The 72,089-nt window shown below is 42.3% G+C and overlaps 1 protein-coding gene across 2 annotated transcripts; it reads left to right on the top strand.

Moving 5' to 3' along the window:
- The first annotated feature begins 27,013 nt into the window (after positions 1 to 27,013).
- Positions 27,014 to 70,980, top strand: LOC148032982 (uncharacterized). Of its 2 annotated transcripts, XM_087683685.1 has the most exons (9): positions 27,142 to 27,272; positions 64,665 to 64,833; positions 65,300 to 65,477; positions 65,858 to 66,150; positions 66,263 to 66,335; positions 66,444 to 66,538; positions 66,632 to 66,777; positions 70,314 to 70,394; positions 70,594 to 70,980. In XM_087683685.1, the coding sequence occupies exons 2-9, from the start codon at positions 64,738 to 64,740 to the stop codon at positions 70,640 to 70,642; spliced, it is 1,011 nt and encodes a 336-aa protein (XP_087539811.1). In that variant the 5' UTR covers positions 27,142 to 27,272; positions 64,665 to 64,737; the 3' UTR covers positions 70,643 to 70,980. The 2 variants fall into 2 exon arrangements, with proteins under 2 accessions (XP_087539809.1, XP_087539811.1); XM_087683683.1 differs by lacking the exon at positions 64,665 to 64,833 and having other exon boundaries at positions 27,014 to 27,272.
- Positions 70,981 to 72,089: the final 1,109 nt, after the last annotated feature.

Genomic DNA, 72,089 nt, shown 5'->3' with positions numbered 1-72,089 from the left:
GATTGCTAAACCTAGCCTCTCCATTAATTCTGAACTCATGATGTTAACAGAGGATCATGTATCCACGATAGCATGATCCACTAGTATTCCATCAACATAGGCTGTTGCAACCCTTGGGAAATGCTTTTTAGCATGCTTCCACCGATCATCTCCTACTCACGCTATGCCCAAAGGTTTCACGATATACCCAGTATGTAGGACCTTTTTAAATTCCTTCCGCACTCCTGGAGACAACTTAATCAGCTGCAAGAGATTCACGTCTGGTTTAACTTCACAAAGAGAGCTTGCCAAATCAAATTCGTGATAAATCGCTAGAGCTCTCTTCTCTCAACAAACCATTCTCTCTTTTGGTCTTTGAACTGGCTTTAGTATTTCCTTCTTAGCTTTTGTTTTTTTCCTTGGCAACTCCTTATCCTTCTTGATGTCAGCTTTACTCTCAAGGTTTTAGAGGTCCCCCTCCATGTCAAGGTTAAGGACTTGTGTCCCTTTGTCGTCTTGTTTAGGGTTTCCATCACCGACAGGTTTCACATTATCTTTGTCACCTTCTCTACCCTTTTGACCTCTCGTAATGGCCCGTAGATTAGAAGCTTCAGTGCCATTGACCCATACGGTCTCAATGAGGCTAACTCCACTGCCACTAGGCAGCTCCTCTACAGTAGCCTTACCTCTCAAAATCGAAAAGCCTTGAGTAGCCTTACCTCTCAAAACCAATATATAGAGGGTTGTGAATCGAAAAGCCATCAAAATCAAATTTTGAGAGGGCACAAATTAAGCTCTTTTAAATAAACTTAAGGCTAAAACATTAAAATATCTGGTTCATGTCCTTTGTGTTCACACTTTTCGGCAAGTGGATATTTTGATTTTGAGAGGGCAAACAAACTCAGATTTGAGATCTTTCTGGACAGGCAGCTTCGTAGCATCAAAATCCATAATCTTGGCCTCCGTCGTGCACTTTTCGACTCCCAAATCCAATAGCTACTTTATAATGCCAAACCTTGCGAGGATTAAATGGGGGGTCAAACGACCTCCAATCGACAAACTGAGACTTGCATTGGATTCCTGATGTTTAAATGCATCTAGGAAAACTCCAACTTGTCCATCCGCCACCATTTGATTTTTCATGAAAAATTGGTCTTTGGCGCTGCTTCAAGCACGGCTCAAAATTGGCTCCTAAAATCCAACTCTCAGACATTCCACAAATGAAATGGGAGTCAATAAGTATGGACTTTGTTATTGGATTACCTACTGCTACTGGTGGAGATGATTCCATCATTGTATTGGTTGATAGATTGACAAAAGTTGCACACTTGATCCCAGTCAAAACAATCTATAAGTCATTTGACATTGCTCGAGTCTTTATCAAAAAAATATTTAGGTTACATGGATTGCCAAAGAGTATAATCAGTGACTAAGACTCCAGGTTCACCTCTAAGTTTTGGAATTGCCTATTCCAAGCAATTGGAATGCAGCTATGCTTCAATACTGCTTATCATCCTCAAATTGATGGCCAAACTGAGAGGGTGAACCATACCATTGTGGCAATGAACCGAGATGATGGATTGAACATCTACCTTTGGTGGAGTTTGCTTATAACACTGCCTTTTAATAAACAATCAAGATGTCGCCATTTCAAGCCTTGTATGGGCAAGAATGTCATACACCTCTAAACTTCTCAAATCTCACTCTCAAGGTAGAGGCTTCTAAGGCTATGCTTGGAGAGATGGACCAACAAATCCAATTGATCTGACATGACATTCAAGCTGCTCAAGATTGGCAAATGTCCTATGCAAATCTTGAAAGATCCATGAGAATATTCAAGGAAGGTGACATGGTGTTTCTAAGGGTAAGGCCTGAAAAGAGCTCATTATCCTTGGGGAAGTATAGAAAGCTTAGTCCAAGGTATTGTGGACCATATGAAGTAATCAAAGTAATGGGAAGGCAAGCCTACAAGCTTAAATTGCCACCCCATCTCAAGATTCATAATGTATTTCATGTAAGCCTACTGAAACCTTAGGTACCAAACCCTGATCATGTGCTTAATGACGAAAAAATAGTCATGCATGCCCAAGGATTTCTGGAAATGCAACCCGAGAAGATTCTAGATACAAGGGAGAAACTTCTAAGAAGTCGAATCCTAAGAGAACACCTAGTACAATTATCCTGAAGACCATGCCACTTGGATCGATGAGGCAACCCTTATGAAAGAATATCCCCAGTTTTTCTTGAGATGAGGACATCTCGATTTCTCTAAGAAGGAAGAATGTAATGTTTCCATTACTTAGTTTATTTTAATAAACAATTGCGTATACATTCCAAAAATTGATTTATCATATTGAAAACAAAATGGTAAAGATTGCACATTTGCAAATAATTGATGAGGTATTATATGCAAGTTCATGGAAGAAAGGCTTGATAAACCCTCCCAAGATAAGCTTATTAAAACTATATTTGTAGTATAGAACAACAAAAAGAACTAGCCTAGTGGATAGTCACTTGGCAGTTAAGTGCACTTGGGTGACAACACTGCTGGGATGGGTGACCTCCCGGGAAGCTTTTCCTATAACTAGTGGGAGCTTCTTGCATGCAACCAACAGCGCCAAACTAAGCCTTAGAGTGCTACAAAAACGGGGGGCCCTCTCTCACATCTTCAATGATGTCATTGAAAATGCTACAAGCAAGCATTCTCTCTTTATCATCCATGATGTCATCAAAAAACGCTAAAAGTCAATGTTCTCTCTTTACCCCCCCTCAATTACTATATAAATAGGGGTAGAGTATCACGTCAAAAGAACAACTCGTGCAGAAGTCTCTGTGCTATTGACGTGACCATGAAGCTCTCTCTCTCTCTCTCTCTCTCTCTCTCTCTCTCTCTCTCTCTCTCTCTCTCTCTCTCTCTCTCTCTCTCTCTCCACATCTATTTGGAAGTGCTACTCAAATCCATCAAGCTTCTTCCATGGCTCCCAAGAGATGTCAAGATGCTGAGCGAGGTCATACTCGAAGAGCTCCCCAATACGAGGAAGTAGCCACTAGTGGCTGATGTAACTCAACATGAAGCTAAAGTGCAAGTGGAATTTACCCCCAAATACATTCAACCCAAAGGACCAGTTATTCCACAACAAACTGAGGTTGCAATCATACCCCATAATCACTCATGATGGATAGCTAAACGGAGATAATCAAGTTTAGTACATAAGAAATAGATTGCTTTTAAGCTATTAACTCTACAATTTCCTAATGAGGGATAAGTTAGCAATGTTAGAACATCCCATAAGATAAGTCTGCTACATAGATTACGATTAGTTTGAACATACTTAAACTTACAAAAAACATGTTAGTATTGTTAATTGCTTTTTAGGAAAGAACACGGAATTGATGAGGGGGATAGATTCTATGCATCGCATACATTGACAAGTGTGTTAAAAATGTTTTATAGTTGTGACTACTTTTGGATTTGAGAATGATGAATTATGTCTCTTATGATTCCGTGCCTGGAACGGCCATACAAGTTGTGGTTTGTAGTGGTTCAGGACGTTGGGGTCCCCAACCCAATACTCCCTAACACTCTACAGAGTGTGGAAAAACTCACCTGCAGGTGGGGGTCCTATGCTCCCGAGGGAGGTAGGTGTTTTTGGTCTTTGATCACTCAAGCACCTGAGAGGGCAAAGGGCCAAGTGATAAGTGCCCCTACTATGTAGAATAGCTCCTGAGGCTCAGGAAAGCTTAGAGGGGCTCTAAGCCAATAAATTCCCTCTTGACCGCAGACAGAGTGCGATCACATACAGTCCAATCCTGAGGGATTGGAAGGCCCTATCCTAGGTTGGACAATGTCTTTCTACGAAAAGATGGATTTTGTACCACTCCATGGAGTAATGGTTTTGCTTGTTATTATCAAATAAAGTATTTGATTTTAAAATTATTTGTTATATACTAAAGATTGAGTTTAATGAACCCAATTTAACGGAGTAATAAAAGGAAGCTGTTTTTTATATTTCCAAAGAGCATGGTAGTATTCTTTGCTAATTAGAAAACTGAAGTAAACCCAATTGAGGAAAGTGGGAGGCTTTGATCCTGATGATCGAATGCCTGTGGCTAGGTGGACCCGATAAGTCGGGTAACTTTCCAACACTAGATAGAGCTAATTAAATCGTGACCCTCCAAATATTGTAGGATTAGTTACTAGGTTTAACACCATTTTAGGGGGCCAAAGCTGAGATTTTACCTTATGGGTAGGGGGATCTAGTTACACTCTCCCCCGTCTCTCACTCTCTTTGAACCAAGTACCTGTTAACCTCACTCCTGTCTTTGATTGATTACAAAGTAGTCTTTCTTAGGTGGGCATTAGATTGATGTTAGGGGTGACTTATCCATGCTTCCCCTGTGAAGTAGAATTGAGATTCCCATGTTCAATTAAGTCCTAGGTTTCCCATGGGGAGACTGGATGGTGATGTGCATGGATATGTCGATTACTAAGAGGACTCCTTCGAGTATGTTGAAGGAGGCACCTCACAGAAATACTCACTTCATCCCCCATTCTCGTATGCCCTGATTTCTCCAAGGAGTTTACCATTTAGTGTGATGCCACTGGATGAAAGGTGAGAAGAATCGAAGCTTGCATACGAGAGCTATGACGGGAGAGCAAGAGCAAGAAAGAGAGAGACAAGAAATGGGAACTCCAATAGTCACAATGTGTGACCGGGACTTCCTTTATTCAAACTATCACTAAAAGAATAAAGAATAAAGTGACGGTGACAGGTGCCCGCCACCTGTAGTGTGCAGTGGTGGTGACTGTCAGTGTAGTAATACACGAGCGGCTAGGCGGAGGTGCCTTTACCCCCAACAACCTCCCACTTAAAGGCAAATTTGCCCTAGTGAGAAGTGAAAAGAAAAAAAAAAAGAAAAAAAAGACAGTACAACATGTACACATGTACAATAGGATGAGGAAAGACGCCATATCATCCCATGCCCATCAACCTCCTGAGGAAGGCAATGCGCTCTGTAGAGAGGCTTTTCGTGAGCAGATCTACATGATTCTGGTCAGTCGAGATCTTGACAAGGTCAACAGATTTGTCCTCAACGACCCCACGTATGAAGTGATACCTCACCTCAATGTGTTTCGTCTTTGCATGGAAGACCGGATTCTTGGCTAATTGAATAGCACTCATAGAATCTGAATGCAGTGTAGGGATAACATCAATACCAAGGTCATGAACCAAACGGCCCGACCAAATGGCCTCCTTGCAAGCCTCAGTGGCTGCAACATACTCGGCCTCTATAGTAGAAAGGGTCGTGCATTTCTGCACCGTAGACATCCAAGAAACAGCACCTCCAGCATAGGTGAATACATAGCTGGAAGTGGACTTCCTACTATCTGCATGTCCTGCATAATCAGAGTCAGTGTACCCCATGACTCCTATATCTTGGATGCCATAGCATATGCACATATCTGCAGTGCCCTTTAGGTAACTCATGGTACCCTTCATGGCATCCCAATGCTTCTTGTCAGGTGTAGCCATATAGCGTGCCACAACACCAACTGCAAAGGCAATATCTGGACGAGTGGCTATCAATGCATACATAAGACTACCCACTACGGATGCATAGGGAATCTTGGCCATCTCGGCCCTCTGCTCATCTATCTACGGACAATCAGCATGTGATACTTTCACATAAGAAGGCAATGGATAGCCAATAGGCTTTACATCCTGCATGTGGAAGCGCTCAAGGACTTTATGAATGTACTCCCTCTGTGACAAGTAGAGGAGTCCCTGATGCCTGTCGCGTCTAATGCACATACCAAGTATGTGAGAGGCATGTCCCAGATCTTTCATCTCAAAGCTCTTCTTGAGCTGAGCCTTAAGAGCATCTAGCTCATCATGAGCTTTCCCTGCTATCAGCATGTCATCCACATAGAGTACCAAAATCAATAAAGAACCATCACAAGCTTTCTTCATGTAAAGACACGGATCCATAGTACTCCTGCTGCAGCCCTGTGACTACATAAAGGCATCAAACTTATGAAACCACTCCCTAGGTGCCTGCTTCAAGCCATAAAAACTTTTCTTCAATTTGCACACTAGGTGCTCCCTACCAAGTTCTGCAAAGCCCTTAGGCTGCTCCATATAAATCTCATCATGCAAGTCCCCATGTAAGAAAGCTGTCTTGACATCCATCTGGTATAAATCCAAGTCAAGCTGAGCAACCAAAGCCAAGACTAAGCGCAGAGTGGTCATCTTAACCATAGGAAAAAAGATCTCATCAAAGTCCACACCATGCTCCTACTTAAAATCCTTTGCTACCAATCTAGCCTTGTATGCCGGCTTGGGGTGTCCAGGGGTACTTTTTAGCTTGTACACCCACTTGCATGGCAAAGCCTTCTTGCCCTTAGGCAAGGAAACTAAATCCCAAGTCTCATTCTTATGCAAGGAGTCTATCTCAGACTGCATAGCCCTCTCCCAGGAGTGACAGTCACCCCTGCGCATAGCCTCATCATAAGTGAAAGGCTCTCCTGCATCTGTAACCAAGACATAATGCATCGAGGGCTGAAATCTATCAGGTGGACGTCTGTCTCTAGTAGACCATCTCATGATAGGCTCTATTGCCTGCCCAACTGCATGTCCAATACATTGATCATGAGCATCTACTACAGCTGTAGGCTGTCCAACTGGCTGTGCAGGAGCTCTCAGCTCCTCCTGAAATATGACCCTGTGGATCTACACAACTCTCTCAGGCTGCCTATGCATCTTGTCTTCATGGAAGACTACATCATGACTGCAGATGACTTTCTGCACCCTGTGGATCCCAGAGATGGTAACCCATCTCTCCTACATCCCCATAACCAAGGAAAATCCATTTAATACTCTTAGGATCCAGCTTACTTCTCTTGTCCCTGGGCACATAGCAAAATGCATCGCATCCAAAGACACGGAGATGTGCATATAAGAGGGAGGTTTTCCAGTCCATACCTCCTCTGCAACCTGAAAATCCAAACCACTAGAAGGTGATCTGTTTATGATATGCACAGCTGTACTAACTGCCTCAGTCCAAAAGCTCTGTGGTAGGCCTGCATGGCTAAGCATACTGCGTACACGCTCTTGGATGGTTCTATTCATCCGCTCAGCCAAACCATTTTGGGGGGAGGGGGTGTAGGGGGCAGTCAACTGACGCTTAATATCCCTCTCATCACATAACTGCTCAAAAGCACGTGAGACATACTCACCCCCATTATCTGTCCTTAGGCATTTTAGCCTATACCCAGACTGGTTCTCAACCAATGCAACCCATCTCTGAAACACAGCCAAGACATTGGATTTCAATGTAATGGGATAAGCCCAAACTTTCCATGAAAAATCATCTATGAAAGTAACAAAATACTTTGCACCGCCCATAGACTGACAAGGCATGGGCCCACAGACATCCGAATGTACCAATGCCAAGGGCTCACTCATGCGTGGCCTACCAGACTTCTTATACATAGACCTAGTCTGCCTGCCATAAAGACAATGCTCACATGAATCAAAACATGCATAATCAAGGGGCGGTAAGCACTGCAAACTAGAAAGCATTTTTATTCCCTTCAAAGACATATGGTCCAGACGGGCATGCCAAAGAGATATATGTGGGATAGAACTCACAAACAAAACATGATCAAGGGAAGAAGCAGATAAAATCAAGGGATAGAGGCTGCCAGCCTTGGCACCTCTCGCAATCACAAGTCTACCACAAGTGATCTTCCATGCAGAGTCGCCAAAAGATACATGATAACCTATGTCATCAAGCTGTCCAGCTGACATGAGACTACATGTCAAAGCAAGTACATGACATACATCTTGCATAACAAAACTGCTGCCAGAAGGAAACTGTAGCCTAACATCACCAATGCCCACAATATCAAGAGACCTATCATCACCCAAGCGCACAGAACCCGAAACAATACGATATGAATGAAACCACTCTCGACAAGGTGTCACATGAAAGGATGCACTTGAGTCCAAGAGCCAACACTGTGCATACATAGAGTGTATCTCTGTCATCTGCAAAGCACTAGAAGAAGCTGCAAGGATATAATCATCATCAACATTCTCAAGCCGCATAACATTGATCTCTTCAATTTTAACACTGGACTTTGCAGGCACTATGCTGCGATCAGAAGACTTATCATGCACTTTGTCTTTCCCCTTATCTTTGTGCCTTTCATTACGCAGTTCATGGCATTGTGGCCTAATATGGCCCTTTTTCCCACAATGGTGACAAGTAACATCTACACTCCTGCCACGGGATTTGCCTCGTGATTTCCCACGAGACTTGGACTGAGATTTCTGAGAATCCCGTCCACGGCCACTGCCACTGCCATGCTTCCCATATCCATCATTCCTACCTCTAACTGTCATAGCATCCGACACATGAGAGGCATCCAAATTCTTACAATTAACCTCTTCCTGCAGAAGAGTGCTCTCAACATCAGATAATTTCAAGGTAGTGGCATAGGCACATAATGCAGTGCGGAATACATCCCATGACTCATTAAGAGTACCAAGCAAGAAAAGAGGAATGACATCCTCTGCAAAAGTGATGTCCTGCGAAGTCAAGTTCTTGAGTATATCATGGAACTGGCTCAAGTGAGTAGACATAGTCACATTCTCCTTCATGCGCAGATCCATAAGCTGCTTCAGCCAATACATCTGACTCACTGGACTTTTCTTGTCATAGAGATTCTTGATTTTCTCCCACAACCGCCATGCACTCTATTCTTCCTAAAATACATTGTAATGAACCTGTTGTGTGAGAGATAATACAATAGTGGACTTGCATAACTCATCAAGCTCAAGCCATTCCTCATCTAGCATAGTTGCAGGTGGCTACCCACTCAACCTCAATGGTTTGATCTGCAATTTCTGCACCAACACCTGCCAAATCTGGCTCTTTCAATAAGATTAATTCGTACCATCAAGCTTAGTGATGTTGAAAATAGCATGATCAGTGGACAAACTCGCCATAATGCAAGCTGGAAGACTGCAGATCTACCCACTCAACCTCAATGGTTTGATCTGCAATTTCTGCACCAACACCTGCCAAATCTGGCTCTTCCAATAAGATTAATTCGTACCATCAAGCTTAGTGATGTTGAAAATAGCATGATCAGTGGACGAACTCGCCATAATGCAAGCTGGAAGACTGCAGATAGTCAAAAACTGCTTGCTATTTACTACAGAAAATGACCAAAAAATCACCAAAATCGAGAGAAAATGGCGAGAAAAGTGTAACCAAGCTGTTGCCCACCAAGTACTAGTGAAAGTACATCATTTCAGAATATTTCAGCATGAAAAATCCATGTCTATCCGGAGTTATATGCTTGCTGTAATAAATGACAGCAGGGTATTGTGAGAGTCAATTGCTGACCAAATCACTGCACCAAGTCAATAAATGACAACCAAGACATGACCAGCCATAAACGGGCATAAATCAGCACCAAACAGTCATCAAGACCCTGAGCAAATACCCAAACATGTCACCAAAGCATCCGTTAGTGAGTAGGCATAACCCCCTGGACAGTAGGGCAAAGTATACATAACAATGGCAAGACCTGACACCAGTAGGTGTATGCTCACAAGAGTGCAAAGCCCAAGCTCAAGTCAAAAGCAACTCCAAGATATCAGTGCGTGAATCATGCAACATTTAAGTGTAAGAGATCCCAAAGTCTCAAGTATCTGCAAAATGCTCAAATAGCATAAACCTCCTGCTCAATGTCGGTCAAGCATACAAGATGCTCCCACTGGCACAAAAGACAAATAAACAAGCTCAACAGCTCAATTAAACCAAGTCAAAGTACCAAAGACAAGTAACCAAGACAATGCCTCAATAGCATCCCAAGAGCATGACGACTACAAAGCAACTGTAGGTAGCATCCATGAGCAAGACATACATCCCAATAAAGATCTCTAACAACCAAAATGACATCCAATACAAAATTCCAGAATAGCAAATGAGAATCCAAGCCAACTGTAGGTAGCATCCATGAGCAAGACATACATCCCAATAAAGATCTCTAACAACCAAAATGGCATCCAATACAAAATCCCAGAATAGCAAATGAGAATCCAAGCCAAGTCTTTAGAGAGCACTAAAGCTCAACAAGTACATTGTACACTGTGCCAAGACAAATGCATCAAGCTGTAGGCGTCGGGTAAGCATGTACCCAAAGAGCATATAACTGTCAAAGCACTGACCATTGTCAAGCATAGACCAATTCAATAAGTGCGAACTAAAATAAGCTCAAGCTTCCAAAAGCATCCGGATCCAATGACAAGCTCAAAGTCATCCCTCGATGATCAATACATCATAGCATAACCCCAAGACATACACCCGGAACCAATAGGCATATATCAAAGCATGAAAGATGGCTTCAGCCCAATAGTATTCAGCATGCATTTACTATTATAAATTGTGTATTTCTAGCCCCACAATCAGGCCAAAATCATAGCATGACATGTAGCTTCAATCCCCCCAATCAATCAGGATGCAATAGGCATCAAACCGGTTATGTAGTCATGCCCAAACAAGCATAGGCATAAACTGTGAATGTAGCACTAGCATCAAATGTCTGTAGATTGTTTATAATAGTCCTGAAACATTGTTTTCAGCCACCAAACCAATGCCTAATCTCAAAGGATCAATGCCAAGTATCAATACATGTGCAAAAATCCTGAAATGGAGCCCAAACAAGTGCTCAATGCCAAGCTAGAGCTGGAGCTGAAGTAATTAGTGTGTGGCTGAATGAAATCTGTCCAAAATCAAGTGTAGATCAGCATGATGATGTTGCTACTCTTGGTGGTCCACGTGGTAGGTCTGGAGAGATTGGAGGGCTCAAACATGAGCCAAAGAGGCCTTGGAACAAGCCTCTAGCAGCCCACAACCAGTGGCAAAGAGATATGAAGATTGGAAGCTTCAATGGTGGTTGCCCTATTTACCTAGACATATGGACTGAAATAAATCTTTGAAATAATGAAGCAATACCTCAATGTCAATGCCCTGATGGTGCCTCAATAGGCCGGGAAGAAGCTCGGGAAGCCGGGGAGTGATAGGAGCTCAAGAGAATGAGCTATGGCTGCCGTGAAGGAGACCCAATGCGAGTGGGGAGTTGATGGGAAGCTGAGAATGCCACAAGCCAAGCTCAAGAGTCGAGAAGTCGAGCTCTGATACCAGTTGAAAGGTGAGAAGGATCGAAGCTTGCACGCGAGAGCTATGGTGGGAGAGCAAGAGCAAGAAAGAGAGAGACAAGAGATGGGAACTCCAACAGTCACAATGTGTGTCCGGGCCTTCCTTTATTCAAACTGTCACTAAAAGAATAAAGAATAAAGTGACGGTGACGGCCGCCCGCCACCTGTAGTAGTGTGCAATGGCGGTGACTGTCAGTGTAGTAATACACAGGCGACTAGGCGGAGGCACCTTTACCCCCAACACTGGAAGGGGTATTGGTGTGGTCTTGCTGCAAGAGCATGGTGTGATTGCTTTTGAGAGCCATAAGCTTGATGACAAGGAGATACAAATGAATGTGTATGACCAAGAGATGTTTTCCATCCTCCATTGTATTAAGAAATGGCACCACTATTTGTATGCATGTCGCTTTTAAGTAAAGAGCGACCATAGAGTCCTCTAGTACTTCCTAACTTAATCTGCTTTGACTCCTAAGCAAAGGAGATGGGTGGCAACATTGCAAAACTATGATTTTGACATTTCTCACTCTTGAGGCAAAGATAACATCGTGTGGTTGATTCAATCTCTCAGATGTGGGCATGCAGAGTATCCTCCATTTCAGAGTTGCATAGAGATTGGATTGAGAACCTTCAATAAGCTTATTTGTTAAATGAGGGCTTCAGTCATGTATTCCAGAAATTACAACATGGGGTAATGGCTAAAAACTCCCAATATCAGCTTAAGCATGCCCTTATTTGGTCCCATGGCAATATTGTCATCCCCCACACTTCTCTCTTCACATAGAAGATCATGGAAGTGATGCATTCTTGCCTCACTACTGTTCACTTGGGTGTTTTCAAAACATATGATAGGATTTCCAAGAGCTTTCACTGGAAAGGCTTATGGAGGGATGTCAAGGATTTTGTGACCAAATTTTTTCCATGCCAACAAAACAAGGACAATACATTTAGGCTCGCTAGCCTCTTTTGTGGCCCCTTCTATTCCTGAAGGAAAATGGACATATCACCATGGACTTCATCACGGGCCTCCCTATTACAAAGGAAGCATGGAACAATATATACGTGGTAGTTGATCACCTCACCAAAGCTACCCATTTTATTCCTACTAAGACACAATACACTGCCTCTCAGGTGGCCACTTAGTTTATGGAGTATGTCTTCAAGTTGCATAGCTTACTACAAGTCATAGTGTATGATTGAAATGTCAAGTTTATGAATAACTTTTGGCAGACAATTTTCACATCTATGGGCACCAAGCTTGCTCCATCCCACTACATACCACCCCCAAACAAATGGCCAGACTGAAAGAGTAAATAAATGGCTTGAGACGTACTTACAACACTTTTGCCATGATGTACAACACATTCAGATATGTGGCTCCACTTGGCTGAATTTGCATAGAACAACTCCACCCACTCTAGCATCATCGAGGTTTTCCCTTTTGAGGCATTGTACAAGTATAAGGCTCCCCTTCCTACATCTTATTCAATGATAATATCAACCCTCAATGCAAAGCCAAGTTGGATCACATCTAAACCCTACTTCAACAATGCTAGATGAATCTTCCAAGGCACAAACTCACATGAAGCTCTATGTTGATGAGAAAAGAAGGCATTTGTAATCCTAAGAGGGGGAGTTGGTCCTCTTGAAAGTGCCTATCCTGTTACTCAACTCTCAAAGAAGGAAGTAACAAGCTAGTCTACCATTTCTATGGCCCCTACCGAATCCTCAAGAGAGTTGGTGATTTGGCCTATTGATTAGAGCTTCCCCCTACTACCAAGATTCACAATGTGTTTCATGTCAGCCAGCTGAAGCCCTTCATTGGTACCTCAATGGACTATGTGGAAGAACTTCCCCCCATAGACGAAGAAGGTATCATTCAGTATATCCTTGAGACAATCATTGGGCAACGAGATAAACACTTAAGGTCTCAATCCATCAAGTAGTACCTCATCAAATGGTAAGACCCTACCCCTGAAAGAAGCCTCTTAGATCCCAGTCACTATTGCCAATGAATTTCCTCACCTCCAAGATGCCCAACAAGCTGAAGACTAGCAAGTTGTGTCCCCTTTTGACCACATCTTGCTTACAGACTGCACACTATTTTAGAACAATTTTTTACTCACCCAACTCTCAACAATGTGCTTCCTGCATGGGCTAAAAGTGCACATCATAAGCTCTATTTTGACGTGTGGCATGTCTCATTTGGACAAGTCTACTGTGCCCCCCCACTCCTTAGCCTACCTCTCAATCCCCTCTAGTTGCCTTTTTTTAAAAGGCAAAAAACTTTCAGGGTGAGGATGGATTATAATGAGCGAGAGATACATGAAAACTAGGGGTTACACATCCAATCACACTGATCGGGATATATAAGGTGTAAGAGTCCTAGTTTAGGGCATCTAGTTATTATCAAGAACATACTCTTCACCTTCATCTTGAGCTTACATAGCTTTCCTCTCCATTCTCCCCTCCCTTTTGTCTTTCTCTCTCCTCTTCTAGTCTTTCTCTCTTCTTCCTTCTCTCTTTCTCTCTCCTCAGCTCATTCTCCTCTCTCCTCTTAACTTTATTAATTACAGAGGTCAATGTGAAGTAATCCACTGAGGATACATTAGCACTAGTAGACATTGGGAGGTACAAGAGGTTGGTTGGTAGCCTCATCTACTTGTGTAACACTAGACCTGATATCAATTTTATTGTTGGTGTTTTGACCAGGTTCTCAAACAAACCACAAGAAAGTCATTCGAAAGCTAGGATGTTGGTGCTCACATACTTGAAGGGAACTCTTGATTATGGTATCACATACAGTTTTGGAATTGCTATAATGGGAAATTGTGACTCAGATTGAGTAGGTGAAAGTCATTTCAAGAAATTAGTTTTTGGAAATTGTTTCTCTTTAAGTTCTAGAATCTTCCCTTGGATCAATAAGAAGCAACCAACAGTGGCATTTTCTTCTAAACCAAAGCAGAGTACAAGGTAGCTTGCTTTGTTGCATGTGAAGCAGTATGATTAAGGAGGATTCTATGGCGTACAGGAATACAAGATGAAGAAGATCCAATGGTGCTAAGATGTGACGATCAGAGTTGCATCGCCGTTGCTAAAAATCCAATTTTTATGGCACCCACCAAACACATTGAGATCCAGTATCACTATGTGTGTGACTTGATAAGAATGGGATATTAGAGTTGTAGTCTACTGTCCAATGGAGGAGAATCAAGAAAATATATTTACCAAAGCTCTAATGAAGGATCTCCTTTGAATTCATCTTCAGAGACTCGGCATTGGGCCAAGAATTTAGTTCTAGACATTGAGGGAGGATGTTAAATATGCTCAATGCCCCACCCTCATAAGGTACCACCAAAGGCCTCCATTATGAGGAGAAGCCATATGTGAGCACGAACATTGGGTGGGTCTTGACTTGTATGTCAGATGAGGTCTTTGTGACTGCATTGCAAAAAGGTGACTTTTGTGGATCTAGCCTTTGGGTTAGATAGAGTAGTTATGCTGGTAGCAACTCGGGGCACAATACATCGAGTTACGAGGTGTGGGAGTTATCAGGGGCCCTCATTTTAGGGTCTAGGCCACAAAAATGGCCCTTGGCCAAGGGGTCTTGGGGGGAGCAATGGCTCCCCTGACGAGGGTTTAGGGACAATGCCACGCTGGCGCCCAATGGTGCAAAAATCAGATGTTTTGGCTATATTTTAGTGTTGCCTTACATTGGTTGAGAACCAATCTAGGTATAGGCTAAAATGCCTAGGGTCAAATAATGGGGGTGAGTATGTCTCTAAAGCCTTTGAGTAGTTTTGTGATGAGAGGGGTATTAAGCATCAGTTGATTGCCCTATACACCTTACCCCAAAATGGTATGGTGGCTGAGCACATGAATAGGACAATTTAGGAGAGAGTCCACAATATGCTCAGCTAGGCAGGCTTACCACAACATTTACACCTGGTGCCAGCATTAGGATGCCATCAAGGGTATCATGAGGTACCTGAAGGGTACATTAGCTATGTGCATGTTTTATGGTGGCTAGAATACATGAGTCATGGGATACATTGATTCTGAGTATGTAGGACATGTACACAGTAGGAAGTCCACCTCTAGCTATGTTTTTACCTTTGCTGGAGGTGATGTTTCTTGGATCTCCAGGGTGCAAAAATGCACGGTCCTCTCTACTATAGAGGCAAAGTATGTTGCAACCACTGAGGCTTGCAAGGAGGTTCTTTGGCTTGGCCATTTGGTGGTGGCCTTGGCATCAGTGATGTGGTTTCTACACTGCATTCAGATTCTATGAGTGCTACTCAATTGGCCAAGAATCCAATTCTCCATGCAAAGATGAAGCACATTGAGATGTGTTACCACTTTATTTGAGAGGTCATTGTGATGACAAGTCAATTGAGCTTATTAAGATCTCAGCTGAACAAAATCCTACAAATCTGCTCTTAGTAAAAGTCTCTTAGTGGAGCATCTCGCCTTCCTTAGGAAGTTGATGTGGGCGTTGGTGGATGAGATGATGCCTTTCCTCATCCTATTATACTTATGTACATTTGTACTTTGTCACTTTTTTCTTGTTCTCTCCTCACTAGGGCACATTCACCTTTAAGTGGGAAGTTGTTGGGGGTAAAGGCACCTATACCTAGCCACTCGTGTATTAGCTACACTGATAGTACCCACATACATGCACACCTATACATTGCAAATGGTGAGTACCCATCACTGTCACTTCATTCTTTATTCTTTCAATGACATTTGAATAAAGGGAAGGTCGATCACACATTGCGATTGTTGGAGTTCCCACATCTTATGTGTGTGTCTCTCTCTCTCTTGCTCTTGCTCCTTTCAACATCACTCTTGCTTCCGCTCTATGCTTCCAATTTAGGACTCACTCCCTTCAAGGCATCCATACATCCAAGATCCAAGTAGCATACTTTCAAGAGCATCCACCCAAGTAACTTGCAAAGCTCTTAATGTAGCATCCAATGACAATACATAACAATGAATGACAACCAATGTCAAGAGTCAAAACTCCAATCTTAGCTCAAGAGCATGTGAAGAGCATAACCAAACATGTAAGATCAATGGTATATCCCAGTGTAGCATCCAAACTGCTCAAGAAGTATCCAATAGCAATACACATACAAGATCCCTAATTAAAAAAACATTTAGCACTACTTATTGTAGTAGTTAAAAACCTCCATAAAACTGAGCCAATCAGTGGTCAAATCAGTCCCATAGCATTCCAATACATTGGTATAGCATCCCCAGATGATATGATATCAAATAGACATGAATAGGCATCATATGACCATCTCACTAATGAGCATAAAGCATGAAGACAGGGAGCTGCCCTATTTCTCACAACCTATGGACTATTATTCATAGTCAATGGAGTTGAGTTATGAGCTCAATCTTAATGCCAAGTGAAGTAATGCCAAGGCTCAATGTTGAGCATCCAAGAGGAGTTTCAAGTGCTCAATGAGTAGCCAACAACGATGAGGAGATGTTGGAGAAGTGTTGCTACCCCAATTAGCTTGAAAACATGCACAAACCACAAACTAGCTCAATGTTCTTGCTACCTTTGCTACCTAGTAGGGCTCAAAACAATGATGAATGACCCTCTAACAAGGTCCTAGATTAGGCCTTAAGAGGTCTTGATGAGTGCTAGAGCAATGGATAATTAATACAAATCTCAAATGGGGATATGGCTGCCAATGAAACCTATGAACTATTTGTATTCTCCACAAGCTGAATCAAGGCTCCTCAATGCTAGTGCAATGGCTCTAATACCAGTTGAAGGGAGTGAGCCCTAAAGTGGAAGCATGGAGCGGAAGCAAGAACTATGGTGGAAGGAGCAAGAGCAAGAGAGAGACACACACGCAAGGCGTAGAAACTCCAACAGTCACAATGTGTGACCATCCTTCCCTTTATTCAAATGTCACTGATGAAATAATAAATAATAAAGTGAAAGTGATGGGTGTCCACCACCTCTAGTGTACAAGTATGTAGGTAACTAATACACAGTGTGGATACTATCAGTGTAACTAATGTACAGGTGGCTAGGCACATGTACATTTACCCCCAATATTTCAACAGCCTAACCTAGTTCTTTTGAATCAATACCTGCCATATTTGTATCTCTATACTTTTCAATATTGAAAATAGCAGTATCATTCAAAGAATCGACCATAATGACAATATACCAATGCAAAATCCAAGAGAACGGGTTGCTATAAATGATTGTAAATCAACCCCAAAACTCAGCCAAAACAAGGGCAAAATAGGAGGGAATGACAAAATATAGAGTTGTCCACTAGTTGCAAGTAATAAACTGCCAAAGTACAATGTCTTCTCTCCAAAACAATATTGAAAGTTGTAATTACAACAATGCTAAAATAAAGACAACTATATATGTCAATCCAGTTGTGGGAAAATAGCCAAGAAAGAAAGCTCCCACTTCCAAGGATATATGAGTAGCAACTGAGATACAAAGTATACAACTAGCAATGACAAGGCATTAACCATCGATACCAAAGACTGTCATGAATTCAAAGTGTTAGTAGACCGTATATTCCATAAGCATACACATCACTGACAAACTAGTAACAAAGGTAAGTGCTAGTGTCCAAAACGTATGAAATCAAATCAACCCACAAGCAAAGGTAACTACATCCAATAGCATACAAAAGAGGATATACATTAACAAGAGTCCCATTGTCTCAATGAACCAAGCTATGCCAAGTAAATACAAGCACTCCCACTAGAAGTGAATTTGGAATGCAAAGTAAGCAAACAAAGCTCAAGACATATATAACAAAGCATCTAAGAAGCTCGAGTACATCACAGATACATTCGGGAGCACAGGCGTCCAATACACATAATTGAGTAAGCATGGAAGCTCAAAAGAATTGACCAAAATCCAAGAACATCAAATGTAGCTCAAATCCAATTGCTAAAGCATATCATAACCATATCTGAGATCATACATCAATGCTAGACATCACCTAGACATGTAGCATATCCAAAATACCATATAGGCACAATAGGTATTTCAAGCATGAAGCTCATTGTTGTATGCTTGCTATACGAACTATTATGATAGTAATAAACCCCTACAAAATTGAGTTAATCAAGCTCTAAATAATCCAACTAGCATCCCAAAGCATAATCATACCATTTGGCACCAAAATAGCATCCTCGAAGCATAAAAACATGTCTTATGGAATTTATTGTTTACTATCCAAACCAGAAGAGTTATGTTCTTTGTAAAATAAAGAGTTGAAAACTACATAGAATTAACTCTATGAGTGCTCAAATCTATAACTCTCATCACAATATTTGTTTCTAGCTATAGAACACTCGAATCCAATATTGTATGCAAAAGTTATGGCCAAAATATGAAAGTATTGTTAAGCTATCATAACTGTTTGTGAATTTTGTAGCATGCTCTATATCCACTCAAAATGGATAGAATGGCTACTACTCAGCTCAATTTACACTTAACAAGGCTTAGATAAGCCCTGGAAAGCTCCTCAACAAGCCGAGAGTAAGCTAGAACATGCTGGGAGAAGGGAAGACTTAATGCATACCTCGGGAGGAAGAAACAATGGTTGCCATGAAACCTTGAGTTGAAGCTTTGAATCCGAGTCGAAGTAGTGGATGAAGAAGCTCCCCGAATGCATGCTCTCATACTAGTTGAAAGGTAGATCCTGAGTGGAAGCACACAAGCAAAATCAAGTGCAAAGCAAGAGCTATGGCACATAGAACAAGAAAGTAGGAAAGAGAGAGAGAGAGAGAGAGAGAGAGAGAGAGAGAGAGAGAGAGAGAGAGAGAGAGATGTTGTATATGGGAACTCCAATAGTCACGATGTGTGACCAACCTTCCCTTATTCAATTGTCACTATAACAATAAAGAATAAAGTGACAATGATGGGTGCTCACCACCTACAATGTACAGGTGCGCGGTCACAATGTGTGAAGTAAATGCAAGGTGGTGTATGCATAAGCACCCTTACCCCAATAGTGATGAGAAGAGACTTGCTTGGAATTAAGAAGGAAGCCATAACCAAATGGCTCTAAATGTGAACCTCAATTTTCAATTTCTTAAACATTGAGTACAACACCTTTGTCCTTTATCACATGTGGTTTGTGTTTGGTAAAAAAAAGAGATGGGTAGTAGAAAAGATTGGTTTTTCACCACCTTTTTCTCTTGGTTGATCAAGGTAGAATGCATGTAATCTCCTCTCTCTATCTCTCTCTCATTGGGCTTTGGCACGGATGAAGATGATCTAGTAAAGTACATGCAAATTTCCTCCCTCCCTCCCTCCTTCCTGTTGAGATATCGAGCTCCACTCGTGATATGCCAGGGTGACCGTTGTGCATTTATGTCACCGACTTGTCAGTTTTGCAGATGCGGTTGGTACATTGCCCATGAATAATAGCTAGATGACAGCTATCCTTATCTACTCTAGTTCGTGGCTCAGTTAGTATACTACCTTAGTTAGTTGAGTTTGGTTTGAGACCCATATATAGGGTTCTTCTATTTCTATGTACTTGAGTTCGTTTGGCTTACATAACTAAGAAGAGAAAAACTATTTTCAGCCTCTACCTGTGTTTGTATTCCCCCATTGTGCAAGCAAGAAAGATACAAGTGAGACTCCTTCCTTCTCCCCCATAATCTTTGACACTTCCCTCTTTCCCCTCCCCTCTCTCTCTCTCTCTCTCTCTCTCTCTCTCTCTCTCTTTCTGTCTCTCTAACATTGGGTTTTGGCAGGGATGAAGATGTTCTACTAGAGTGTATGCCTCTCTCTCTCATCGAGCCATCCCAAGGGCAAATGCATAGGGTGTAGATGACCTCTCTTTCTCCCCTCTTTGTCATGGCTAGGATGAAGATGATTTGAATACTGCTAGTTGCTTCTCGTTTTAGGCAGAACATGGTTTAGGGTTTGGACCACAGTGAACCAACAATGAAGGTGGCTCTAGGCAACTTGAATGGGGGTGCACACGTGGAAGTGACTGAATGTTGGCAGCCTATTTCAGCCTCCCTCCCTTTCTTCTTCTTCTTCTTCTTCTTCTTCTTCTTCTTCTTCTTCTTCTTCTCTGTTGCCTTTGAGACCTTCAAATCACTACCTCTAGGTCCTGTGAGTTGCCATCCCCAAGATTTCTTAACTACAAATGGCAAGAAGTATACTTGTAAATTGTGGGAAGTGACCCTACTACATAGTCTTATGGTAGAAATGAAACCCAATAAAAGAAGACATATCTTTACTTCTCACAACTTTGTGAGCTTAAATGATCCAAGCATAGCATATTACAACTACAACTCTTTATGTGTGTAATCTTCAATCAACAAAAGAAAAGAAATAAGGTATAAAAACATTAATCTAGCAAGAGTACTACTCTTCATTTCTCTAACAGTGTTAAATAGGGTCTTTTCTTAAAATTTATTGGTAGTTGCATGAGAGAGAGAGAGAGAGTGGTTCGAATAAATGCCTAGATGTTGACCTTATTAATTCTTAAACTCCTCTTCTATTTTTAAGTATCAACAACCATTGCATGTTTCATCAACATGTCAACCTTATTCTTTATTAAATTCCTCTTCCATTTCAAAACATCAACCATTGCATTTTTCATCAAGATATTGTTGATTCATGTCAATTTTTCATGTGGTTGATTCACATTGATTATTTAGTAAGCACTAATTATACTTGTGCACGAGATAGATAAAGAGATGTATTAACATCCCTAGATAGAGGCGCACAAATAGTGCATGCATGCGCACGCACGCGCGTGCGCGCACACATACCTTTCAAACATTCAATATCTCACAATCGAATGCATCATTGCATTTAGACAAATATGTTGTCTATTATAGTGTATGTGTGTATATAACTAATTACATGCTAACTCTATGAATAGTCTCAATAAATAGGCTATTTACATTTGTGAGATTTTACATATTAAGCACAAAATGCCTTGTTCTACTCACAAAAGCACAGAATGAACTAGATGAAACCTTGCAAGCTTTACAAGCCCCCAACCGCAATTAGTGAGTTGGCTAGCACCAACCGATAGATGAGCTAATATAAGTAAAATAGATTAAGGTTGGTTACACACCAAGCTGGAATCCCCACCCAACCTTCTAAATACATGGGTGCAATGACACGTGTTTAAAACAATATTAGCTCTGTAATTTTCATGTTGTTGCGGACAAATTTGGATGGGCAACAACTCCCGCTTGAGTGAGAAATCCATGCAAGGCAAAGGATATCCTCAATGAAAAAGAGAACACATTTACTGGTAGTAACCACTAGGCCATATCACCTTTTTGAAAGTGCTCGATTGTTTTAGGTTGGTTACACACTACCATTGCCTGCCCAATCTGCACCTAGTCCGTGGGCACAAGAAAAGTCGACTTGGGCAGTCCGCCGCTTGCTTACACACTAGGTGGCGAACACTTTTCTTGGTCAATAAGTGTTTGTCCATCTTTCGTCCGCAATCGTTTACACATCGTCCACCACCTATGCACTGGACACTTCCCGAATTATCCCCAGATCACATGTGTGATTAAACAGAGTCATTGATGCTAGATAACACAAGTTCATGTTATTGACGAGGAAAAGGGGATACAATTCATAAAACTAACATATATTACTGACATACTAATCCATGTTAATCATTATTGACACTTACGATTATTATTGTAATTTACGATTTACATAATCATTGGCTATAAGTATCAAGATTTGATGTTACAAAAAAAAAGACTAATAAAAGTAACACAAATTAGTAATGAAAAAGAGAGGAGGGGGGTTGAACCCCTTCATCATGTTGTTGAGGCATGGCTCTCCCCAACTCTCTACACAAAGGTGGAAAGAGGGAAATTTCATTAGCACACCACCCCTCTTTCCACCTTTCCACCTGCAATGCAGATGCTATTGAAGTTTACTCACCATTGTCTTCATCATCGTTGATCTCCTTCGCATAGTCAAAATCACCAAAGACTATTCTTACATTTGTGTTCTCCCTCTCTCGAAACATGGCTCAAGCAACATTGTCTGTTCGAGATTCTCTCCCAGGATGGCTTGCACCTGGTGTTGGCTCTACTAAATTGAGCTCTTTGAATTGATTGCATGGTATCTATGTTTGTTAGCACAACAACCTTTGCTAATCCATTCCTCAAACTATTTTGCTGGTCCATGTCATGATGAGGTGCATTGTTTTTCTCTCTCAAGTTCCACTATCGCTTCACGTATCCATGCATCATCAAAACTATCTCCATGCACAATGCATATATTATGTAGAACAATGCATCCTGCCACCATCTTCACGACATTTTGTAAAAGCATGTCACACATCTTCGATAATATACGAAATCACACTTTAAGGATGTTGAATGCTCTTTCAACTGGCATAAGAGTACTTGATTGTATGTAATTCCAATAATCACGTTCTGGAGATAGTCCATCTTTACTACCCTTGAAAGGAGAAAGCATCCAAAAGCACGTAGGATAAGCACAATTGCCTAGTAAACAACATTGTCCCAAAGCTTTGTTTGTGCATCATTTTCCTAGATCTGAATGTTGAAAAACATTCCAATCAAGCATAGAACCTACCCAACCAATGTCATAGTCCCTAATAACACAATTGGCTGCCACACTGATATGTAGAATAATTGAGTGGAAGCCCTTCCTATTAAAATAATCTTCATGGTTCTCTCTTGGGGTAATGATGGGTATATGACTATCATCTACTGCACAAACAACATATGGTATACCTTGAAGAGCCTGCAATGCATCTGCATATTTTTGCATTTGTTGTGTTGTTGGCCACTTTATGTACATACATGTAATCTAGATGCGGCCAGTGCATCACAAAAGTCTAGAATAGCCAACTATGTAAACGAAGTTGGGACTTCGTACAAATCAGCTATAAGTCCCAAATTTGAGCCGCTCGCCAGGCAATGCAGAGCCACACTGACCCACTTCTCGACAAGTATTGCTCTTCTATCGTTCATGTTTTTACATCGCATTTGTGGTGCTAACTTCATGAGGATGAGATATTCAAATGTACTCCTACTAACTCATAATAGCTTTTAGAAATTTGGTTTGCATAACTCCCTAAAAGCCCTTGCTCCATAAAAGTTTGTGGTCTAGGATAGGCCCAACGTGGCCATCAATCGTGCCTTCAATGACTTATCCTAGCTCGACATGCAACGTAACTTTGAGCCATGCACTCCATCAAAGTATGCAATTGCATACTATCATCATCCTTGTCAACCGGCCAAGGAGCATGCAATAAGAAGGGAAGAAAGATAGAGGAGTCTCTCAATGACATGGTTAGCACCACCCAATCAATGTTAGCCAACCAAAAAGTAAACTTATAGGAAAAGAAAGCATTTGAAGAGCACAAGCTTGTTATCATGGATAACTTGCCTCCTCTATATATCTAGTCTATTAGATGTAATCAAAATTCTTAAAATGGAACGATGGTTTCAATAGTAAACGAATCTGAAACTTTTGTTAAAAATATGTTTTTAAGTCTACTTATACACCCCTCTTCAATTGTCTCATAAAGTTTCATTAAATCTTTTGACAGGTGAATGTACGATGAAAGTCTTTTGATAATGTGTGTCATCGGTGTTGTAGTTGCTGCCATGGCAATGTTTCAGCTATTCTGGTTGTTTGATCTTGTCCAATCTTCGGAGGCTTGTCTTCTGGAGAAGACAGCCCACCAACAACACAAACGAGGCATGTGCATCGCTGACAATAGTGGCATGATTTCACATATATTCATCCACAAGATCATACCATTGGCAAGTGATCTTGCGATCATTGCCTAATATGGCATTGTGGGCCTTATCCTTTCTATATAACTCATAAGCGCGTCCCCAACGTTTTTTGCATGCCTCACCATCTTTGCTGAACTCTGAAAATAGTGATGCTAGTTGTGTGGCTACCTTGGACCATATATCCACTCCTTGCTTCGGTGGCTTTGAGAACTCCGCACTCACTCATGGATCCTCGGATGTGAATGAACAGTACTGTCCATGCATCCTTCCACTAAGTAAACAATTTTTTTGTGGGGTTGTTGAATGATCTTGTGTCTTGAGTGTGTCTTCCTAATTCTTTCCTTTCCGTGCCCTCTTTGGTTTAGGAGGTTTTAGTGCATCAGACTCCAATGAAGTTCGCCGTGGATGCTGCTTGTTGGCATTTTCAAAATGTGGCATCATTGGTACTTGGGTTTGAACCATGTCAACCTCATCACATGTGTCGTGGATTGCATTATAGGAACTTATTGCTTGTGGTTGTTGTTGTGGTGGTGTCGAGGGGCCGTGTTGAGGACAATGTGGAATTGGACGAAGTATTACATTATTGTGTATTGTTGTGGGTCCCACTTTACATAACTATCTTGGAACGGTGTGAATTGAGGAGGACGAGGATTGATCAAAGGAGGGCGATTTGGAAACACATTTATAGGAATACCACCACCCACACTATGGCTTGAAATGTGGCTTGGAACACCCACACTTTGGCTCAAAAAGTACATAAAGCCATTATTACATATTGCATCTTGGCACATTTGAGACACGAACTATTGAAACTCCTCCATGATGGGAGTGCTCTCTTATGAATCCATTGAGCTCCACCTTACGCATGAAAATTGATCCATTATTTACAATATGTGGATGGACTGATGTTTATTGCTCTTTACATTATTGATCCATTATTGTCTTTATGTAACTTTATGAGACAATCTGTAAACAATATCATTCTATGCATAACTTTACGAGACACAGATTCAAATCATGCATAATCAGTGTATGCATAACCAATTTGGAACAATTCAATCTATAGATCCAGCACTGCTAACATTGATTGCAATGTCTACATGAATAAACTTTCTTAAACTAAAACAAATTTATGCATAACTTTATGAGATCATTGTATACAAGATAATTGAATGCATAGCTTTATGAGACAATTTGTGTATACATAATTGCCGAATGCATAACTTTATGAGATCATATCAATATATGCATAATAAGTGTATGCATAACTTTATAGGACAATATGTATACATAATCATTGTATAATTAGGGCAATTACACCAAATGCGGTTGCCCAAGTCCACCAACACGAACCTATATGAAAAAAGGCCTTAGTGTATACATATTCAAATGAGCTTATCAATGAGTCAAAAGATCTTTGCCAGTAAAGAAGACAAATTGGACTTAAGGGATGCATTCAATCCAATCCCTATGGTATGTGCCTTCTTGATACATTCAAAGGAACTACCATATCTAACCACTTTGACATGATTTAGACAATATTAGACATGTTTAACACATGGTGCATAGAAGCAATTCAGTGCATATTTACATGTCCATGATGGTGGCAGCAATTAAATGAATATTTACACATCCAATTCAGTCCATGATGGTGGTAGCAATCCAGAATCAAATATCTACATGTCCTAAATTTATAGATTGATGCATTGAATAATTACATGTCCATGATGGTGGTAGCAATCAATCCAAGATGGTAGTAGCAATTCGATGAATATTTACTTGTCCAATTCAATCCATGATGGTGGTAGCAATCCGGAATCAAATATTTATATGTCCTAAATTCAGTGAATAACAAAAGTGAATATTTACATGTCCATGATGGTGGTAGCAATTAGTCCATGATGTTGGTAGCAATTCAATGAATTTTAACATGTCCAATTCATCAATCCATGATGGTAATTTAGTGAATAATAGAAGTGTAATTCATGTATTTACAAATATTTACATGTCCTAAATTTAGTGAATAACGGAAGTGTAATTCATGTATTCTCACTATTACGTGAATTCAAAATTCAAATATTCAGAAGTGAATAACAAAATCAAATATTTACATGTCCTAAATTCAGTGAATAACAGAAGTGTAATTCATGTATTCTCACTATTACATGAATTCAAAATCAAATATTCAGAAGTGAATAACATAATCAAATATTTACATGTCTTGAATTCAGTGAATAACAGAAGTGTAATTCATGTATTCTCTATTACATTCATTACAAAATGGTTTCCTATTATTTTCTTGAAATGGATGCTTAGAGGGATTCAGAACATTGATGCATGGTGCATGAGAGAGAGAGAGAGAGAGAGAGAGAGAGAGAGAGAGAGAGAGAGAGAGAGAGAGAGAGTATATGTGTGATAGATGAGTAAGATCATAGCCTACAAGCACTTGTGAAAGATGAGACCATAGCTACAAGCACTTGCAACTAGAGAGAGAGAGTATACGTGTGATAGATGAGTGAGATCGTAGCCTGCAAGCACCTGTGATAGATGAGACCATAGCTACAAGCACCTGCAACCAGAAAAAAGGAAGCCAGGCATTAGCATGCAAATAAATCACATGCATGGATGGATTGCACATGCAATAGAGATGGGTTTCCACTTGATGAGAGAGATGAACATAGGCATGGCGACCCCAAACAATGTTTATACAGCAATAGAGATGAACAACTGCTCCCATGCAACGGGAAAGAGAGGGAGGGACCCAGCACGTAGGAGTTGATTGGCAAGCATGATGGAGGGACCCGACCACCCTAGGCCCTGTGGATAGAATTGGACGGGGGAGGTCCCATGCCTTGCAGAACGCCGAAACAGGGTGGGGGGAGCATTCAATACCCCTCCTGTTGGAGCTGCCGGGCGCCCCCGGTGTGTAAGAGGGGGGGTGCCCTTTTGACCTTTTGGCCCCTTCTTATTGGCTCGGAAGCCCACACTTGGGGGGCGAGTGTGTAACGGCCCTTAGTGTGTAATGAACTTGCGCCCGCCGGTGCCGGTTTGTTAGTTCTTTGAGCTGGGTAGGCATGGGAACCGCGGTGTGCAACTAGCCTAAGGCTAGCAGAATTGTATCAAGTTTTGCTTTGAATGTTGTTGAGCTTACGGCCTTCCAGACCCGGACTCTGCAGTCTTGGAACAAAGAACAGCAAACGGCAGCCCCGCCCGGCCCCGCCCCGCCCCGCCCTCGTCTGTGCTGCTGAGCACTCGGTTTCTCAGTTTTTCTGCCACCAGGTCAGTTGAGTCTCCATTTCACCTGCCGCCCCGCAAAACAGCGATGCATCACATGCTTCTCAAGAGTAGTAAGCGAGAGAGCATGCGAATTCTGAAAACCTTCATTTTGAAGCTGTACAAAGATAGTCACAACTGAAACTGCTAGCACGAGCCTGGTCTTTAAGCAAGAAACGTGAAAGAGCGGGAATTTTCTAAGGGCCTTCTTAGTGATTTGGAGTAATATCGATGCTTGGTATGCGGCTATGAAGATTCCCTTGTTTTTATGTAAGATAAATGGGAACCTGAAACACCAAACTGCTACTGCTAATTCAAATGGCAGTTTCCTCAAGCGTGAGAAATAGTAGGTTGCATTTATGCTGGAAACGAGGTGTGTAGGGAAGCGGAGAGGACCAGAGGGTGAGTGATTGACCGCATGTGATACAGGGATGATATTTAGAATGAGAGGGCAGCCTTGAGCTGTATATTTTCGCATATGCAAGTCAGGGATCTCACTCACTTTATTTCTTAAAAAGCACGACTATTTAGAAACTAGAACTGATAAGCGCTTGTGATCTAAGTGTGCACCATTATGCTGCTGGCCTTAGTCTTGAGAGCAAGCACATTTGGGTCTATGGATGGGAGGCGAGCTCACTGTCCAACTCTCTTATGGTTCCTTGTATGCAAGGATGGCTTGTGTTATGGCTCATGTGCAAGTTGGGTCAGAGGTGGACGTCTCATATTTGTAAATGTCGTCTTCTATTCTTATTTCACACACACACACACACACAGTGTGTGTCTCTCCCTTCCTCACTAACTATGCTATCATTGGCTTCTCTCTTCTCAACACCATGATGTCACTTGAATCTCTGTGTGTGTGTGTACACTATTGCTTGCACATCTCCTCTTGACACCATGTTGTCATTTGAGATGGCGCGAAATGAGATTATCATAGCTAGTAATCTTCAATACATTGAGGATGTTTGCTCGATGCCTCTTAAGTTTGAGCACATATATGTGCATTGTCTAAATGCCCTTATTCTTTCATATTTAATGGATATTCATTGCCGTTTGTGGCATCTCTAAAAGCTTGTTCAAAGAAAATACAATGATGGCTAGTGCACTCTCCATATTCCATTTGTGCTTGCAGCCATGGATATGTTGCCTCTTTAGTACCACCTTGATCCCTTTAAAGAGGAAAAGAGCAAATGCGACAAGACCAATATCGATCCAAGTGGATGTTGTATCTTGACTAATATAAATTCATTGGCGTGCAATTGATTGGATAGATATAGGTATGTTATAGGGGAAGGTATATGCATGTGGGTGGGACTTGTCAGAAGTGGTGCAGCAATGAAAGCATAAACAACATGCTGAAATAAACTGCTGAAACACAAGACAAGAAAAAATAAACTCAAATACAGATGAGAACTCAGATATATGCCCGGGAAACGGAATCCATATCGAACACGAGACAACACCATACAACAGTGAGTCATTGGTTGTGTGGGCACCTTGGCACCGGCTCCTCTCTTCTCATAAGAATCCACAAATGATGGCTGAAGTATTGAAGAGGAGGAGAAGCCCCAACAATATACAGGTATAAAATGGGGGGAGCATTAAATGCGATCGGCCAGCATTAAATGCTTTCTAGCCCTAAAAAAGGGCACCAAAAAATGCCAGAAAAAATATTGGCACAGCCCTTACAGCACAGACTCACCCTGAGCTGACTAATCTGCTAACACCCTCTCTCAAATCAAGGGTGAGCTGATACAATACAATAGTACAATGATGGGGAATCAAAAACTATACAACATAGAACCACCATAATAACCATGGATATCCAAGCAGTGAGTGGCCAGCCCACCACCAAGATGCCTCGGAGAGTATTTGACGTCGATGTTGATCATAACAGCACCACCTGAAAATAGAGAAGAATCATAGCAGCTCTTTGTGTTATGTCACCTATGTCACTCAGGACATACAAGACCAATCTGCCAAACATGTCTCCGAACAACTTACTATCAATGTGGATGTAAAGGGCATAAAAAGCCCAATTGTCGCTACTACAAGAAAGAGCAAGAAAGAAAGAAACAACAAGGAAAGAAAAAGGAGGATGACAAGAAAGATGATGAGACAACTCTTCCTCAAAAGAAGTTGCAAAGGCAAATGCTGCATCTAGTGTGGTCATTGAAGAGCTCTCTGATATTGGAGAGAGACTTGTTGTAGCCGCATGTAATGATGTAGATGTTATGGCAGCAATGGGTGATGTGCACATCACTAAAAAGGAGGTAATTGATGCCTTATTTTTAGCTCATGATGGGCTGTCTCAATCATGGATAGTGGACAGCGGTGCCTCTTTTCATGTTACTCTCTCTTTGGAGTCATTTTTTGATTACATTGTAGGTTGCCTAGGCAAGGTTTACTTGGGCAACAATTATGCTTGTGAAATAGAGGGTGTAGGTACCATTCACTTAGCCCTTGGAAATGGTCAAGAGTTGATTTTGCAAGATGTCAAATATGTACCTGGCATAAAGAAAAGTCTACTGTCAGCTGGGCAGCTTGATGCAAGAGGGTATTTTACTACCTTTGGTGGTGGATCTTGGAAGGTTCACAAGGGCTTTATGCTGATTGTACAAGGTAGCAAAAGGGGGACTTGGTATTATTTGCATTGTAAAGTATTACGTGGCAAGTTTTTGGCTATGGCTGAAGTACATTCACAGATGGAACTTTGGCACAAAAGATTTGGCTATATGAGTCAAAAAGGCAAAAGGTTCTCTGCTCTTTAGGGAGATTTGATATAAAAGACTTTGGTCTCGACTTTTGTAATGATTGCATGTATGGAAAACATGTGAAGTCTTCTTATTGCTCTGGTGTCGTTAAGAAGTCCAATGCTCTTGACTTAGTGTGCTCTGATGTGTGTACTATACCATGTTAATTCACATGGGGGTGCATGGTACTTTGTCACTTTTATTGATGATTTTAGTAGAAAGTCATGGGTGTATCTATTGAAGAGAAAAAAAAAGGCGTTGGATGCTTTGAAAAGATTTCATGCTTTTGTTACCACACAGAAAGGGCTTAAGTTAAAAGCTATAAGAACGGATAATGGGGCTGATTATGTTTCAAATGAATTCAAAAAGTTTTGTGAGATGCATGGCATTAAGAGGGAGTTGACAGCCCCTTACAATCTTGCATCAAATGACATGGTTGAAAGATATGATTGCTCTCCCAATCGTGCATTGAAAAATGGCATTCTTGAGGTTTGGTTTGGCAAACGTGCTTCATATGACCATTTTTGCGTCTTTGGTTGTGATGCCTTTATGCATATTTCTATATATCAGAGGACTAAACTAGACATGAAATCCATCAAGGGCATCTTCATGGGATATGAAGATGAGGGAGAGATGGGTTATAGAGTTTGGCTTCCTCAGGACAGGAAGATAGTACGCAGTATTTAATGAGGCAAAGTTGCTGGAAAATGCTACACATAGTGATCTTGACAAAAAGAAGGTCAAATTTCAGCATGAATAGCCAGCCATCCAGCAACCATTAGTTGAAGATTCTGTCCCTTTTGATACTGAAAATGAGCAACAACCTATTGTGCTACGGCCACAAGATAATGGACAGCAAATAGATGCATGTGATGGAATAGGACAATAATAAGAATATGCTGAAAACAGGTTACTACAGCAAGAAAATGCTAAAAATCAGCCACCAGGTGATGATGTGCACATACGTGAGGATGTAGGCCCATTGCCTATTAATATAGATCATTGGGTAAGAAGGTCTACACGTGTCACAAGGCAGCCACAGAGGTTTCAGCCATCTTTGGATTGCATTTTATTGACTGATGAAGGTGAGGCTCTGACATTTAGAGAGGCACAGTCATGCGAAAACAAGAGAAAGTGGGAGCTTGCTATGCAAGAAGAGATGAAGTCTCTCTATGTGAATAACACATGGGAGCTTCATTTTTGCCCAAGGATAGGAAAGCTATTCCTAATAAATGGGCTTATAAGGTGAAATGTATTGATAGGAAGCCCAAATACAAGGCACGTTTGGTTGCTAAGGGCTATACATAGAAGAAAGGCATAGACTTCCAGGAGGTTTTTTCACTGGTGGTGAAGATGACTACGCTTTGTGTTTTGTTTGCTCTTACTACATCCTTGGATTTATAGTTGGATCAAATGGATGTGAAGACTGCTTTTCTTCATGGTGACCTAGATGAAGAGTTGTACATGAAACAACTCGAAGGTTTTGCTATCAGGGAAAGAGCATTTAGTTTGTAAGATGAAACATATCTTATATGGGCTAAAATAAGCCCCTTGTCAGAGTGCAGCGGTGCGGAAGCGTAGGACTGAGAGAGAGAGAACGCAGAGAGAAAAAGGGAGAGAAAGAGACAGTGTACAATGAAGATCTGCTGTATAAAGAATGCTGAATACAAAGATATACACGGGTGCAGTGCGCTGGACTGCGTGTCTCCACCTCGACGATGCGACCTGCTGTCCACCTCGAAGTCTGCTGCAGTCTGCACTGTCTGCTGTTTGAAATCTGTGAACAGAGACAGAAATCTGCACGGCACCGGTCTGTAATCTGCGACAGAGAAGAATGGGTAGACTGCTGAAGTTGTCGACAATAAATAGGCGAAAAACCACCTAGAACGGGGCGCCAAAAATAGGGCGCAGCCTGGTAAAAACGGCTGCAGGCAGTCGGACTGCCACGCGGCAGTCCGACTGCAGCTGCTGGTCCGACTGCTGCTGCTGACTGTGCAGCTGCCTAAACAGGCTATGGTCTCTAACACCCCCTCTCAGAGCCTGGACAGGGCAGAAGCTTGAGGGATCGGGAATGTTGCCGAAGTAGAGCCTGAGGAAGCGCCTTCGTAAACAAATCCGCAAGATTATCCTCCGTCTTGCAATACTCCACAGTGATGGTCGCATCCAGAAGCTTTTCTCGGATGAAGTGGTACTGGATCTCAATGTGCTTCGTCCGGGCATGAAAAACAGGATTCCTTGCCAAGGCAATGCAACTCTCATTGTCACATCGCAGCAATGTAGGACGAGTCTGGGGGCACCCAAGCTCCTCCAACAATCTCCGAAGCCACACAACCTCGCATGTAGTGGAAGATGCGGCCCGATACTCCGCCTCAGTAGACGAAAGGGCTACCGTGGGCTGCTTCTTGCTACTCCATGAAATAACACCTGCACCCAAAGTAAAGCAGTAACCTGTTGTAGACCGTCTGTGGTCCACGTCACCAGCCCAATCCGAGTCGCTCCAACCTGCAAGTACAAGATTTGACCCATCTGTCCCTGCGGGGTAATGAATCCCCAAATCAGACGTCCCCCTTAGATACCGAAGTATCCTCTGAGCAGCCTGCCAATGCACCATCTGAGGTTCACTCATGAACCTTGCCAAGAGCCCAACAGCAAAACATAGATCAACCCTCGTGTTGAGAAGCCAAATCAAAGACCCTATCAACTGTCGATAGCGGGAAGCATCCGCCAAAGGAGAAGCTGAATGGAAAGTGGCCTTCCAGTTCGGATCCATAGGAGTAGAGAGGGCCCGACAATCTTCCATCTCAAAAGTCACCAAGAGCTCCTGTACATATCTCTGTTGGGAGAGAAAGATTCCCCTCTGAGACTGATAAATCTCATGGCCTAAAAAGAAATGGAGTAGCCCCAAATCCGTCATCTCGAACGTCTGATGTAAAGCTGACTTTGTCTCCTTGACCTGCTGTGCATCATCACCTGTGACAATCAAATCATCAACATATAATACAAACAGCACACAACCATCCTCGGAAGTGTGAACATACAGCTGCGGATCGGCCTTGGACCGCCGATATCCCAACTGAGTCTGGAGAAACGAATCAATCTTCTCATTCCAAGCTCGCGGGGCCTGCTTGAGACCATACAGGGCCTTCTTCAACCTGTAGACTTTCCCATCTGAAGAACCAAAGCCAGGAGGCTGCTCAACGTAGATCTCCTCCTTCAAATCACCATTCAGGAAGGCCGACTTCACATCCAGCTGATAAACAGGCCATCTCCTATGGCCAGCCAAAGCAAGAACAGCTCTAATGGTTGCCATACGAGCTGTAGGGGCAAAGGTGTCATGACAGTCAATCCCTGGGCGCTGGGCAAAACCCTTAGCAACAAGGCGAGCCTTGTGCTTATCCAAAGTACCATCACTGAGATATTTGGTCTTGAAGACCCACTTGACTCCAATCACCTTCTTCTTCGGGGGGCGTGGCACAAGTGACCAAGTGCCATTCCTCTCAATAGCCTCCAACTCAGCTTCCATAGCTTTCTTCCATGGGGCGGACTGTAAAGCCTCCTTCACGGAGGTGGGCTCTCGATCCTGCAAAACTCGGGACATCAAACAATAATTGGAGCAAACAAGCTCCGAAGAATGCGCCTGGTGCCTCCGTGACCGCCGCGGACCATCCTGCGGTCCCCACTCCTCAGGAACCCCCTCGATCCCTGAATCACGGAGTGTGTCACGGGCCCAGCGAGGAGGAGGCCGAACCTCCCCTCGTCGTTCTCCATCAGTAGAAGACTCTGGAATGTCCACCGGTGGTAACTCCTCAGAAGGATCCGGTGGAACAGTAGATTCTGTGTCAGAAACAGAATCATAATCAAACGGCACAGGCTCCAGTGGAACTGTAGAAGGAGCCAAACTCTCCCCTGGATCTCCAAGAACGGGATGCTCCTCACCCGTTGAAGAAGTCGGAACCTCCACAAACCGCACATCACGGCTAGTATATACATCCCGCTTGACGGGATCATACAGTCGGTAGCCTTGGGACTGAGAGCTATAGCCAACAAATACCTGTTTTCGGGAAGCCGCTTCAAATTTGTCACGGTGAGCCTTGGGAATGTGAACATAGGCATCACACCCAAAGACCCGAAAGTAAGAAACATCTGGCTTCGTCCCAAAATAAGCCTCAAATGGAGTCATCCCTTCCACGGCCGAAGTAGGGGATCGATTAAGGATGTGGACTGCAGTAGCCACAGTCTCGGCCCACAGAACCTGAGGGGTCTGTCGGTGCTCCATCATGGTGCGCGCCATCTCGATCACACTGCGGTTCTTCCGTTCTAGAATACCATTTTCTTGAGGAGTATTGGTATTGGCAAACTCCTGGTGAATTCCTCTATCTGCACAAAACCGAGCAAATTCATTAGACACAAATTCACCTCCCTTGTCGGATCGCAAGGTCTTCAACTTCCGGCCTGATCGGTTCTCCTCAAAGAGAAGCCAATCCTTGAAGTGCGAGAAAGCTTCTGATTTTAGTGTCAAAAAATAGGCCCATGTTATCCTGCTATAGTCATCCACGATCAGCATGAAGTACGAGCTCCCACGCAGGGACTCATTCCTCATAGGGCCACATAGATCCGTAGATACTAGCTCCATCGGTGAAGTAGACCGCCGCGAAGTTGTGTGGGGAATGGCATCCCGATGCTGCTTCCCCCGTATGCAGGAGACACATGGATGCTGGCTCACCACTATATCCGGCAACCCTCGAACAAGCTGTCCACGTGACGCCTTCCGAAGATAGTCATAGTTTAGGTGACCAAACCGAGCATGCCATAATTCAGACTGTGACTGTGAGGTAAGAAGAAGAGAAGAGAGGGCAGTGGAAGACTTCAGTTTGTAAATGCCGTTCTCCTCATATCCAGATGATAGAACCTTCCTCGATTCACGATCAAGGACTCGCACAGTAGAACTGTCAAATTCCACCAAAAGACCAAGGGAGCAAATCTTATGAACTGAAAGGAGATGGTACCCTAATCCTGGTACATGCAAAACCTCTGAGGTATGGGTGTCACCTCGTCCATCCGGAATAAGCTGCATCTTACCCCGACCTGCAATAGAAACTGAAGAGCTGTCTCCAATGAGAACCTGCCCACGCGAAGGTCGCAGCTGGGCAACACCATCTGATGAAGGAGTCATGTGCCGTGAGGCACCACTATCAATAATCCACTCTCGAGATTGGGGAGCCGCCATCGCAGCATTAGAAGCATTCGGTGAAGCGTCCTCAATGACAACTAAATGTAGAAATGCAGCTGATGAGGGTGCAGCCACCACTCCAGAATCCTTGGTTTCTTTCTTCTTGGTGTCCTTCGAGTCTTTGTCAGGGCAATCCTTCTTCCAATGGCCAGTCTTTCCACAAATATGGCATGTGGAGTCTTTGTCCTTGTCCTTCTTGGACTTGTTATCCCCCTTCTTCTTCTTTTGGTCCTTCCCCTTCTTCTGAGAGGCTTGACCTGTCAACGCCTCCGTCTTGGAAGCATTCTGTCCCTTTAACTGTTCCTCTTGGTCCAAGACCATAGGAACCAACTCTTCCCACCGAAGAGTAGACTCTCGCCCCGAAGCAATAAGGGCAGAGTAAAATGTACCGAATCGTGGCGGCAACTGGGACAAGAGTGTGATCGCCATGTCTTCGGAGGAAATTGGCTTCCCCACATTCTGAACCTGCATCTGTAGCTGCCTTAGCTTGTTAATGTGTTCCCTTAGCGAAGAAGACTTATTGACGGACAAGGTCCGCATCTGTACCTCCAAAGAAACCCTCTTCATCAGGGTCATCCGATTGTACATTTGATCAAGCTCCAGCCATATCTCACGAGCCACCGTCAAGTGCTCGATGTGAGCGGTCACGGCTGTAGTGCATGATAGAAAGAGAAAGGATCGAATCCTGGCATTCAGTTTGTCCCAATGAGACTGGGCCCTGGCCAACTCCGCACGAGCATCGGAAGAGAGTTTGGACTCATCTCTTACCGAAGGCCGGTCAATATCTTCCTGTACCAACTCCGCCAAATCATAGGACTCAAGAATGGCCAACATCATAACGCGCCAAATGCGGTAGTTGTCGCCGTCGAGCTTCTGATCTGTAGGAAGAGCCGGTAAGACAGGCACCTTCCGGTCCATAATCGCCTGGAACTCCAAGTCCATCTTTGTAGACATCTTCACCTGCAATGCCTTCTCAAACACAAAAGCAGCCCCCTCTGACTGAGTAAACTCAGCCTGCTAAGGCTCTTCCGCGTCCCGAAGCTTCTTCACCCGCCGGAGGCGATGAAAAAGCAAAACCAGCACTTTTAGGTTGAAAACTCAAACTTCCTCCGCGTCAAACAGCAGTAAACAGCAGCAAATCCACCACCTGTACTCCTTTCCTGTGCGCCCACACTCGTTTCAGCCTTGTTCCAAGGCGCAGCCCTCCTGTCTGCCCTTAAACGCAAAAAACGCAAATTTGTGTCGCGATGGAAACTCCTTTTCAGGTTGATTCTGCGCTCAGTCAGCCCTCAAACACTGCTCTGATACCATGTCAGAGTGCAGCGGTGCGGAAGCGTAGGACTGAGAGAGAGAGAACGCAGAGAGAAAAAGGGAGAGAAAGAGACAGTGTACAATGAAGATCTGCTGTATAAAGAATGCTGAATACAAAGATATACACGGGTGCAGTGCGCTGGACTGCGTGTCTCCACATCGACGATGCGACCTGCTGTCCACCTCGAAGTCTGCTGCAGTCTGCACTGTCTGCTGTCTGAAATCTGTGAACAGAGACAGAAATCTGCACGGCACCGGTCTGTAATCTGCGACAGAGAAGAATGGGTAGACTGCTGAAGTCGTCGACAATAAATAGGCGAAAAACCACCTAGAACGGGGCGCCAAAAATAGGGCGCAGCCTGGTAAAAACGGCTGCAGGCAGTCGGACTGCCACGTGGCAGTCCGACTGCACAGTCCGACTGCAGCTGCTGGTCCGACTGCTGCTGCTGACTGTGCAGCTGCCTAAACAGGCTATGATCTCTAACAAGATAGTGATATAAAAAGTTTGATACTTTTATGCTTAGCCATGGATTCAAACATAGTCATGCAGATCACTGCTTATTCACTAAAAAGGCTGATGATGGAAGCCTTATTGTACTGATCTTATATGTGGATGACATGCTGATTGCAAGAAAGCACAAGAGTACTCTACATTTTTTTAAAAGCAGCTGAGTTCAATCTTCTCAATGAAAGATTTAGGAGCAACTAAAAACATTTTGGGTATGTGTATTAAAAGAGATAGAGGGCAGTGCTTGTTGTTTCTCTCCCTGGACAAGTACATTAGCAAAGTACTTAATAGATTTAATATGGTTGATGCTAAGTCTCTTGGTGTGCCTTACCGCCATATACAAAGCTTAGCAAAGTTGATTGCCCAAAAGATGATGCAACTGCTACTGCTATGAAGAGCATACCTTATGCATCGGCTTGTGGTTCTTTGATGTACACCATGGTTGCAACTCGTCTAGACATTGCTCATGCAGTGGGAGTTGTTAGTAGATTCATGTCTAACCCTGGCAAACCACATTGGGAATGAGTGAAATGTATTTTTAGATACTTAAAAGGTATACAAGATAAGTGTATATGCTATGGAAAGGGCACACTAGAGTTGCAGGGATTCTATGATTCGAACATGGTAGGAGATCTTGAGACTAGAAAATCTACCAGTGGGTATGTCTTTACTTTGGTTGGTAGGGCTATTTCTTAGTGTTCAAGGTTGTAGGAAATTGTAGAACTGAGTACTACAGAGACTGAATATATTTCAGCCACAGAAGCTTCTAAGGAAGCTATTTGGCTTGGTTGTTTGGTCAAGGATTTTGGCCTTTCTTCACATACTCTAGTGCTTGGTTGTGATAGCTAGAGTATAGTATGTTTGGCTAAGAATGCCATGTTTTATGCACGTACCAAACACATAAATGTTCGGTATCACTTCATTCGATAGGTCTTGGATGATGGTCTTGTCACATGGACTAAGGTCAAAACCCAAGATAACCTTGCAAATGTTCTCACTAAAAGTCTTGCAAAGGCTCAGCATGAGCATTGCATTTGACTAGTGGGAGTTGACTAGCTTAGAGGTACTACTTCAGGCCTTTAAGTGGGAGATTGTTGGGTGTAAAGTCCCTTCGGCTATAAACTCCCATTAATCTCCATGTGTATAAACTTATGGGTGTGAACACATCCTTATTTGTACTCTAACATATAAATACATTTTTATTCTTTGTGTACTGTAAAACGTTGGCACACTCATCTTGGATTCCCTCACTCTTACTCTTAGCTCGGTTCTTGCTCATTCCTGTCTCGCACTCCATTGCACTCTGACACAACAAAAATCTATGATATTTGAGTCCTTCTATGGTGCATAAGATAGGCTGAAAGTTTTGACTTTCATTCAATAGCTTGATGCGATCTATTCAAGGGAGAACTTCACAGAGTCCTCCAAGATCTGAAAAGCAACCACTTTCTTGAAAGGCAATGCATTGCAGTGGTGGTCCACTCTTTTGATGCAAGGTAGAGCATTGCCAATGTGCGTACAATTCAAGCAAATATTTGCATTGAATTGGTTGACAAGTACCTTTGAGGTGGACATCATTATAGCTTGGAATAAACTGAATGCTAAGGAATGTAAGAATTTGGAGCAATATAATAAGAAGTTTTGGGATGCGTTACTATCTATTACTTCTTATCGTCTCGTATCCCTTTATGAGCAAGTGGAAAAATATTTTTGTGGGCTGTTCAAAGGAATTAGGGATTTTTGTATTAAAACCACCGTGTTTGGCATGTCTCGACTGATAGGGAGTGTTGCTACACTCAATGCTTTGTTACGTGGGAAGGATCGAGGCTTTCTAGAGAGTGTGGAGACACTGAATTAAAGGAGTAGTTTAAGGCTGAGAAAAGGGGGAGACCTGAAAATCAACTTGAAAATAGGCCAAAACATCAAAGAAAGGGCTAAAAAATATTTGCACAATGTAGGGAATTGATGGCTGTAAATAAATGTTTTATTTGTGAACACGAGGGTTACATTTCAAGGGATTGTCCCAATAGGCAGCAAAATGGAAAATCAGAAAATCAGGGAGATTCTAAAGGAAAGAAGCCCAAAACATCAGTGGGATTGGTGCTTGATGTTGTTAGTGATCAGCCCAATGATGATGTTACTGAGTTGTGTAGGACATGGGGCAAAATTAGAGATCAACATGCATCGATTTTCTTTGATAATGATGCACAAGCCAACTTCATCTCTGTAGGCATGGCTGAAACCAGCCTTCCTTTCGTGGATGGGTGGTAAAACCCTAATTACAACTTAATTACAGCAGCAAACAATAAATGCAAATCTGAAAATACAAATTTACCTACTGATCTTGGACAATGCACACACGATTGACTCCAAAATTGGCGCTCCTTTCGGTATTTCTTTAGCTTTATTGAAGAAGAAGTTGATTTACAATGGGATTCTCTCGATCCCCTTCGCAATCCAAAAACCCTTGCTGTCCAAATTGACAAGCAAGTCTTCAATCTATTGTGCCCTTTGATTCAGGCACTTAATTGGCCTTCACCCAATTGATAGACGATGGAAATGGCCCAAATTCAATGGTTGGCTTGTTCTCCACCTGAATTTAGTTGAAATTCACCTTCAACCCTGAAAAATCCAAGTCTTGGAGCTTTCAATTTTTGACACGCTTCTCAAGGTTGTTGCTAATGCCTAATTTCTATTGTAAATTAGGATTTATGCAAAGAAATTTGCGATTTCTCAGCCTCCAAGGATCCAAATGCTGAGATCTTCGGGGCAAGGTTGTGAAATGGTTGGGAGATGAGAGAGAAAGATATAGAGAGAGAAAATTCAGAGTTTTGTCGCGAAGAATGACTTAAAATCAGTCAAATGCAACTGCAGCCTTGCCACAACAACATTAAATGCTGTCGCCTATAGCTGAGACATTCAAATCAGCTGTCACCTTATACCTGGATGCAATTGTGCAGCTGTGGAGTATTCGAATTTGCAATCGCCTCCTCAAAACTCACTCGTGACTGGCTACAATGGTTGAAAATAGGCTGGCCATGGCTGTTCATAGCTCTCCCACCTTTACTACAGCAAGAATGATCTTATTTCTTCCTCTTCTTCAGTCTTTTATCAGCCTGTATGGGTAAGTATTCCAAGTTGTAGCCTTCCCAAATGGTTTTTCCAACATTATCCATCATTAAATATTAATTTTTAGACTTTAGTTATTGAAAATTAATTTAATAATAATTTTGGTGCCCAGAAAAATAATTAGATTGGCCAATAATTAAACTGGCTAGGCATCTTCCACTCCCGAGTCTCTTTGTGCCATCTTTGACCATTAGATTGTCGTTAGGTATCATTAAACGCCACATCTCTAGTGTCTTCAACTAACATTTATGGCCAAATGAATGACTTAGGCCAACAATTGACACCAGATACCACCAAGTACCTATGCAACATAACTTATAACAACTTTTGCCTTTGACATCTCGTGATTTTTTGGGGTCTCGAGCTCGTAAATTTATTCTAACCCTAGTTGCACCTCACATGTGCAACATTTACTTAATTATGTGATTAAAAATTAATCCACATGTTAAGTAAGGTTTCAAAAATACATGTTCTCATGACACATGGCAACTTGTCTAGGCATTAGAGAAGATGAGATGAGACTCATGGAGGGAGTTGGAATGGCATGTAAAGGCCATGCAAAATCTGTCACACCGGTCATTGGAAAGCTTTGGTTGCATATACTGGGATATATGGACGACGAAGAGTCTTTCATTGCTTCACTGGAGGGTTGTGATGTATTGCTTGGTATCATAGAAACAGGGAACGGCTGTTCCGGCCTGTAGGAACGGCCTAACGCGTTCCAAACCCTCCAAGGAGGTGGAACGGCTAGGGAACGTTCCCTGCCGTTCCCCCTGCCGTTCTCTACCGTTCCCTGCCGTTCCCTGCCGTTCTCCCTGCGGTTCCCTGTTTGGAACGGCCGTTCCAGGCCTGTTTACTGAAAATTGACATTTTTTCTTGTTTTTTTAAAAAAAACTTGGGTCATAGTCCTTATTGTTTAATGTGCACACACTAATCTCTCTCTCTCTCTCTCTCTCTCTCGGGTTGAAGATTCAAAGTGTTAAGACAACCCACAATCTAATTAGGAGTCCATGCAAAGTTCAAATTTGATGCATTATCAACTCTTGCAAATTAGAATCAAATTTCAGCCGATCCTCAATTCCAAGGTATTCATCCATTTATATTGTCTAATTTCAAGGGAAATTGGGATAATTGGGGCAATTTGGAGCTATGGGGGTAATCGAGTCAATGTTGGGACATTTGGGTCCATTTCATGCATTGACGGGTATTGGGGCAATTAGAGGGACATTGTTTGGGGCAGTTTGGGTCATGCAGGGCATATTTGGGGCACTTAAGACATGTGCCGTTCCCCCCGTTTCCGTTCCTCGACCTTGGACGTTCCCCCCGTTCCAGGGGGTCCCGTTTCCGTTCCCATTCCCCGTTCCAGGTAACTATGCTTGGTATGCCATGGTGTCATCATATGCATGTAGTGATTGATTCTTGTGCAAAAAAGATCACTTTTCCAACATTAGGGAAAAGCACTCACACTTGATGTAAAAATGAAATGTGAATTTGTCCCTGTTGTATCTGCAGCTGTCATTTGTAAAGTAATGAAAAATCATCTTTCAGCATACTTGGTTTTTATTAAGAATAAAGATGATAGTGAGAATGTTGGAAACATGTCTAAGTTAGAGAAGGATTGTATATCATTTTTGAAAATGTTTGTTGATTGCTTCTCACAATCACTTTTAGGGCAGCTATTGCCTGAAAGGCTAGAAGATCATGGCATAGATCTTATCCATAGAAGTAGCCTACCTAATAAGCCGCCCTACAGAGTTAGTGGAGCCCAACAAGAGGAGATTATGAGTCAAAGGGAATGAGCTATTAGAAAAAGGGCTAATTCAGCCCAGCTTATCTCCTTTTTGTTGTCTAGTGCCTTTGGTGGAGAAAAAAGATGGTTCATGACGTATTTGCATTGATTATTGTGCTCTGAACAAGATCACGATAAAGAATTGCTTTCTGATTCCTCGGGTTGATGATATTTATGGATAGATTGTAGGGGGCAGCCTTATTCAATCGTATAGATTTGGAAAGTGGGTATCATCAGATACGCATTAGACCAGAAGATGTGCCTAAGATAGCTTTCAGGACATCTTTTGGATTGTATGAGTTTCTTGTCATGCCTTTTGGACTTACGAATGTTGAGGTCATTGTTTGTCGGATGATGGATTGCATCTTTAAGCCACGTAGAGGATTTGTGGGCACTTTCTTTGATGACATGATTGTCTATTCAAAGAACGACACAGAGCATAGAAGACATATGGACATTGTGCTCGATAAACTATGTGAGTATAGGTTGGTTATCAATAACAAGAAAAGTGAAATTTTCTTGCATGAAATCCACTTTTTGGGGCATATTGTATCGGCTGATGGTATTCGCATGGACCCCACAAAGGTTGAGGCAATACGATCATGGCTACCTTTGAGAAATGTGCATGAGATTTGCATCTTCTTGGGTTTATGTTTTCAGTAGGTTTGCTAAAATTGTATCTCCGTTGCATGCTTTGCAGAAAAAGGATGTGCCATTTAGATAAACAATAGTGGAAACTTTAGCATTTGAAAAGTTAAAGGAAAAGATGACTTTAGATCTTGTGCTTGTGTTGTTCGATCTAAAGAAGTTATTTGTAGTTCAGTGTGATGCTTGTGGTAGCAACATTGGGGCTGTTCTTATGCAGGACGACTGAGTTGTGGCTTATGAGAGTCGGATTGTTTGCGGTGTAGAAAAGAATTTGCAGGTCAATGAGAAAGAGCTCTTGGCTGTAATTCATGTAGTGTGTATGCGGAAACATTATTTGTTGGGAGCTGATTTTACAATGCAAATAGACCATCAAACTTTGAGGTTCTTTTTGACGCAGACAAAGTTGTCAAAGAAGCATATGAGATGGGCAAATTTTCTCTTTATGTTTCATTTTCAGATCGTACGTATTGATGGTTAAAAAAATGTTGTGGCTTTCAAACTTTGCTATTGTTTATGATCGGCATGAGCAATTTTTGCTAAGAGATGGATTTTTGATGATGCATGGACGACTGTGTGTCACAAAGCAATTAAGACCTAGAGTTATCATTGAAAGTCATGTTTCTTTGTATGCAAGACACAGAGGTATTGACGCCATGGTCAAGGCAATAGAGCATTTCTTTTATTGGCCAGCTTTGAGGCATGATATAGAAGAGTTTGTTAGGACATGCATCGTATGCCAAAAGGTAAAGCATGTTAGGCAAAAGATGTCAGGTTTGTTGCCCTTGCTTATTCTAGATAGGCCTTGACAGAGCATTGCAATGGACTTTATTTTTGAGCTTTCTAGGACACTTATAGGGAATGATGGGATATTAACTATCATTTGCAGGTTTAGCAAACAAGCTCATTTCATTCTGACGAGGAAGAAAATAACAGATGATCATGTGGTATAATTGTTTTTGGAGCACATCTTTAAGTATCATGGTATACCAAAGTCGATTATTGGTGATTGAAATTTGAGACCCTTGAGTGACTAGTTTATTTTGGTAGGGGTTGTTTGAGAATATGGGTACCACGTTGAAATTCTCATCATCCTTTCATCCGTAGATAGATGGTCGATCTGAGGAAGCAAATTCCATAGTGTTAGATCTTTTGAGGTGCTATGTTTTAGACCACAAGACACAGTGGAAGCAATATTTGTCCTTGGTTGAGTTTGTTTACAACAACACAGTGCATAGATCCACAGACAAAGCTCCATTTGAGGTGGTTGAGAATGGCAAGAAGGTACCACCTATTTGCTAGAGTGAAGCAATGCAGAAGCAAATGAGCAAGACAAGGAGTGAACACAGAGACAAGAAAGAGAGAAAGAGACAGTGAAATGCAGAAAGTTTGCAATGAAGAATGCTATCTAAGGATATAGAAATATACACGGGTGCAGAGAGAGTATCTGCTTATGTCTCTACCTTGAAGATCTCAATTTGCGTCAACCCCGAGGACAATCTCAACAGTCTACAACTTGAAAACTGTGAAAACAACTATTCGAGACTACTGAAATTAGGGCCAATAAATAGACCAAGAAAAATGCCAAAAATAATGTAGATCAGCTGGATGCAGCTGATTGGATAGTAGCTGTTCGAATGCACTATGCGATTGCAACAAACTGGCCAACTGTGCCATGTGGCACTTGTGCTCTCTCTGACGCTTGCTCTACGGACTAAATCCACATGGATTACCCAGAGAAATTACTGCAACAACCTCTATGAGCTGATACATACTAGAGATGATGGATTTTCTGCAAATTTCTGTTATTTCCTTATGCAACCCACAAAGATTTTTTTCCGCTTTCTCATAAAGGAGTATGGGGCGATAAGAATTGATGGGCGGCAGTGCATTCCAAAACTTCTTATTGTATTGCTCCAAATTCTTACATTCCTTAGCATCTAGCTTATTCCAAGCTGTCATGATGTCCACCTCAAAGATACCAGTCAACCAATTCAATGCAAACATTTACTTGAATTGTACCCACGTTGATGGTGCTGTACCTTGTATCAAAAGAATGGACCACCATTGTAATGCATTCCCCTTCAAGAAAGTGGTTGCCTTTTGAATCTTTGAGGACTCTCTAAAGTTTCCTTGAATATGCTACATGAAATTATTAAATGAAAGTCAAAGCTTTAGCCTATCTTGTGCACCACTGAAGGACTCAAACCTCACTACTTTTCCACCCTCATGATAGTCCGTTGCTACCCCTTTTAGTATCAAGTTGTCATCTACGAGCTGCTGCAAAAAGGGTGCATGTGTTGAATTTACATTAAAACCAATATCAAATGGACCATTTACATGACTAGCACTCATTCCTTAAGCCCCATAAGCATTTGACACAAATGCGTTACCAAACATGCTACTTTGTGTTGAGAAACCCTTCACCCGACAGGTTGTGTTTTTGCATTTCTGTGTTTTGCTTTTAGGGTTTGTAGCCCCAAAAAGGGGTGCCATCCTAGACTCACTGTGTCATTTATAGGGCACTCTCTCATTCATTCCTTACGGTTGATTCATTCAGTCCGTTACCTCTTCTCTCCAGTCTCTTCATTGCTCTCACACCCCTTTAGGAGGACATTGTGATTCATGGTTCGTGGCTGTCTTTATCATCTTTCTTGTGCTACGGCACCCTTGTTCCCTTGTATCACATTTACTCCATGATTCAAAACTTCATCATTTCATTCATCAGAGTTTTTTCTCTGTTCTCCATGTTTGCCGAGTTCACTTAGTGTTCCTCCCCGCAAAACCCTACTGTCTCGCTGGTACGTCATCTTTTGATATGGTATCAGAGTTGGATCTGCTCAAACAGTGGCAAAGATCCTCCACTCCCGCGACAACAAAGACCGGTGGCGGGTTCAACATCCACTTCTCTTATTCTTCCACTACATCAAAATCTCGTTTTTGCAGGTTTCAGGTGTTTTCAATTGTCCCTTGCTATCATCTACAGTTTGGCACCTGTTTCCGTTCTTTCACCCATAGTTTCGAGTTGTTTACAACAAAGCGATTGTTGTTGATCACTATCCATTTAAAAAACAATTTCGTTTTTGTGGATTTCAAGTATTTCGACTGTTGCCCACACCTCGGACATAGAGGACATCATGGTCTAAGCTGGCCATTGTTGTCTACAACAATCTAGCGCCTGTTTTCAGCCTATCACACACTGTTCGGAGCTGATTTTAGCATGTTGACTGCTATTGCTGGTTTTTTTCTGCGTTTTTAGTCTTTCTATCTCCTCACCTACGTTTTTAGTCTTCCTCTCTCCTCTCCTATGTTTTTCTAATGGTTGCAACTTCTTACTACTGGTAGCATCCTCCTTTCAGTGGCAGCTCACTTTCAGCCCTTCCATTGGCCCTCCCAACCCTTCAGGTGGACATTGCAATTCATGGTTCGTGGCTAACCTTTTCCTTCTTTAGCAAGGTACATTTGTACCCGTGGCTTCTTTACCAACAGACGACCAGACTATTGGATGCTCCTACTATGGCATCACCGGACATACTATTGATGCTTGCGAACTTCGACCTTTGCTCCCCACCCCCCGGAGTATATGCATCTTCCACCAAGCACTCCTTATGTCACCTCTCCTTTCTGGGCCACAGAGATTGTTGTGCACTGGCTATCAGAGTACTATGCTCAAGGCATTAAGATACATTCGATGCGCACCAAGTCCTTTCGAGCACATGGAGGATCGATTGGCGCTATGACCTCCTGGAGATGGTTACAATGCCAGCCGCAATCTTCTTCCACCTATTTTTGGGTATAGTGGTTACCACGGCCCGTGGTTCTGTAGTCTGCTCCATCGAGAGAGTGATTGTTTGATACCGTCTCCTCATTAGTCGGCTCCTTCGAGAGATAGTAGTTGCTCGACTCCTTCCTCTTCTTCGACTTTCCGGTCGGCTCCATTGAGAAGCAGTGACTGTTGCCAACTCATTGCTCAGTCTGAGCTCCATCCTTCATCCTCGCCTACTTAGGTTTGAGAGGCTAACGTTGGGCGTTCTTCACCATCCCAAATACCTTCTTTGACACGATCGGCAGCACTTCCTTCATCCTTAGACATTTCGGAGTCCCTATCTACCTCAGAGGGGGATTTGGAGGGGGATGATCTTTCTTTGCCCTCCAAGGGGGCATCTACATCTACTGTGACTTCAGAGAGGGCTCCTATTCCTCCAGTTTCAAAGGAGGTCCCCACTCACCGCTTAATCATTCGCACACCTTGGTGGAGGTCTTTTATCTTCTTCCTCTACTCTTGGATGGGGTGGCTTCCTTTCAGCGGTCATCTCACTTATTGATACCCAGGATCTTGAGGATCTACCTAGATCAGGGCCTTGGAGATTCAGCTGCGACTTGGCGATGAGGCTTTCTTATTTCTTCTTGCATGGATGCACGGAGCTAGTGGCTTCTCTCTTGAGGTTGAGTTTCGGGTTCTCCAACTCACTCTGTCTACCGTTCTTTACTGTAGGTTACCTTTTAGGTTCTCCAACTCACTCTGTCTACATCTTCTTCCTCCTCTTCTTCTTGCCTTGGTTACTTGGTCAGCATGAAGCCAACCCCCAAGATCGAGTACGAGCATATCCTTATGGTTCTCGACACCACACAAAGTCCAACATTTCTCCTATGCATTGCATGTTTTCTTTATCTTTGTATTAGGGGGCTTGGGCAAAGTGAACAATTTGCCCATGAGGGACACTCTCCAAGTGGCACTTGCTGCATGAGCATTCTTTAGCATGTAGCATTCCATCTCCACCTCACTCTTCTCTTTTTTCCCTTTTTGGGCCTGAGAGGGGGTGTTGAGAAACCCTTCACCCGCGGTTTGCGTTTTTGCATTTCCGTGGTTTGCCTTTAAGATTTGCAGCCCCAAAAAGGGGCGCCATCCTAGATTGATTGTGCCTATTTATAGGCCACTCATTCATTCCTTATGGTTGATTCATTCAGTCTGTCACCTTTTCTCTCCAGCCTCTCCACTGCCCTCACACCCCTTTAGGAGGACATTGTGGTTCATGGTTTGTGGCTGTCTTTATCATCTTCCTTGTGCTATGACACCCTTGTTCCCTTGTATCACATTCACTCCATGATTCATAACTTCATCATTCCATTCATTAGAGTTTCTTCTCTCTTTTCTTCTCTTCTCCATGTTTGTCAAGTTTACTCCGTGTTTCTCCCTGCAAACCCTACTATCTCACTGGTACGTCATCTTTTGACTCTTTGTGCAAGGCCCAATGTGCCCATCAAATCAAGGGAGTGGTATCCCAACAATGGAACCATAAAACCAGCCTTTTTTCTTGGATAGTGTGAGAACAGGAAGAGATCAAAGCTCAGTTGAGAGTGGAGTAGACAGTGTAGAGTGTGAGACTAGGACACCCAAAAAGCAATAATCTAAAGTGTAAGGTGCAAGGACAAAGTACAATCCTTAAATCTTAGGGTTGTAAGAGAGTATTCATACCCAAAGTGTGTGAAACACAATAAATGCCCAAAACTGTATAACATAGATGCATAAAATAAAGGGAATAAATTTGGGAGAAAAAACCTATTGTATGGAGAGTAAAAAGTGTCCTAGTGTCCTACTGAAATCACCGACACTCCTCTGTGAGCATAGGTGTGAGTCAAACCCAACAAACCCCCCTAGAGTGAAGAGTGATCAAAATACAAGGGTCATCCACCAAAGGAGATCAAATTTAAAGCATTCTGAAATGCTTCAAATTTGTCATGAGGAAGAGCTTTGGTGAAGATGTCTGCCACATTATTGGTGGTAGGACAGTAGACAAGGTTGATATCTCTTGCATGTAATCCCTCTGACAAAGTGATAATGGATCTCAATGTACTTCATGTGTGCTTGAAACACTGGGTTCCGTGCCATTGCAATGGCACTCTAATTTTCAATGAACAAAGGAGTAGACTGTGTGACAGATACATCGAGATTAGCTAGCAAGCATCTAAGCTATACGCATTCAACTATGGTAGTGAAAGGTGCCTTGTATTCAGCTTCACATGACAAATTGGTAACATGGATTGTTTCTTTCTAATCCAAGAGATACAAGATGAGCCAAGAAAGAAAGAATCGCCACTAGTGGAGTGATGAGAATCATAATCAACAGCCCAATCAGAAATCACTGTAAGCATGTAAGTGCAACGGTCCCCCCTTCGCATAAAGCAATCCAAGAGGCCTAGTACCTTGTGAGTAAAAGAAAACATGCTTGACAGCTTGCCAATGTGACATGTGTGGCTGATGCATATGTCTGCTTAGGGCTGAAACTACAAACTGTATGTCCGGCCTAATGTTGCATAGGTAGATAAATCATCCAACTGCTGGAGCATATGTGTGGATATCAAACAAGTCATTGTCATCATGCAATGACAACTTCAGTCCAAGTTCCATTGTTGTACAGATTGGCACGTAATCTTGTAAGCCAAACCTCTCAAGAAGTTTACCTATGTATCTCGACTGTGACAATCCAATGCCTCTAGCATCATGAATGAACTGAATGTCCAAGTAATAGTGCAAAGGCCCCAAATCTGACATCTCAAAAGTTTGCTGTAAATTTTGTTTGAATGCTAAAATCTAATCAACATGTATCCCTGTAAGCAAAAGATCATCAACATATAGACAAATGACAAGCAAGGTTCTCCCCTCTTTACATAAAGGGTAGACTCTGATGAGCTGTTTGTGAATCCTTGGTTGAGTAAAAAGGCATCAATCTTTGCATACCAAGCTCGAGGAGCTTGTTTCAAGCCATATAAAGCCTTTTCAACTTACAGACCGAGTGTTCGGAAATGGGCTGCTGTATATACACTTCTTCTTGAAGTTCCCTATGTAAATTTGCAATCTTTGTATTTAGGTGATGCACAGTCCATCCATAATGGGCAGCCAAAGCAACCATAGACCTAATGGTAGTCATGCGGGAGGTAGGAGCAAATGTCTCCTCATAGTCAATGCCTTTCTTCTGTGCATAGCCCTTAGCCACAAGCCTGGTTTTATAGTTGTCAATAGATCCATTTGCATTTCTTTTCAGCTTATAGACCCATTTTGTTCCAATGGCTTTCTTCCCAATAGACAAAGCCACTAAATCCCATGTTTGATTCTTTATGATGGAATCAAACTCGTTTTGCATTGTTGCCATTCAATGCATGCTATGTTGTGTATCCTCAAAACATTCAGGCTCCTCATCATCAACTGTATGTGCTGCCATAACAAACTCCATGGTATGTGTACCATCATACGTACGAGCTTGCCTTCTAGTACGACTAGCAATAGGAGCATCCAAATGGCTATCTTTCATAGTCTGTAAATACCATCTAGGCATTTGTCTAGCCTCCTAACTATGTACAATCTCTTGTTGAATTTCAGATTCAGCACCTTGCCGAATATTCAGATCAGCCATGGGCTGATTTTCTACATAACCCAATGGAGCAACTGGCTGAATATTAAGTTCACTTGTTGAAACTCCAGCTGTATCACAAAATGAAATGGGCAGCAGCCCTTCAAATACATCACTGGCAGCCTGATGTGTGTCAAAACTAGCAAGGGATAATTTTGATTTTTCATTGAAAACCACATCCCTATTGACAAATACCTTTTTAGAGATAGGATCATATAATCTATATCCTTTGCTCTCACTGTTGTATCCCGCAAAGATACATTTGACAACCTTGTTATCCAACTTCTTCTTGAGTACCTTGGGAATGTGTGCATATGCAAGACACCCAAAAATACGAAAATGCCCAATAGAAGGTTTCTAGCTGTTCCAAGCTTAATGCTGTCACCTATTACTAGGCACCTCCAAAATGATATCACTTGATTAGCAATGTTGTTGCCAACCCTTGGAAGGTGTCTCCCTGCTGTCCCTTGCTTGCTGAGACCCTTAGATGGCTCTCTTTTCCAACAAGTTGTTGTTCTCTAATAAGAAAATGGATAGAAACTCCCTCCTTCTTTCTCTCTGCTAGGCTGTAAATTGACTAAATGATTGAGATCCAACCCCTAAAAACGTTTTTTTAGTTTGCATAGGCATTTTTGCCAACTAGCAACCTTCTAAATTCATTTTTCAGCATTATCTAGCCATTTAATTAATTTTTAAAATTAAATCATCTTGAAAATTAATTTCAGCCCTCTGACCTTGACCAAAATTAAATGCGCCCAACCATAATTAAATTGGCTAGGCCATTTGCAACCTAGAGTGGTCTCCAACCTTTGTTGACCCTTAGACTAACATTAATTAATTAATTAATGCTAGTCCCTCGTGTCACCATTGACACTTATTTGCCAAACAACTATCATAGGGTCAAAATTGATACCAGGTAACCACCAAAATCTAGTTGATATAACTTATCACAACTTTTGTCTTTGACATTGATTGCATCCTCGGGGTTCTTTGCCTAGTACCATGAAATAATTGCCATGTGCATTACATGTGTTGAACAGCCTTACACATTTGATTAATAAGTTAATCAAATGTTATCGACAAGATTAAAGCATCTCAAAATTTCACATCCCCATGAAAATGCAGATTGATTGTAGCTAGCAACTTCATTGCACCTCAAGATGCGTATCAGCTTAAAATTTCACATCCCCATGACAATGCAAATTGATTGTAGTTAGCAACTTTGTTGTATCTTAGGATGTATACCAATGGACCCAAAGATCACAAAAGCCTCGAATTTCTTGTGGAATTTTTAAGAAATTTCAGAAATTAGGCAAGTTGAGCAAGGAAAGAAACATTTGAAGAAATGCTATTAGAATAGTATACACCCTTTCTTTGCACATATGTGTACAAGGAAGCTTGGGGGTTGGAGTGCTTAATTGGGATGGCCGAGCCTCGACCATTTTACTCGTTTTTGAACGAACATCTATTTAAGTAGATATCGATTGATCACATGAGTGCATGGTTTGTTTATCCTTATCCATAGCCCTCTACAAAGGAATTTCATCATCCTTAGGCTCCTCATCTAACATGTATGCATCCACCATAGGGGTAGCATTTCTATCCACTTTATTAGGACACTTAGACACAAAGTAACCTAACTTCCTACTAGAAAAGCAATTCCATGCAAAGTTGCCCTTTTCACATGCATCTAATCTCTCTCATCTTCAAGACAAGAAATATACTTAGTCAATGGCTTATAAGATTTTCTAATCTCACACTAATTTTAGAAAACCCCCGAATTCAAAAATTAGGGTTTTTACTTTTTTTTTAAAGATTTGCAAAGAATGGCAAGCAAGATTGAGAATATCATGAGTAGGGCTAAGAGAGACTGTGTGTACAAGACTGCGTACAGGACTGCATGCAGACTGAAAACAAGCACTTCTCCTCTAAAACATCTGCTCTTTCTTTGTCGGCTGAGTACATTTGGCACGGGTGGCACTGGTTGAGCAAACAAAAACCACATGTCTAGTTGTGATACCAATTGTTGGAAACAGAGTGGGGAAGAGAGAGAGAGAGAGAGAGAGAGAGAGAGAGAGAGAGAGAGAGAGAGAGAGGGGGGGGGCCTGCGTGTATCTGTCTCCCGTGAGCTCTTCAATAGGCCTTTGACTGGCATACGTACTGATACAAGATGGCTGGCCTGGATCTGGATTTTATAGACCAAACGGTGGCAGCTCTTGGTCCGGATTCTGATACCGAGGAACCAAAGGACATGGTTCCCTGCACAGAGGAGATGCCCCCTGCTCCTGACCTCTAGCTTGCGGGCAAACGTACCAAGCATACCTCCGCCGAGACAATGGATCATCAGGATCGTTCTTATGCTCAGGTTGCTTTAGATTCTGTGGATTCTCAGGATGTTGACTGGGAGCATTTGTTGGAGTTTGCCAACACTCTACTTGGCGATTATGTTCAACATAATCAGGAAGTCTTTTCCAACTCTGCAACGGAAGATGTTCTGGAAGCCATTGTGGACCCGAAACATGTCTTGCGCTCCTTTTCAGTGTTTTATGAACATGCTGTGATACTCTTCTTCACTGGTCGGATCCCGCTACTTTTCCATATTCGCCAGTGGCTGCACAGTCTGCTACAAGGGGAATGTATTGAAGAGATTTTTGTTGGGCCCCACGGTTTTTTTGAGGTGCTGTTGAAATTTGAGACGCATCGTATTGCTCTCCTGTCTAAACTGCCATTGTTCGTTGATCGCCGTTTGGTCCATGTTGTGCCTTGGCGCCCAATGGCAGATTTTCAGCGCTTGCTGCAACGTGAATGCCCTGTGTGGCTTGAAGTGGAAAATTGTCCGGCTGTTTATTGGCCACTATTAAAGGACGCCATGGCCGCTGTGGGCACTGTTCTGGTCCCCCCTAAGCCTAAGGGCCATGAATCGCAACCGTCTGTGTATGTTATGGGACATTGCTAGGAAAAGGCCTGCGTGGTTACGTATCAATTGCTCTGGCATGCATCCTTTACATTTTCGTTTGAAATGGGGCAACTTTGCAGGACATTGCTTTTCGTGTGGAAAATTGGGGCATTTTATGGCTGAATGCCCAGAGAAGCACCATACTTCAGATGTCGAGCATGTTGCGTTGCCCATGGAAGATATGGTGTGTGATGCTGCGTCGCAAGATGCCACCCAGCCACCTAAAGTTTTGGATAAAGGGAAACAACAGGTCTCGGGGTTGGATTCCCGTGGCAATGACTGGGTAGATGTACGCACGAAAAAAAGCAACAGGCTTGTTGCTGGCATGGTGGATACTGTGCCTACTGCCTCACCAGATTCCATGCGTACGTATATGCGCAGGAAAGAAATGTTGTCTTCAGAGCACTCTGCTCCTGCTATGGTTTGCTCTGCTCCCCGTCAACAACCACCTAGGAGAGTGTATTCGGATGGTCCAAAGGGTCCACCCGCTAAGCTGGCTTTTGATACTAGAGGTAATGTCATTACCCCATGGGATCATCGTTATCCCCGTTCCATCTCCAAGACAGCGGATATGCCATCTACCTCCAAATCTGGTCGTCAAATTTCTTTTGCTGTGTTAGCCGATTTTTTGGATGAGGGAGTCCTGGACATTCTCGCAGAAAAGGTCAAATCGAGGCAAGTTGTGCCTCGTACCTGATTTTCTTTTGAATACACATGAAGATCGCCACGTGGAATGTGCGAGGAATTTGTTCTCGCCACAAGCAACATGCCATGTGGACTGTATTGCATGAGAATCAGTGGGATGTCTTGTGTGCTGTTGAGCACAAGAGTCACGGTGAAGCAGGAAAAGTTGTGGATTGCCGTGGCTTTCGTTTGTTCTATGCAGGGACACATGCCAGGCAGTATTTTGGGGTGCTTATGATTGTGCATGAAAAATATCAGCCGGTTCTTATTAAGAATGATGTACATGACCGCTTTGTGGTGATTGAAGTTTTATTCGAAGGAGAGATCTTATGGTTACTTGGCCTCTATGCTCCGAATGATCCTTTATCTCGTCGGGAGCTTTGGCATACTTTGCAGACTTCCTTGTCCCTTGGCAGACGGGGTTTTTTGATAGGGGATTTCAATATGTGTGTTGATTCTTCACAGTCCACATCAGAGCATTCGGTAATGGATGCGCCGGAAAGTCGTATATGGCAGGAGTTGGCTCTTGCCGTTCTTAAGCAAGATATCTGGTCTCGGCTGCACCCTTCTTCTACGGGGTTTACTTTCCATTCTGCCTAGTATTCAACAACATGGTCGCGGTTAGACCGTATTTACATAATGCAGAATGATGATTTCCTTCTTGAGATGCTCGAAATGAAAGTGTTGCAACAATATGCCTTGTCGGACCATTTTCCTCTTCAGCTTGAGCTCCTTGCACAACCCATTGCACCTTTCAAGCAATTTCTGGATAGACTCCCTTTGCGTTTCAACTCGTCTTATTTGAAGCATGCAATCTTTCAGGGCTATATGCAGCAATTGATTGATCGATTCGTATTGGATTTCTCATCTCAGGGCATTGCTTCGTTTGAAAGATTGCTCTCTAATGTGCAGCGGGTTGCTCGACAGTATGGGATTCATCATGCCTCTCTTTCTCGGCGGTGTCGACAAGCAGCGGAGGACTTGCTAGCTTTGGTTCGTTCTTTGTTGGTGGACACTCCAGATGATGTATTTCTGCTGTCACTGGCAAAGCGTCTGGCTGATCTTAGTAAAGAGTTTTAGTTGAAATCTTATCAACAGGTCAAATTGCAACATCTGACGGAGACTTTGCAAGATACTGCTTGTCAGACTCATTAGTTCTTTCGAGCTCTCCATGCCTCTCCTGCTCGCGAGAATATGACTAGACTCCAGGATGCAGACGGGCAAATGGTCCTTGATCCGCAGACTATTGTGAATATGTGTAGGAATTATTTCCTCGACCTTCTTGGTTCCACTCCTCCTCCTTCAGGCCAAATTGCTCATGCTCGTTCAGTTTTTTATGATCTGGTCCGCAATCAGGTTCCGCAGGACATGCAATCTACTCTGGAGACAGATATTTGTGAGGTGGAGGCTATGAATGTTCTGTTACACTTGCCCAAGGATAAAAGTCCTGGCTGGGATGGTCTCACCAATGAGTTCTTTGAGATTTTTGCCACCCAGCTCGCGAAACCATTGGCGGCTTTGTTTCAGGAGGTGTGGGAAACGGGGATCATGCCATCCTCATGGAAAGGTCTTATTAAACTGCTTCCAAAAGTTTCTTCGCCGTCCATGTTGAAACAATGACGCCCAATTTCTTTGATGGGTTCTATGTATAAAATCTTTTCCAAAGTAATGGCGAACTGGCTCCATAAGCATCTTCCTGCCATTGTGCATCCTCTCCAATATGGTTTCATTAAGGGCAGAAACATTTTGCACAATGTATTAAATGCGCAACTGGCGATTGATTATGCAAGGCATTCTAATCAGGAGGTCGTACTGGTTCAATTGGACCTGGAAAAGGCTTTTGATTATCTGGATTGGTCTTTCATTGCAGAACTTATGTCTACTATGGGCTTTGGTGCTCGGATGTCTCGTCTGATCTACACTATCAGTGATGCAGCGTCTTCGCGAGTCATGCTGAATGGAGGCATTACCAAGCCAATTGTCCTTGCCCGCTCTGTCAGATAAGGGTGCCCTTTGAGTCCCCTCTTCTTTGCCCTTGCGACTCATCCAGTTCTTTCGATGTTATCTCACATGGCAGCTTCTTCTCAGTTGGCTGGATTGTCGCTTCCCTCTGGACAGCACTTCATTAGTCAATCCTTGGCTGATGACAGCTTTATACGTGTGGACAAGGATAATCTTCGCAAAGCATTAGATGTTTGGGCTCTCTTTGGTCAGGCTTCCGGTCTTCGCATCAACGCTTTGAAATCAGCCATTCTCAGCTGCACGGAGTCGGATTTGCAATCATTGGACTGGTAGGGAATGGTTCTTCCCCGTGGCTCCATTGTCAGGCATCTTGGGTACCCTTTGGGTGTTGATGTTCCCCAAAGCAGCTACTACAGTGGATTTCACAGAAACTGGCAGCTAAGTTTCTGTATTGAAAGTCTTAGGTGTGGCCCTTCCACGTTCGCCTCAAAGTAGCCCAGATAATTATGTTGCCAATGCTCACATATTTCTTGCCGTTGCTGCCCTGGACTACTACTACACTGAATGCTCTTACTTAGTCTATTCGTTTCATGTTATGGAAGAAGGATTCTTTGCATGCAGGCATTTCCTAGATTTGTTGGTCGCATGCGTGCACCCCCAAACGCATGGGTGGAGGGGCTATTTTAGATGCCCAAACTCATATGTTGGCACTCCGTTGGTCCCTTTTTCGCGCCATGTGCTCGGATCTCATCCATGGGTCATTATAGCCCGTTATTTTCTTGAGGATCACGGGCTTCTGCATGGTAATACTCAAATCCGGAGTTCTTGGTGGCATGTTCTTAATGCCGATTCTCGGTTCTCCAGTTCTTCTTCATCTCTGCTTGCCCATTTGGTGCGTTCCTGGAGACCGGTCCTCCAGAAGGCTCAGTGGCATCCAGCGGAGGATCGCTTAGCTACTAATTCTTTTCAATTGGAACTGTTGGCAGTCTTGCGGTTAATTTCATGGGAAGGCAAACATGAGCTTCGACCAAAAGTCAACCGCATGGCACGTTTGGCTTAACTTCGGTAGCGGATGCCACCCTTGCCAGTCGCAATGTGTTGATATCGTTTCGTACAGCCAGGAGGCTTTTCAGGATCCCTCGTGGATACAAGTCTTTATGGGAACAGCTCTTGATGGTGCTCCAGAGCAGACAACCCTTTCCTGCCCTTGCTACGGATCGTCCCTGGCAGGACTGGGACTTTGCAGGCTGGCTGAATTTAGAAAAGGCTTCAGCTAACCAGATGTATCATCTTCTGATTAAAGATTATCAATGGCTGGTTACTAAAGCTAATACTCTATGGGGATTGCATAAATCCCGGCCATGGTGGAGGGTAACTGTGATGGAGGGCTGGTTGAACAAGACACCCTTCAAATATAAGGTCTTTCTTTGGAGGGTGATGATTGGTGGTCTTTCGCTTGCTTCAGCCCTTTCCAAGCGTCGAATCTCCAACGGCAATTGTTTCTTTTGCCCCACCACTGTGGAATCCGCTCGTCATCGTTTTATTTCTTGCACCCTCGCTCAGAAAATCTGGTCATTCTTGTTAGCCATTTGGCGAGTGGTGGTTGGTTTCTCGCTACACCTGTTTGATTGGGTTTTTACGCGGCCCAAATATCCCACACCGACACAGCCACATATGAAGATCTTGTTTCACTTTCTTCGATATTGGGGCTGTTGGCATAACTGGACCATTCGGAATGCTTTTCTTTTTGATTCCGCCTATAATGTTCAGCCGCATATTGCGTGGCTTAAAGGTCTCTTGTATTGGCAGATAGATCTTCTCCGGCACTCTGATATGCTCGCTCGGGAGGACTTACGTCCCTGGCATATGGCAATTTCCTGTGTGTCTTTGCCATGACTTTGTAACTCTTTGATTGTCTGGTTCTTGTAGAGAGTCAATGTGTACACACGATGGGGTAGAGCCATCGTGTATCTTATAATCATGTAAACTTGTAACTTTTTCGTAATTAATTCAATTACCTTTTACGGAGAGAGAGAGAGAGAGAGAGAGAGAGAGAGAGAGAGAGAGAGAGAGAGAGAGAGAGTATGTGTGTATGTGCGTGTGCGCGGGTGTGTGTATGCGTGTGAACACAAGACAATGGCGAGAGAGAGAGAGAGAGAGAGAGAGAGAGAGAGAGAGAGAGAGAGAGAGTATGTGTGTATGTGCGTGTGCGCGGGTGTGTGTATGCGTGTGAACACAAGACAATGGCGAGAGAGAGAGAGAGAGAGAGAGAGAGAGAGAGAGAGAGAGAGAGAGAGAGAGAGAGAGTGTGTGTGTGTGCGCGTGCGCGCGCGCTTGTATGTGTATGTGTGTGAACACAAGACAAGAGGCAAGAGTAGATAGTGATCCCACACTCAAAAGATGCAAGTACTAGAATAATAGAATAAAAGTACAATAATGGTCTTATCCAATTTAAGCGCACTGTTTCTTTGGTGTCACTCCCCCCCAGCAGTAAGGTACAAATTTCTTCAATTTCTTTGAAATTTTAGAAAGAAAATTGGGGCTTTTGCCTAACACGCACTCCAAGGCAAGCAACAAGCAATATAGTAGCATTTTATTGCTGTTACAGTCAGATTGGGTAGAGAATTTTGGGAGAATTCAGTAGATTTTGGTAAGAATCAATATTAAGTTGTTGTATTTTGTACTTTTGTGGACACACATTTCAAGGCGGGTGTGGTACAATAGTATAGTGCTGTAATTTATTGCATGAGTATTGATTTGGGTGGCATTGTGCACACTTTGGCATTTGAGTGACAATTTGATACTTGTTTCTTAATTCCGTGGGGGATTTTGGTACTCTGAGGAATATGCTCTATGCTTCAGCATTGAAGTATTTGGTTGCAGATTTTTGTCTATCATTGACAGTATTGCACATTAGTGGAATAATGATTAGAGGAACATCTTTGGTGTTCTCACTTAGGAGGACAAACTTGATGGCTCAAACTACCCATTGTGGAGTTTTATGGTTTGTAACCTTCTTGTGACGAAAGACTTGTGGGACTATCTTATAGGTGATTTGCAACGACCAGGAGGTCTTGCACCTTAGACATCTCAGCGGAACGCTCGAGGACAGGTTGTTGGTGCTGGTGTTGCTGTTGGTGGTATTGGTGCTGCTACTGACGGTGTCCCTCCTCTCCCTTCTACTAAGGATCAGAGGAAATGGGACTCAAAAGATGCACACTCTTTCTTTGATTGCCTTGTAAGTGAAAAGGGTAATTATTCCGCACATTCGATCTTGTAAGATCTCAAAATCAGCATGGGATATACTTGAGCGTATGTTTGCAGCATGCAATGAGGCGAGGATATCCTATCTCTGCAAAGAGTTGGCCAATGTGACTATGGATGAAGGTGATAGCATGACAGAGCATCTTACTGACATACAGGATTTGCGTGACCAGCTACTCAATGTTGATGAGTGAGCAACTACTCAATGTTGATGAGGTTATTCAGGATTTTGAATTGGTGAACATCACACTGAACTCTCTTCCAAAGTCATATCTTGGTTTCCACACCTCTTTGATGTTGTCTTTGAGGGGGAGGGGGGGGAGGGAGGGGATAGTAGCCCCTTATATTTGTGGAGTTGGAAGGCCTCTTGCTGCAAGAGGAACAAGCTTGGAAAACTGTGGCAATGCGTTCAGGTGATGTGGCTATGCTTTCTAAGTTCAAAGGCAAAGAAAAAGTCAAGCAAAATGTAAAAAATCAGCAAAAGGATGATGTTGGACAGCCATCATATAAAGTTGTCCAAGACACAGAAAAGACTAAAAAGAAGGGGAAATGCCATTATTGCAAGAAGCCCAGTCATTATATCGATTAATGTAAAAAGAGATTGGCCAAACAGAAGAAAAAGAACTCCGGTTTGGCTATCCAAGAAAACATTAGCTAGCAAATCTACTGATGATGATACTTTAGCCAACTTTGTAGAGGAAGACTATGCATTTCTCACATGCAGTTATGATTTTTCAATGGCTGATTCATCATTTAATGCTGCTGAAATGCAACAAACATGGTATTTTGATAGTGGGGTGTCAAAGAACATCACTTACAAGAAGTGTTTGTTTACCTCTTTGCATTCAGCCCCTGCTGGGAAGTGTGTTACATGTGCGAACAACAATAGTTATGATGTATGTGGCATTGGAACAGTTACTATTACTATTGCAAATGGTTGTGATTTCATGCTTCTAGATGTCTTGTTTGTACCTGGCATTAAAAAGAACTTGTTGTCTATCTCTGCTTTTAATAAGCATAGCTTTTAGGTCATCTTTGAGGATGACAAATGCATTGGTAGAGACAGAGAGATGGATTATGCTCTTAGACTGTCTGGCACCCTGTATAAGGGTCTATTTTTGTTGGATACATATGATAGACATTCTCATGATGCTTTAGCAATCACTACTCTTTCGTCCGCTATGCAAAATGCGGAGCTATGGCATGCCCGCTATGGACACATAAGCTTTGGGAGTTTGATGACCCTTCAGAGGCGTCATATGGTAGATGCATTGCCTCCAGTGGAGACTTCACCTCCTCATCATGTGAGGGATGTATTTTGGGCAAGATGCATAGGTTTGTCTTCAAAAAGGATGGTGTAGTGCGTGCTCTCCGAAAAATGTAGCTTGTTCACTCTGATGTTTGTAGTTCCATGAGGACATGTGCACTTGGAGGTCATCAGTACTTTGTTACATTTATTAATGACTACTCTTGGTATACATGGGTGTATGGGTTGAAGGCAAAATCCAATGTGTTCATGCATTTCAAACATCTTGTTGCAAAGCTTGAAGCTGAAATTGACTTAAAAGTGTAGACACTTCGCACAGATAGAGGGGGAGAGTGCATGCCTCGTGCTTTTGAGACATATTTGCTTGATCATGGCATTACGCATCAAGCCACTGCTAGAATGACTCCTCAGTAAAATGGTGTTGTTGAAAGGAAGAATCGGACTCTTATGGAGATGACTCGTTGTATGCTAAAAAGTAAGGGGCTACCTCATAAATTTTGGCTAGAAGGCCTTCAGTGTGCAAATCATGTGTTGAATTGTGCACCCACTAAGGCACTAAAGATGACCACATTGTTCGAAGCTTGGCATGGCAAGAAACCCAAAGTAGACTACTTTCCGGTGTTTGGTTGCATAGCCTATGTACATGTTCCAAAAGAGCTTCATGGGAAGCTTGATGATAAGGCTATAAAATGCATATTTATTGGCTATAGTTCGGAGAGCAAGGGCTATCGCTTTTATGACTCACGCACGAAGAAAGTCTTTGTTAGTAGGGATGTCCTATTTGCTGAAAATGCTGCATTTTCACACGATCTGTTTCAAATGCCAGCCACCCATGACATTGGTGATGTCTTTGAGGGTCTTTTGCCACTTACTTTAGAGTCTGTGCCTGCTGTAAATGGCAGGACAGACTTAATACAGCAAGCTGTTACTGCACCATATACTCCCGAACAAGAGGGTATCAATGATGGTTTGCCACATGCAGTGGAAGAAGCAGTACAGCATGAAAGGGCTGCTGTAAATGCAGCCAAAACAGTCCCAAGATGGTTGTTACAGACTCTCCAAGAGAGTAAAATAGATGCTCCTATACCTCAATGCTGATTATCATTGTTTATGTAGATGAAATGCTACTCATTGGACCTACAGAAGAAAAAATTGCAGATTTTAAGGCTGAATTAAAACATGCATTTGCTATGTCAGATATGGGCTGCCTACATTATTATTTGGGGATTCAGTTCACCCAAAATCAGCATGGTATCACCATGTCATAGTCACAATATATGGATAAGTTGTTACATAGGTTTAGTATGCAAGATTGCAAACCTATGTGCACTCCTATGGAGCCAATAAAGCTGTCTATGCATGATGGTGAAGAGATGTCTAATGTTGCAATTTATAGCCATGCTGTTGGTTGTCTTATTTATCTTTGCAACACAAGCCCTGACATTTAGTATGCAGTATCTTAGGTGAGCAAGTATATGCATAGCCCACGGACCATACATTGGCAAGTTGTTAAGCGGATCTTTAGATATTTGCAAGGTACTTAGTCACATGCATTATTATTTCCTAGGGGAGGAGACTTGTACTTACAGGCTTACAATGATTCAGATTGGGCTGGTGATGCAGATTCTAGACAGTCTACTAGTGGACACTGTTTCTTTCTAGGTCGTTCATGCGTTTCGTGGCTAAGCAAGAAATAGCCTACAGTGGCCACCTCATCTTGTGAGGTTGAATACATGGCAGCCTTCACAGCAACAGTGAAATGTGTATGGTTGTGTAGATTCTTGGCTGATCTACATTTACCATTGGAGGATTCTACATCCATTCTTTCTGATAGCCAGAGTGTTATTGCAGTAGCACGAAATCTTGTGTTTCATGCTCACACAAAACACATAGAGGTGCATTACCATTATGTCAGAGAGATGCTATGCAGGAGAGATCAACTTGATGTATGTACCCACAAGAAAAATGTTGCAGACATTTTCACCAAGGCACTACCACGTGAGAAGTTTGAGGCTTTTCAAAAGTCCTTAAAACTTAAAGTAGTGACACTAGGCTCTAGAGTAAAATAAATCTAACTCTAGTTAGTTAGTGGAAGGTTGGTTAGGTTAAAACATAAGTTGTACTTTCACTCTATCTTTCATTCTAGCAAGTATACTCTTCTCTTTTTGCTTCAGCTCACTCTCTTGCTATCATTGTCTCTCCTCTCTCTCTCCATAGCTAGTTGCCATTTTCCAACCTCGCCTACCATTTCCATTGTCACGGTGACATGAAATTTTAATGCATTGCTTAGTATGTGATTCAATTGTTAATCAAATGCGCAAATGTTACTAAATTGATTGCTTATTACGCATTCTCTATTTAGTAAATTTATGTCGATAAATTAATGACTCACTTTTTTTAAAAGTATTGATAATGATCTAGCATGGCCATGAGACCATTTAGAGACCAGTATTCCTAGTGCATCACTTAATGGGGTGATCAGAGCATTGTGACGGGGATATCTGGTATAGGCAATACAAGTTATGAAGGGGAAAGGAACTGTTTGCCAAGTGTAAGAGTGTGCACAAGAACTAAGGAGTTACACATAAATGAAGATGGATTGAGTTCTAAGAAGAGGAAGTGGATTAGCATTGTGTATATGTATTTATGTGTGCATCCGGGGACGCTTGGGAATGTTTACTTGTGTGTAATGAGCATTGTATTCATTTGAGGTCATCCTTTCCCTTACAAGTCAAGGTTTAAGGTATTTTCTCTCTTAATGAATTAAGAAGAGAAGTAATTATTTAACTAAGAAAGACGAGAGAGGTAATTCTCTCACTAAGAAAAACGAGAGACATGATCTTCTGGAAGTGAGGAGAGAAGTGATTTTCCCTTTCTAAGGTCTAGGATGACACAAGCTTTTGTGTGGAAGTTAATCTTAAGGTTGAGGCCCAAGGCAATCTAATGAACTCTCCTTATCTATGGCTCAAGGTGGTTGCATCGAGCATAAGTTAAGAATAGAGTTTAAAAAGCTGCTTTTCTTAAAATAGACATGGTGAATCCATTTTTAAAATATCTTACGATAGAAAGCTGATATCTAAAAATGGCCCGCATGGGTTATCAGAAATAGCGAGATCTATAACTTTTCTGTTGGACGCTTTTCCATCCAAGCAATGTACAAAGAGATATTCCAAAATTGGTACTGTAGAGTAGGTCCTGGAACAACCACATCTTGCATGAAGATCAACCTTTCCAATCTTGGCACTCAAGTCTCTCTCTAAGAAGAGAAGCTCTTGGAGTCTATAAAAGAGAGGCTCTCCTTGGGTGTGGAGGAGGTGAAGGAAGCATCACTTTGCATGTATGTAAGAGGAGAAGAGAAGGTTCAAGTGCTGCAAAAGCTCTGTTGAAATCAAGTCCCAAGAGGAGATCCCTACACATATTGTGTAGGAGAGAAGGTGCAAGTGCTACGGAAGCTTTATTGAAATCAAGCTTCAAGAGGAGATGCCTACACATATTGTGTAGGAGAGAAGGAGTGACTCAAGAAAGATCAAAAGGTCCCAACTTCCAAGTTGTGCAAGTGTTAGCTGATTATATACCGTGCAAGGAACTGTGATCTTGTTCCCAAGATCTACAAGTTAAGAACTGGTTTATGTGTAACGGAGGAGCTTGCTCCTTGTTAATAATATAACTCCACAAGAGAAGGGGGGGGGGGGGGGGGGAAATCGGCCCATCTTCCAATCCCTAGTGTATTATCAATCTCTTTGTCTCTCTCTCTCTTTGTCTCTACATCTTTCTTTTCTCTCATCTATTCTCTCTCTACGCCAGCATAATATTCACCATATATCTTTTAAGTATATAAGAAGGTCGAGTGTGTATCTCGGATCTTATAATAGCAAATGTGAGGTGCACATGTGTTGTGCAAGTCAGACAAATTATAATGATGGGCCAAGGATCTTGAGATGTGAATTGGTGCTAAAGGCAAAGATTGTAATAAGTTGTACTGGTCAGATACTAGGTGGTGCATGGTGTCAATTTGGGGCTTGGGGTATTTTATTAGCCATTAAATGTCAATAGTGATATTAGGAATTAGAGAGGTTAGATAGATCGGGTGTTTGCTCGTAGTCACCCCTTTTGTAGTATGGTTGAAGGCAAGGAATCTATGGTCATGATGTGCTTTCCGTGCAACTAGTTCATGATATCCATTGAGATTCAGCTATTTCTACTGTCCGTTTTCATGGGTTGTATGATCGACAACAACATCAATGTAGTTCCAAGGCACCTAGCTGTGGCTTGTTTATCCACTACTTGGTGACCTTGTTCCTCTGTACTTGTACTATGGTGATATAGGTTTCTGCCAATGTCGAGGTACAGGACATGGTGATGGTTCCTAGGGGCTGCTTGTTTCCCAATCATTGTATGCTTCATTGTACTTGTCACCCATGATCTAAGAGAGGGTGTTAGCCTTAGTACATTTCATTGGTTTTAATCGGTTGTGTTTGGCCATTTGGGCAGGTGTGTGAGTGGGCATTTGGGCAGCCATTTATGTTTGCCTCAGTTGTCTCAGGCCTCACCTTATGGACGATTTATGGTTGCCCCCTCTTCACTCTCATTCATTGCACATCTGCATCCATTGGAGAGGGAGATTGGTGGCACACTTGTGGTCACCAAGGCCGTGTGGTTGGTATGCATCTTCTCATGCTCTGGTATAAGGAGTCCATGGCCCATTTCTTCATTCATTGAGTTCTTGTGGTTTTGCTTTTTTGTTTCTCTCTTTCAGTGACAGTAATTGTTTCCATTGCTTGCTGCGTTTGTAACTTTTTCTCACAGGTGCTTTTCTTGGCTTGCAATTACTAGTGTCCTAGCAACAAAAGTCTGGTGTATATGCAGGTGGAATCTCACAATAGCTTTAGTTACTGAATGTTAGATAGGGTATAACCAGATTATATTATTTCAAATTGGAGGTTTTGGTTTGTGCATTAATGTGCTGTGCCTTTCATGTTTTGCCAGTTATAAGCTGGCCTGCCTGTCTGATTTGGCAGAAGGTTTGAAGGACAAACCTAAGACTCAAATAAGCAAGATTGACATTTATTTTGCATAAGCTTTACTTACTGCTTTGTATTGAAAGTAATTTGGACCTACTTTTGCAGAGGATGGGTTCTTCTAATGGAGCTCGTGAAGGTGATTGGAGGTGTGATGGTTGTGGGAATAGAAACTATGCATTTCGTTCCTTCTGTAATCGGTGCAAGATCCCACGATTGTTGGTGGACTCTAAAACTCCTTCAGATTCAAAGTGGCTACCTCGTATTGGCGACTGGATTTGTGCTGGTTTTTCCCTCCCTCAACTGACTGCTCCTCCCCCCACCCCCCTCCAGAGAAAAGAGTAAAATATTTGCTATCAGAGATATTAATGTAGGAGCAGGTGCTTTGATTATTTTTTCATGTTTGGGTAACTCAGTCATAAATAGTTCATATGTCAGAGTCTACATAGCCAATTTAAATAAAGGTATTGTTGTTGTGGGCTTGAGCTCCTTCTTTTGGAAAACATTCATACAACCTCCAAAATTGTACTTTGGTGTTTTCATGCTACATATGGGTTGTGCATGTGATGTGTGTGTGGGTTTGGGTGTGGTTGTCGATTTTGGCTCTTGTGCATTTGCACTCGCTGTGTGGATGTGCGTATGGCGTGCGTTTCATGGAATCCAAAGGTTGCAGCAACAACAACTATGCCTCAAGAGAAAAGTGCAATAAATGCAGTAAGCCAAAGGAATGTGCGGCCTTACCAGCAATGGCTCTACCTGGGTCGGCCATGGCAGCACCCCCAAGTGCAGTAGGCTTGAACACAGGTCCCCTAATGCCTACAATGCCCTTGCATCATAGTCAGCCAGATTGGAATCTTGGTAATACTAATTTGGGTGGCAGCTTGCCTGACACTGGAAGTTGGCGTCCTGGGGACTGGATTTGCACGTGTGGCTACCCTAATTATTCATATTTTACAACGGTACGTTTATACCTTTGCAGTACTGAAGTTTGCAATGCTCTTGGCAAGAGTGCACCTCTTCTCATATACAGGGATTAATTTTATCTTGTGTATGTTTGAAATGCTTTTCCAGTGCAAGCATTGTCAAGCTCCATCTTCGGCCCATATTTCTGGAAATATGTTAATGCAGGTCGCCGTTCAAACTGGTAAATGTTGCAAGAGAAGCTAAAAGTTGCGAACTATTGACATTGAATGTGGTTAGCTGGATCTCAGCAATATCAATGTTCTAAAATGTTGGTTTTTCAATGGTGAAGGTCTTGGTACCAAACGTTTACTGCCTGATGACTTTGGGGCTGAATATGCCAATAAGCGCCTGAACACTGGTAGTGACCTTGCATCTGTGTTTCAGGTAAAGACACTTGATTAATTCCACACATCAGCTTTTGTGCTGACCCAAATATGTAAGGGTGGTATGTGAAGATGTTCTTTATATTGTTTGCAGAATCAATCAAACTTTTTCAGCTCAATTTCAGGACTTGGAACATCTATTGGATACGCTAATCCCACCACTGCCCCGACCTCTAGTTGGTCTCAGCCAGCAGCACAACCTGCACCATTGAACCTTGTTCCTGCAATAGTGGGAAAAGGGTAGTTATAATCTTGTGGAATTTCTCATTAAATGTCATCTTTCTGATTTTCACTGGGAACATCTGGACTGGATGTTTGTTTGAGGTGTTAGTTGTCACAATTCCAAGTATGGCTCGCATTTCTGATTCGTAAAGTTCACGGCAAGTTGATCCTGTTATTATACAAGTTTGTTAACTTTGAAATCTGTAACACTGGTGCATTTTTTAGCAGAGTTTATACTGACCTTTTTTCCCCTTGACCTGCCATTAAGAGGAAATTCCTCATTCTTTGTTGTAAGAATTCTAGTTTTTGAAAATCTTATCTTGCTTTAAGGTTGTACACCATTTGCTCATATCACACTCTGAATCTAACATACAAAAATTTAGGTAGCGAAAAGTACCATGCCTTCCACCTGTCATGTACTTCTTCTTAGATGAATGCATTTGGTTGTCAGAGTGTATTGCATACATGGCTGCCCATATGAGAGTGACCAAGGACACATACGGGCCCACATGCACACTGCACACTTATGAACCAAAGGGGCTTGAATGAAGTGTGCCTTAAGCATCAGACCAAAGAATTCCTACCAGTTTTGGAATCCAAAACATTCTATATCAAGATGGGGAGAGGTACTCGTAAATCTTCAGAATAGCCATGGGAAGACTCGTCACCTCTCACATGCAAAGTTCGAACAAGGATTGTTTGTCATGTAATCTTCCAGAGTCCACTTAAATGCGTGAAAGAAGCAATAGCAGTCAACAACCATAGAGTGTCCAAGTAGCCTGCAGCTTGATGGAAAGTTTGATTTGGCTGCTACTTTCTGGAAGATCACCAAGCCAACACTCCATAGCATCTCATCCTGAACATCAGGTGGTAAGTGGATCCATTTTACATTCTAATCTAGACACCAAGCCAACACTCCATAGCATCTCATCCTGAACAAAGAAGATCACCAAGCCAACACTCCATAGCATCTCATCCTGAACATCAGGTGGTAAGTGGCTCCATTTTACATTCTAATCTAGACACTTGAGCAGATCTTGAAATCTAACAGTCCGTATCCAACAAGCTTTACTTTCCAAGAGGTCCATCTCTAGCTGGGTTAATGTGTTGCAATAGACTATGCAGAAGAAGGCTCAATTTCAGTGAAGGAAGTCCCCCAGCCTAGAATGATGTCTCCAGCCCTGAACCATTCAAGTTCAGCCTCCAAACAGCCAAATGAGGCATAGCCAGCCACATATCATGGAGAAATGCAGTGTTCATCTCTAGAACAGGCTACAGCAGTGATGATATGTCAATCCTTTGCCCTGGCAAGTGCAAGAACCTTGTCCAAAGTGATGATAACTGACAAATCTGGTAGATTAAGAAGACCTAGGAAATCAGATGTATTCAGGAAGGGCTGTATAATTGGCAAGACCAAAGCATATGATGAACTGTTTTTTGATTGTTGAGCATATTTGATAAGATATGGATGTATTATCAAGAAATGACCCACAGGTAGTGCACCCACCAAACATCTTTATGAAAAGACTGTTGAATTGATGGCAATTTCCTCATCCGGATAGTTGAGAGATTCTTTTCCGACCACTGCGAAGATTTAATCAATGTGCTGTAACACATTTCCTTATGCTTATATCCATGAGGGAAGAGGATTTTGTGAACCTTGGCTGTTTAGAGGGAATAAGTGATATTCCTTGTGCACTTTAGATTGAATGTACAATTCTAAAACACGTCTCCCTCCTGAAACGAATGTTCATTGTTTCCATATAGGTCCTTAGGCTAATGTATTGTACATTGGTCAAAAGATTTAGTCCGGTAGTTATTATCATATCAGCCAGTATAATCATCAACTATTGATAAGCTTTCTTTTCATTGTTTGTGTGCTATAGACATCCTAAATGCTTGAAGATACAAGTATCAATATCTTCCCCTGTACATGCCATCAAAGGAATATACAGCTTTATGACAACTGGTAGGGTATGCATAGCTGAGCATAGAATGGCAATGTCCAGTAAACAATGTCACAAATGAGCTTGTTTATGACGCACTGCCTTTCTTGCTCTTGAGAGATTTCCTGGCTGAAGGATATCTTAGATGTCTAAGTAATTATCAGTTATACTTGATTCAACAGAGTTTTCCCTCTTTGAAGTGTGTAATGTAAACAATTCTGGGCTACTAGCTTATCCAAGTAAACAAGAACTCAAAATGTGCGATTCGCAGTTATTAATCTCTTCATATTTACCAAAACATATTCTACTTACTGACTACCATACATGCACTGACCAAATGAATTACATTTTGTCAAGCCTGTGTAAGAAGCACGCTGATTTTGGATTTGGGTATAACTAGAAATGCAAGAGTTGCATAAATGTCCAAACCATAGGTGCAGCCCAAGATTCAAAAAGAGTACAAAGTAGTTATAGGGCAATAAGGTTATGTAGGCCAATTCCTAAAGCACCAGTTGCAATGATTCATCATATTGTAGCTTACGGACTTAAAAGTACTGGCTTCATGATCAGGAGTACCCAAGTCCCTCTTGTGATTATATTCCTCCTGCTCTGTCCCCACTCTGTAACAAACTCAAACTTTGCAATTCGTCTCGCAGAGCACATTTAAGTTTGTGCTGGAAAAAACAAGGTATTTGACCTTTGTCACTCCAAGGCGTTTCCGCTTGTGTCAATGTGATTGTGGGAGCTTCACCACTGCCTTAAAGATGAGGGACTCAGAACATTGGCTAAGAATGAATGTGGCCAGAAAGCAAGTTTGGAAATTGGAGGCTCCATTAAGTTTGCACAGGGTCACAAGGCTGTGAGCAACAATGGCTAAGAACCGCGTGCAGTAATTGTGAAACTATGAAGTTAAACGGGCCATAAAGCAAAATTTTAACTGTTCCCAATCAGGTGTCCTGACTTGGACAGGAGGATGACCTTCCCCTTGTTGGGGCAGACCAGAAAACATCCATCCAGTGCAGATGTGCCCTCAACTTGAACTTTTTTGGGATGGAAATTCTGCATCCCAAAAGTCCAGAGTCTCCTGGGACTGGGGATGAGCTGCAATAGTGTGTAAATGGCACTAAGAGGGCATCCTTGCTTGACAGATTTCCCACATAAGGTATCCCAAAAGGCAACAAAAAATTCCATCAGTCTATTTACCCGATATATGCAGGGCTGTTGCAGATCGATTGTAGTAAAATTGACTTGTGTACTTTCAGCTCATTGAGGAGAGACTACAGATGCTGCATGTGGAACCAACAGTTCTCTATCTTCAATTTAATCAAACTTGTGATTGTGTTCTGCATTCCATTTCCCATCCAACTGCTTTAATCTGTGTAACGCACATGCACACACAACCCACATATGTTGGTTATGTGTATGGGGCACTCTCTCCCATCCATCTTGTATGTATTTAAATACATGCACACTCATCTTATATACTGACAATGCAGTATGACTATTGGTCTCTAGCTGGCATCTGTCTTCAATACTTAACTTGTTTTGCTGGATAAAGGTCTATGCCATGCTTCATATTCTTATTAGGCTCTCGTATGCTGATTTCAGTGCAAAGCAGTGGCGCTCAGGAGACTGGATGTGTGCCGGTTGTAACAATCATAATTATGCATCACGGGCCATGTGCAATAGGTAACTGTCAGGATGTTAACTCTCTTTTTATTGGGGGAAACAATATACTTAGTTATCCATTTCAATCAGTCAACGACTTGCCAGGTGGTATTGTTGGTTTTCTCTAAGATGTTTTAAACATGTATGTTCAACATTTGTCCTGCACTGTAGCAACTGTATGATGCAGAGTTGCATGATCTATATTCTTTCGACTGTGCAGATGTGGTGGATCAAAGGAAACGATGACTCAGGTCCTACCTGTAGCTTAACACAGTGACTATCTTACTTTCCAGATTCAATTTGATCTATCAGAGTCTTGGGTCCTGCCAGAGGCATGAATCTTGTATCTTGGGTTCTATCCAAATACAGGTGCTATGCCAACACATTCTTGTTTTGTAGATCCCTTTTTATATGCCTCTGTGCAGGACAAATGGTATGCATTAGATGTGGATATTGAATTCTTGGAGGACCAATTAGTATTTCTGTATGTATTCAGCTTGGAAATTGATTTCTTCAACTGAGCAATACTCTGTACCAGCAAGCATGACCTGTAGTGAAGTTTCTAAGAGCTTGTTTTTGGTGGAGCAAATAAATTTTGATTTCCGAAGCATACCTTTTCGTTGATGGCATTTGAATCACATGGTAACTTAAGCTACATTGCTGAGGTAGCATGGAAGCATCAGTGGTCTTTCCCTTCGATGTCAAGCAAGAAGTGTTCATCTGTTTTGATGACATCATCAATGAAGTTAAACTGTATGCAAAATTTCAAGGTTGAACTTGGCTAGCTATCTAGAACGTGCCTTGCAGTAGACAAGTAGATGAAGAGCCACAGTTTGATTTAGTTGAAATTTTCAGTAATTGCTGCTAGTAGTTTTAATACAAGTTATGTACGGTATCAAGTGAATAATGGCCTAGAATAAGAGAATCAAAGTAGGAATTTTAGTAGTGTTATTGTTACCATTTATTGGATAATTTGTGAGATTACTATAGCTTGTCACGACACTTGTTTATAAAGATGTGGCAATCCAGTTGTAGAAAGGCCAACAGTTCCCAAGTCGATGATTGTTACCTGTAGGTAGACATGTATGCAAGCTAGTGGGGCTTCTACACCTAGTAGAATTTGGATTGGAGTGTACATGGGAAAAGTAAGTGCCATTATAAGTCAAGCAAGTCGAGATGTATTGGAGCTTCTGTGAGAGAAAGGTACTCAAAAGGAAATTGTCAGAGTCTGGACACAAGCTGGGCTCACAGACAGACAATTGTACCGACTGGCCTGATTATTTTTATCATAAGTCAAGCAAGTCAATATATATTGGAGCTTCTGTGAAAGAAAGGTGCTCAAGAGGAAATTCTCAGAATCTGGACACAAGCTGGTTTGTAGAGACCAGCCTGATTTTCTTCTATTGGGACTGGGTACTACATGTGAAGGAGAGTGAAGCCATTGGTGAGGAAGCAATGCGCAATAATTCTCAAGATAAGGACAGCTCTATGAGTTAAACTATAATGATTGATAAGGACTTTGCCATCTGCATTTTTAGTGGAGGTTAGTTTGCCATCACAGAAATTGCTCACTTCTTGGCCTTCTGCAGGAACACATAGCAAGTGGCCACACTTCTGCATTGGTATCTAATCAGGACACCTATGAAGTGCTTTGTGGTCTTTGCCCTGATACTTTGATTCAGTAATGTTTTTGTGGGCTTCAACTATCCCTCTCCT

The sequence above is a fragment of the Lygodium microphyllum genome, chromosome 8 (assembly GCF_053477565.2).
Source record: "Lygodium microphyllum isolate KBCC chromosome 8, Lygodium_microphyllum_v1.1.10, whole genome shotgun sequence".
NCBI classification, from domain to species: Eukaryota; Viridiplantae; Streptophyta; class Polypodiopsida; order Schizaeales; family Lygodiaceae; genus Lygodium; species Lygodium microphyllum.
Note: the sequence above shows the minus strand (reverse complement) of the source record. Positions and strands in the feature narration are given on the sequence as shown.

What these genes read in the sequence shown, in the direction of transcription:
- LOC148032982 (XM_087683683.1), top strand. Translation starts at nt 27,129, where the DNA reads ATGTTGTTGAGCTTACGGCCTTCCAGACCCGGACTCTGCAGTCTTGGA. An exon ending in ACCTTGCATCTGTGTTTCAG is followed by an intron (nt 66,539 to 66,631) that starts GTAAAGACACTT and finishes TATTGTTTGCAG; the next exon opens with AATCAATCAAACTTTTTCAG. An exon ending in TCACGGGCCATGTGCAATAG is followed by an intron (nt 70,395 to 70,593) that starts GTAACTGTCAGG and finishes TCGACTGTGCAG; the next exon opens with ATGTGGTGGATCAAAGGAAA.